Here is a 72,089-nt window from a genome sequence, read left to right as displayed (position 1 = left end):
ACATTTTTGATGTGTTTTCATCTGTATTGATTTATTTCTGGTGCAGATGCATAAACGAGATCTAGGGTTTTCCTTTCACAATCTTCCTAGGATTCTCATTGCCTGTTATTTGTACCCTCTTTGTTGTGGATCTCATGCCTTCTTTATCTTGTTTATAGCTTTCCGTACCTTGTTTTAGTTCCTTGTTTCGAGGCCATACCCCCAACAGCTTTCTACTAGAGAGTGTTAAGAAAGTACCATTGTAAGAACTTGCTCACCTGAAAATGTTTTCAGTTGATCTTCACATGTAATTGATGTTTGAGCTGAGTATAAAGCTTAAGTTTCAAAATATTGTCTTCCAGACCCCCAAAGGCATTTTTCACTGTCTTCTGGCAGCCAGTGTTTCTGATTTTCAAATCTAATATCTTTCTGATCCTTTTAATATAGCCTGTTCTTTTGGTTTTCTTTCTAGACACAGTTAGGAGTTTTTCTTTTCTACCTAAATGTAACTCTGGTGAAACTAGTCAGAAGTTACAGTAATTAAACTTTTTTGTGGAATCTATGTTTTGATAAAGGAACAAAATTTAATCTCTTTAGAAGTTTCAAACTTTGGTGAAAGATAGTGCTTATAAACACTCCTGACGTCATGTAGGTGTTCACGAAATGCTTCCTGTCGATGTTAAAATGATTTCCAACTAAGGATAAAAGGTGAATTCAACCTTTTTAGGTTAAAGGAAGAGGGAAAAAATGTGAACAAATAGTGGTATACAAACTAGCTATTCATATATAAAAATAAGTGATCTCAATATATATCTCATTTAACTGTGACATTTAACTCAGCAAAGATCAAAGCACAAACTGTAGAGATAAAATTATAAAATTTCTAGAAGAAAACACAAAAAATTTGTCACAGATATGAGGGATGTGCAAACTTTTTCTTAGAATACAAAAAATACTAACCATAAAATAAATCACAAATGGAACTTAAATGTATACTCATTAAAAAACACCCTTAAGAAAGCTGAGAGGAAAGTAACAAACTAGGAGTATACAATGTACACATTTGGAAAAAATACTTGTATCTAGAATGTACAAAGAACTCACGCAAGTCAATAGTAAAGACACCAGCAACCCAACTTTAGTCAATAAGTTAAAAAATACAAATGGCCAGTAAGCACATGAAAATGTGTTCAACATTATTTTTCAGATGGGGTTGCAAGTTAAAGTCAAAGTGAGGTATCATGTCACATTCACTAAAGTGGCTAAATGTGTTAAATGGACAGTACCAAATTCTGGTGAGATTGTGAAGTAACTTGAACTCTTTTGAGTTACTGGTGGGGGTTTTGCAATTTTTCATAATGGTACATACGCATGTTCCCTATGATGCAGCAAGTATAATTCCAGATGTTACCCAAGAGGAAAGGCTGCAAGTGTCATCACCCAGTTTGTCCACAATTATTCATAGCAACTTAGTTCTTAATAAACTGGAAAACCTCTACTGTTCATTACCAGGAGAATGAATCACAAGTACCAAAAAAAGAAGACAGTATATTTCCTTACTGGAGTACTATCCAGTCATAAAAAGGAATCAGGAATGATTAAAAAAGGAATGATCCATATAATAACATGGATGAATATAAAGAAATTATATTTCACAAAAGAACCCAGCTCCCCCTCTCAAATAATCACTGTATTTGTCTATTCATATGAAATGGTAGAAATCAGAACATATTTGTCAGGGTGATGGAAATAAATCTATTACACGGTGGGAGGTAATAACAATCGGGTATATACATTTGCCAAAAATTATTGAAATTCACAATTGCCATCTGTGTGCTTTACTGTATGTAAGTTGTAACTCAAGAAAATTTACTAAAAATGAAAGTTTGTGGGGAGGGTATGAGATGTTACCAGGGTCATTTCAACCCAAAAGCACAGCATGTGGCCAATGCCTGGGGCGGAGCCTCAGAGCTGGTATAAAAAAAACAACGTTTGCTTACAGCATCACTTTTCTTCTTTATAAAATGGAGCTATTGACCCTTTCTCACCAGGGTATTTTTAGGATTAAATGACACAACATAGGTAAATGTTTTCTCCTACCTTTTAAATCTATTTGAATTAATTTGTTTTAGCTCTCTTCCACTTTACATCTGTCCGAATCTCAACTTCACAGCCTTAAGTGAACTAGTTTGGACAATTTAGAAAACACATTCAACATTTTATCCCTTTATCTGACAGCCTTAACTCTCACCAGCCCTTTGCCTCCTACCCCTAGTCTTCATTATACAACTCTCTGGAGTGAGATGCCTCTCAGCTGAAAGAAACCATTGGCCTCTCCCTGCCTGAAGTCTCTCAGGAGCCCTAGAAGGAGAAGAGTAAATTTTGGAACAGAGAGCACAGACCAGCACAAAATTAGAGAGCATAGGACAGCACAAAATGCCAGGGGTTGGCTGGCTACTGTGCTGTCACCTCTACGCCAGGGGCTCTGTCCCTCCGCACTGCTGGCTGACCCGCAGCAGAGCCCGCTGTCTCCGGCCAGACTGCTCTTTCCTCTTGGAATGCCAATGAGAAAAGGAGACATGGGAGCTGAGTTGCATTCATGACACCCACCTGCCAGGACAAAAGATCACCCAGCTCTGTCTTGAGGTCCAGAGAGCCCTTCCAAAGTCTCAAGTTGAAAACTGATCCTCTGATTTCTTCTAGTACCTTCTGCTCGACATGGAAGTTCTATGTCTTGCAACCTAAAAACCTATAACTACTGCAACAACCATCAAGTCCTGTTTTTATTTTTTAATATAGTCATTTCTTCTGAGCCTTTCAGATTCAAAATCCCTTTACTTCCAAGCTGTCCCTACCCACCTTCTGATACCCAGAGAAAGGAGGCAGAGACCTTCCAGAGCCTCCTAGTGTGGTGCTAAGTCTCGAAACCTCCTAATTCTCTAGAGGTCCCCCACCCATGTTACACAATACACCCTCCCCCGTCTTCCCGAGGCTGTTGAATTGAGATGAAAACACGGGAGACTCTGGGGCCAAAGCCCTATAAATATTTGAAGAATAGCTCTCTTTTCATGTCTTCTTTGAAGAATATTTTTCTTTTTATGTTCTTTTCTTCCTCCTAATTAGTTTATTTTCTGTGGAGTGCTGGAAAGTGGAGTCCTTCTGTTAACATATATTAAAATGCATCCCTGATGCTTGAAGAATTATTTTCAATAATATTTGTAATTTTTTGTCATTCTGGGTTGTGTGGTAGAAAAATACAAATAAGGAGAATTCACATTAATGTCTTTTGGAGATATTTATAGACTTTGGCATATATAAATTTAGATTCAGTAAATATTTTGTAGGTATTCTGTGTGCAGACCATTGTATCATGCTAATACTGGCTTTAATAATATTAATAATAACAGAATACCTATCACTTAAATGGACTAAGCAGTATACTAATTTTATTATTTTATTTAATTTTTATAGCAATGCCAAAAGGTAGGTAATACTGTAAAACCGATTTTTAGGAGGAAATTGGGTTTAGAGAAAGGAACTAGGGTAATTTAAAATCACACAGAATATGGTAGAAATAGATTTAGAGTTTGTTTTTTCCCTCCAGTTTTACTGAGATATAATTGGCCCATAACACTGAGTTTGAGGTGTACAACATGTTGATTTGAGACACCTGTCATGCAATGCGATTACTACCATTGAGTTAGCAAACATCTCCAGCATGTCACATAATTATCATTTCTTGTGGTGAGAACATTCAAGATCTACTCTCTTAGCAACTTTTAAGTGTATAACACAGTCTCATCAACTGCATTCACAGCTGATATAAAACGAGCACAGTAACTGAATAGACATTTTCCCCTAGAGTCCAGTTTTAACTGATTGCAGTTTTATGTTTTTAACCCCTAGGGCAGAGGCTGTTGGTGCCTCTCCCACATCATGCCTTTGCTCTGACAGATTTCCACCTCCCAGCCCTTGCTTCTTCTCTCAAAATCCAAAGTTTACTCTGCCCACCATGTTACTGACTAGAAACATTAGGGAACTTATGCCCCCTGCCCCAGAAGTTCTCAAAGACCAAAGAAGTTTGTGTAGAAATACTCCAGGTCACTTGCCCTTCAGGTGGGCTAATTCTGAGAAGCATGGTTCCAGAATCCTCCAAGAGTCCACAGGGTTGACACACCCTGATTGCCTGCTCTCTTTTCCAGGTTTTCTCCTCCAGTCCCTCCTTGTGTTTTTGACTTGCACCTGGATCCTTCTTGCTAAATCTGCCTCTGGGCAAAGTTGCACTCAGATAACTTCTGTGCTGAATGCTGATGAAAGACCAGCCTCCACTTCTAGGCAGGCAATGCCAAGTCCACAGAGCAGAGTGAGTTTGTCTGCTTTGGAGAGTGCTGACGAGAATGCGGCCAGGGTGTATTCTGTTTTGTATGTAACACCGTGGATGGCTTATTTGCAGGGAAACACTGCTGGTTACAATGGAATTAAGAATTACAATCCAAGCACTGAAGACAAGACAATAGAAAATGAGAGAGGCAAGGGAGGGAGGGGTCAAGGGTGTATTCCAGGGGGAGCAGACTCTTGAAGTGCACTGCAAAGATGAAAAGAAGATGTTACAGAATAAAGAGACCTCCTGAGAGCAAGCATGGAACAGAACAGAGACAGCATCACTGACACAGACACTCACTCGTTGATGGGCCCATTCACTAGCCTACATTTATACATTAACATTGAAACTCAGGTTGGTAGAATAGATCTCCAATGTGTTTGACATGGAGCTCTGAAAATGTCACATAAACCACAGGTTACAAGCCACAGTGATTAAATCGTGACCTCTGATAAATTATCTGATTTTAGTAACCCCATTAGGTAAATATTTATTATTCCATCTTTCAGTGAGGGAAAGCAAAGCTATTAGAAACAGAGCCAGAATTTACACAACCAATCTGTGAAGCAAACTGGATACAACACTGAGCCACAATGAGGAAAATCATTATTTTGAGCTACATGCTAAGCATTGGGGTGGGCTCTCTATAGTGTAAATTGTAAGCCATTTAGCACTCACAGCAGTTGTTACTAAGTCCTTGTCATTTTTACTTTGCAGATGAAGAAACTGCAGCCACGGATAGCTAAGTTATTTGCAGGGCTGGTGAGTGATGCATATCTGAGAGTGAGAGGAGGAAAGAGAACTTGGAGTCAGTCTCACATCCTTGGCCACTTCTCCTTCACAGATCATGTGATTTTGCATGTAATTTTGAAGCAAACAATTTCCCCTCTTCCACCTAGGTAGAGGTCCCTGTCTTCTTGATCAAGTGCTTTCTCCATGCTTGTCCTCACCCAGGGAGCCTGTGGGGACGAACACTTGGCTGTGTAGCTTCAGCCAAGACAGGGCCCTTGGGTCAGGGCTTCTGATCATCTAGAAGTAGGAGTGTGTCAGATCATCGTCTCCTCTAGTCACTTACATTGATTTTCCTGTCATCTCCCAGAGCATTTTGTCTTGCAGCTATAGAACTGCAGATTCTGTCCAGTCCTGCTGGGCTGTGGGCCAGGATGAGACTCTGACCCCTCATTGTCTAAGGGAGGCTCTGAAGTCTGCCAGCACTTAATAAAGGCAAATTGTCTACAACATGCCTACTGTTATCGATCAATAAGGAGGGATGAGTAGGCTGAATAATGCTCCTCTCCAGAGATGTCCTCACCCTAATCTCCAGGACCTATGGGGGGATTACCTTCCCAAAAGGAAAGGGACTTTGAAGAGGTACATATAAGTTAAGGATCTTGAGGTGGGGAGATTATCTTGGATTATCCAGGTTGACTCAATGAAATCCTAAGGGTCCTTTTAGGGGAGTTTGGGAAGGTCAAAGTCAGGAAACAAAAGAGCAGAGGAGAGTGATGAGCTTTGAAAATGGAGGAAGGGCCATGAACCAAGGAGTGAAAGTGGCTTTCTAGAACCTGGGAGAGTCAAGCAAACAGATTTTCCCTTCTTACCTTTAGAAAGAGGACAGCCCTGATGATTCATTCTGGGCTTGAAGATAACAAGTATGTGTTGACTTAATCTATCCACCTTGTTCATGATGATTTGCTATAGAAACAATAGGGAATGAATGCACTAGCTAGTAAATACATAGTCTCAAGTCAACTAGATGTGCTAGTCCTGAAGTCAGAAGTAAAATGCTAAGTGCAGAAGTCAAATCTGCAACATGAGATGACCTGACTGAATCCTGTTTGGGACATGTACAAGCTACATGGTCTAGGGCATGCCAGTTACATTCCATGCATCCGAAATTACTCATCTGTAGTTTGGGAATTACTCCAGCTTTCTCCTACTAGAGTTATCAATTTTATAATATGATATATTAAAGGATCTTAGGGAATGATACTTGCATTATGCAAATGCTTTATTCTCATTTCATTTTGTTCCCTTTCTGTCATTTAGCAAGAAGCACAGTTTTTAAAAATATCATATCTAGGCACCACAAGTTTTGTCAAAGTTCTCAATAGTATAACCCCTTTCTTGGTTATGCTTGAGAAAAGTCTTAGTCTAGGATTTCATAGAGATAAGAGAATTAGTTGAAAAGTAGTGTACCTGCATGATGAATTAAATTATTTATGAATTTCTGCTGGAACTATGACCTGACAAGCAGTAGTGAAGTCCTCCTTCTCGGGCCCAAGGCTCTGCTTCTCTACCACCCCCAACCTCATTGGTCCATCTCGGAGTGCTGGCTACTTTATTTCTGGTACCTTAACTGATTGTAGAATTCTCTGGCTGCTGAGCTGTAGTTACTTAAAGTTCAGTGCCCATGACTTTGGTGCAGTGGAGTTTCTACAAGGCTGTGAAAATTCACACTTGGTGGACCTGGCAGAGGTTCCCTGTTTCCTCTGCACTGTCTTTGTTTTGTGCTCCTCCCAGGTCTGTGCCTCCCTCTTCTGTGGGAGGAAATTTACTTACGTCCTTGGTTACAAGAGAGAAAAATGACACCTTTTGGGATAAGCCCTATTTTCAAGGCCGGTCAATTCTCGAAGCTCTTTTCCTGTGACCATTCCCTGTCTCTGCTTGCTGTAGTGCTGGTAATACGAACCCTGAGCTGAGTTATATCGGTTTCTGTTTGAGGCTCCCTTGATAAGCTCATTCAAGGTGCCTACATGTGAGTCTCAAAATAGGTGGCTTTCTTATACCTGCAGGAAGATTTCACCTCCGATATTTAGCTTTGATTCATCTGACGAACACGTGTTGATTCTTCCGGAATGCAGAGCAGTCCTGAGCTATCTGAGGGTATATCAGCAGCAACAGACATGGTGACCTCCTTCCAGGAAGTCCCACCCTTGTCATTTCAGGGCCCAGGAGAATAATGCAGGCCTACATCATACCATATATGTCTTAATATGTGAAGGTTAGAAATAAAAAATTAAGCTGTTTAAATATGTTATGTTCCCTACTTATTTCTTCCTCTCTGGTACCAGGAATTGGAACAAATGAACTCTTGACATTACTGCAAAATTTCCCCTTATTATGCAATAATTTAATGCATTCATGTCATCTGAGAGGAAAGATGTGATATACTAATCTGTCTTTTCTTAGTACTTCCTCTGCTCCAATTCTCCCTGGATTCTGAAGCAGCATCCATGTTCAAAGTCAGCAGTTGGTGTAACCCACAAACTAAGGCATTTGGTTGCAGTCATTTCTTTTTCAACGACATAGGGCAAGAGATATGGGACACATTTGCCTGGGGCCTGAATGGCGTGAATCATGAGAGAGGATATTTATGGGTAAGGGTCATGCTATGTCAGCATGAAGCACCTGATTGCAAATAACAGAGGCATTCTTGATTCTTTTAATTTCTGGTGTGTGTGTGTGTGTGTGTGTGTGCACATGTGCTTTAAGGGACCCTCTGAAGCACAGAGATCTAGGCATCTCCCCCCACCCCAGTTATGCTTTGAGAAACACACCTTTCCAGGTTTGTTATAATCTAGTTGAACAAATAAGAATCAGGAATATGAAATCATTATGAAGTATGACAGCGAGCCACATGACTTAGCTGACAAGTAGCGACAAGGACAGTAGCTTTTTAAAATAGTGTGGAGTTGCAGGCATGGGTCACTCAGGAAAGACTAAATTTTGTGGGTGAAAAAATATTGATTGAATTGCAGAAACAGCATAAAAATTACAGTGCATAAAATTCCAATGAAAATATCACACCTTATTTTATGTTTGCTAGCACATGAGATGAGAATGTGCATCAGAATTGTGACATTGCTCACGTTATCTGTGAGACTGAAGCTGGCGAAGGGAAGAGGAAGCTGGTACTGAAGAAGAATGACTCAGGCTCAGGAGGGAAGAGATGATGCTGGACCCAGACTTAAGGCACCTAAGATGCAAATCTCACACATATTGGGTCAGCCTCAAAATTTGGAGAATAATTTCAAAAAGCAAGTCAAAGACAAGTGTCCAATACTCACTACTGAGATCAGAGGAGCCCGAGATGGGGCAGAAACCTCCAGCAAGCATTCAAAAGTAAGGCAAAAATATGTCCAGGGGTGCAAAGTGACAGTCTGTCTGAGAGCAGTTAAATGCATCCAGATGCTGGCATAAGGAATTCCATTCTTACCCTATGAACAGATATGAGAGATGTGTTTCAAGGCAAAAGTAAGAAGAGCTCTGGGTAGCCACTGGGCCTTTCTGCTGAGTTCAGACACTAGTTGTGAGACAAGAAGCAGGTACACATACAGAGATGCAAAGATCCCCATTAATACTGGTAGAGCTGAAATGGAAGAAAGTGGCTTGTGTCAGCAACAAGGGGGCTTCCTGATAGATACCATTGGTGTTAGGCTGATTGTTCCAGCCCAGCACAGGCAACTGCCTATGTGGGACCCTCCTGCAAGGATGATGCCATGCAGAAGCAGAGTCAATCCTGCGGTCCCTATGCGCTTTTTACCCCACAGTGCGCTAGTTCTATGTGGCTCCTTTAACAAACTGGGGTTGAGGGGTTAGAGCTTAAAACAACAGAAATCTGTTCTCTTACCATTCTGGAGGGGAGAAGTCCAAACTCAAGTTGTCAGAAGAGCCACACAGTCCTCTGCAGTCTCATGGGGAGAACCTTCCTGGCCTCTTTCAGCTTCTGGTGGCTCCTGACATTCCTCCATTCGTGGACACAGCACTCTTATCTCTGCCTCCATCTTCACAGGGGTCTTCACCTCGCCTTTTCCTCTGTGTCTCCCTCAAAGCTCCTTTGGCGTTTCTCTTAAAGGATACCTGCCATTGAATTTAGGGCCCACCCTCGCCCCAGGGTGATCTCCTCTTGAGATCCTTATGTTTGCAAAAGTCCTTTTGTTGAGTAAGTTCACACTGATAGCTTTCTGGAATTAGCGGTTGGAGATATCTTTTTTAGGGGCCACTCTTCACTCACTGCAATGCACATACCCATTCTTCTCCCAAAAGCCCGTCAAGAAAGGTCCACCCTCTTCTCCTGAAGAATAGTGTGGGAGGTGGAGAATAGGAAGGGGGCCATTCTTAGACTAAAGGAGTCCACCCACTAGAAAACCAGCACCAGGAGTGGGATATGTTTCTTCCTAACAGGGCCCTACTGGTAGCAACGGCTTAACTTGCCAGGCAGTATTGTGAGCATTTGCAGTGTTAACACATTTAAGTTTCCCAATAAGCCAGCAGAAAAAAAGGGCTTCTAGTATCTCCATTTCAGAGATGAGGAAACTGAAGTGCGGGTGTTAAATAATAGATTGAGGTCACGCACAAGCACATGGTTCAGCTGGGATCAGCTGCAGGTAGGCTGGTCGCAGAGGTCACTTTTAACCCCGATGTGCCCTGGGGCACTTGCCATCTCCACCCTAATAAGACTCAACGGTAACTGGAGTAACTGCTATTGTTGAAGCCTTGAACTCAATGTACAATAGAAAAACAGTGGAGTAAATAATAGTCTTTTCATATGATAAGCTATTTTGCAGTGACTTTAAAATAATGTATTTTGCCCTGGCTGGCATGGCTCAGTGGATTGAGTGCCTGCCCCTGAATCAAAAGGTCGTTGGTTCGATTCCCAGCCAGGACACACGCCTGGGTTGCAGGATGGGACCCCAGGAGGCACACAAGAGGCAACCCCCACACTGATGTTTCTCTCCCTCTCTTTCTCCCTCCCTTCTCCTCTCTCTGGAAATAATTAATTAATTAATTAATTAATTAATTAAAAAATGTATTTGAAGATATTTAATGATAACCTAAAATATTCATGAAACAATCTTAAGAGAAAATATTGGAATATATATTCTTCAAAATATCAGATTTTATATTTATAAATAAACATATTCATAGAAAAATAAGTCAGGAAAACAATTAAAATGTTAATATTGGTTATCTCTGGGTTGGAAATTGTGTCTCCTCTGTCATCACTTCTGTGTTTTTCAGATTAAGTACAGTGAACATATATTGCTTTTACAGTAAGGGAAAAGCCAAGACTGCTATTGCCCTGTCCTGGTGGCTCACTTGGTTGGAGCATCGTCCTGTGCACCAACAGGTTGTGGATTTGATCCCCAGTCAGGCCGCGTACCTAGGTTGTGGGCTCGATCCATGTGTATAGGAGGCAACCAATTGACGTTTCTCTCCCTCTTTCTCTCTCTTTCCCTCCCCTTTTTCTGCCTCTAAAATCAATGAACATATCCTTGGGTGAGGATTTATTTTTTTGAAAAATAAAAGAACCCAAGACTATTATTAATTTGGAATTGAAACAATTAAAATTTTGAATTGGTCCCCGGAACTAGGAGACAAAAAGCAAAAACAAACAATGAGACAGTTCCCTGTGTCTGCGGAGACGCATAAGGAGAAGAAGTGCTGGGCTCTGGGTGACCTTGGTCAGAAGGAGCCAGAATGGCACCCAGGGTGGTGTTTGCTGCATGTTGGGGCAGGTGCGAAGAGGACATGGGCCACTGACCACACAGAAGCCTCAGAGGCCACCCAGGAATGACAATGTCAGAGTTTTCTGGCTGAAACTTGTAGCAGATTTCAGAGAGGTCAGAAAGATCATGTCACATTTTTATGGGATAAAAGTCCAGGCTTCATTTTGTTAAATTTGTAAATCCAAATGAGAGTGTTTGATTGGGCCAAGTACCTTCCTCTCCAGCTGCATAGCTCCACTGGGGCACATTTATATTGGGCCCTGGGAGGGGCATCATCTCTCCTGCCCGGCCCTTAGGAGGCCAACCCCAGACCCTGCGACAGCCTCCCCTACCTGTGGGGCTGGGTCCAGGGGCCCTTCCACTTCAGAGCACGTTGTCAACATGCTCATAAAGGACAGATGCTCACTCCACCTTCAGTGAAAAGGAGCCTGTGAAAATGCACAAGGACCAGGACCTTCCAGGGCCTAGAAGGCCGAGGAGCCTTCATCAGCCAAGGCGGTGCCAGGGAGTAGCACCCTCGTCTTTTCCATCCTGCGTGGCTCCACTCACCTTCTCAGAGGCAGCACATTTCACATCTGCTCCAGCTTCCTCTTGCCCTCAGCTGGCTTTTCTCACCCTTCACCCATTTTTCATAGACTGCTCACCACTTTGGATCCCATAGGACCCAGCGTGTCCCTCTAATCTCTCACTCTGCTAGGACTTCAGGCAGCTGCTTCAGTGCTGAGGCTGCTTTTGCTCAGAGGTTCTGTTTGAATTACAGAGAAAGAAGGGGTTTCATTGGCTCAGCCTGACTTTTCCCTTAAATGCTGGACAGCAGGCTGGGCACTGGCTTTGTTGTCCTGGTGAACCTTCCATGTCTCTTGGCACAGCCCATCTCTTTGGGTGCTGGTAGTGGGCAGTTTCCCTCCAAAGGGGCCGATGGTGTGACAGACAGTGTGATCAACATGTGTTATGTGTAGTTTGTGTGGGCGTGAGGACCACTTTCCTTAAGAAATAGCATTTACATGGCAGGTGTGGAGAGCTAAATGGATTCCTTGGTCAGCAATCCAACATGGATCTTTTGACCAAAAAGAAAAGAAAGGACAGCCTGTCATCAGTGGGCAGTTTATTTTGAAATATGAGAAGTTGAACAACTCAAGGAAAGACTCTTAATGGTCTTTCCTGCAGGACATAACATAAAGAGAAATGGCCAGGTTTTTAACATTGATACATCCCTTTCAAGGACTGAACATTTATTTTCATAATGTATATGAAGTAGTTCTCACTTTGGTAAGTGATTTTGAAGTGCCATCTTGGGGGAACAGAGAAAGAAAATCTCCCTTGACCTTAACATTAACTTGGTGCATCTCTCCACCAGTTACAAGTTGTGGCTCCAGAAATTTCAGACAGAGTTTGCCTAATTGGGGATACTGCACGTGAAAATGAATTGCACAGCTGGGACCCTGGAAACTGCCTGGACTAATTAACAGGAAGTAGCTTTGAACTTTTTGCTCTGTTGGGCTTCTTGGTAGTCACTAAATGATTGGATTGAGTCCAAAGTAGCTAGAAGGGCCCAAGAGCTTGAGGACATATTTCCCAGGCGTGTGTGCTATGAAGAGCCAAAGGATGGAGGCTACTGCTATTCCAGGAACAGAGGACTTTGATATATTTGATTATAGTGCATTTATCAGTGGGGAGTGGGGAGGTGGGTGTGGTAGGAAACACCTCTTAGCTCAGTGAAGACCTCATGGATTGATTATACATTCTTGGTTTCAACTGAAACCAATGAGAAAGTGTTTGAAAAAAAGAGTATGTACAATTTGAAAACATAAAGCCTTTTGTTTTCATCCCTTCCTCTTTTCTGTCTCCTGACTTTCTTTTTCTTCTGGCCTGGATTCTAGTCTTGGTTAAGCCACTTCCTGGCTGTCCACTCTCTTCTATCGTCTTCATCTTTTGCCATCTGTAAAATGGGTCTATGCATACTTAGCTTTTCTATTTTTTGGTGACTGTTACATGTTTCAGATGACACTGTAAGCTAATAGTATTTACCTATCCTATTTACCATCCTTTCATATTCCTGATGGGTAAAAACATTTATTTTGTCATTTTGTGAATTGTTCTAAAGAAGCCATTAATGATTGGTGCTGGTGTGTGTGACATTTGATTCCCAAGGCAGACAGAGCAGACTGTCATGTGCTGCCAATGTCCCCTTGGTCCTTATCATTCCCAGCAGTTTCATACCTCTTTCAACTCTCAGCATCTTCATTCCTTTACCTGTGGGGAAGTGGCCATGATCCCAAGGTGGACCAGAGATAGGAATGCGAAGTCAGAAGGGGAGCGAGCAGGACCCATAAACTCTGTGCTTTGTGCCTCCAGTAACAGGTGCTATTCCTAAATGTTGACGGAGCTCCTTCTATCTTGTACCTCTTGCTGTTGCAAGGTTTAAAACTATCCAAAGTGGCTCAAGGGGATTCTAATGAAAACCTAAGGATAGAGTGGTAGAAAGAAGGGCCTCTTTGAGCTCCAAATGAGAACATGGCTCTCTAAACTAGAGACTCACTCCAGAGACCCCAGCAGAGAATCCTGACTCAGGGTTCACCCCTTGATCTGCCCCTTTCTGCTTCGATGCCGGCCTCAGTCCAAAGAACTAAGCATTAGAAATGACATAAGTTCTCTCTGAGACTCAGTGAGTCCCAAGCAAATCAGTACAAATAAAACAACACCAAGGCATGTTCTGTCAAATGGCTAAAAACCAAGATAAAAGAAGTTCCTAAAATCAGCCAGAGGAGGGGAAAAAGACATATCAAAAACAGGGGCACATCAGTAATAATGACTGCTAATTTCTCATCAGAAGCACTGTGAGGCATAAGATGGTGGAATGACAACTTTCAAGTACTGAAAGAAAAAGAATAGCTTTCAAACTATAATTCTATGTCAAGAAAAACATCTGCTTCAAGAAAGTGTAAGAAAGATGTTGTTTTTGGGTAAATAAAAGCTGAGGGAATTCACCATCAGCAAGTATTCATTACAAGAAATGTGAAATGATTTTTGTATTGGAGGCCTTAGTCAGTGCAATAGGGCAAGAAAAAATAAAGGATGTAAAGATTGGCATAAGAGAAACAAAACTGTTTGGATAACCTGATTACGTGCTTGCAAATTCTAAAGGAAACAACAATAATTCTGAGATCTGGTAGATGAATTAATAAAAGCCTCAGAATACAAAATCTGTGCACAAAAAATCAGACTTATTTCTTTATATCTGCAAGACACACAATAAAGCCACAGAATGAACACTGTGTTATGAACATAAATATGGGCAAATAAGTCAATAGAAAACAATAGAAAGGCCACAAATAGACCAGATATAAACTCCAGAAATATGCTGTCAAATGGTCTTTGATTAAGGTACCAGAGCAATTCAATGTACAGTATACAGTGTTTTCAGTAACAATGCTGGAAAACATGGATACCTGTATGAAAAAAGTCTTAAACTATACCTCACACCATGCACAGAACTTAAGCTATGTCACAGGTCTAAATGTAAAGGCTAATATTCTAAATTTCCTAGAAGAAGATCCAGGAAAATATCTTTGTGTCTTTCTTGAAATGCTAGAAGCAGTACCCGTAAGAAAATAAAATTAATGTACAAAGTGGGTTTGATAAAAGATGAAAACTTTAGGTCACCACAAACCAAATCTACAAATGAAAAGACAAAACCACAGATTGGAAGAAATAATTCATAATCATATACCTGGTAGTGAATTTGTATTCTTCAACATACAAAGAGCTTTTGTAGCTCAATAACAAAAAGACAGAAAACTTAAAAATGTGGGCAAAAGGCTTGGGCAGATACTATACAAAAGAGGACATACGAAACCTTCAACAAGCCAATGAAAAGATACTCATTGAGGTCAGATATCAGGGAATTGCAAATTGAAGCTGCAACAATTTATTATTCCGCGCCAGCCAGAATGGGTAAAATAAAAAGGTTAACATTTCCAAATTTTGGATAGAATGCAGAGCAGTTGCGACTCTGGCACACTGCTTATGGGGCTAAAACGGCACATTTGGGAAGACTGCTTGGTGATTTCCTGGAACGTTAAATACACATTGGCTTTGTAATCATCAATTTCTCCCCAAGATATTTGCCCCAAAGGAGTAAACATATGTCTGTAAGAGAGATTTGTAGAAGAGTATTGATTATAGCTCCACTCATAAACAGAAGAAAACAAACTGGAAGCAACCCAAACGTCCATCAACCGAGGAATGCATAAACATGAAGTACTAATGCATGCAAACTGGGTGAAAGAAAAAGGGAGACCTAAGAGGACTCTATTGTATGTTTCCTTTTATATGAAGTTCAAAAAACAGGTGAAACTGATTTGTGGAGGTTCATATCAAGAAAGTGATTTCCCCTGGACGTGGGCTGGGGGTGGGCTGCTGGGCGGCAGATGGAATTGAGTGCAAAGGGGTGTGATGGAGTTTCCAGGACAAGGAAACGCTCTCTGTCTTGTTTGTGGTTGTGCACCCCTTTGTCAAAAGGCATCAAGTTGTACACTTTTAGATCCATGCATTTTCTTATAATAGTAATACCATATATATAAATGATAAAATGAAAAACAAGCAAAAATAAAGGAAACAGAAGCAAGCAGTCATATTTAAGGACATGGGTATGAGTTTGTATTTAGACAATTTCACTCTTTTTGCCCTTCTAAGGAGAGCCAGAGTTGCTATGATTATGCCTAACTTTCTAGAATAATTTATACAAACTTACCACCTAGAAGGATGTAGGTGGGGTTTGAACTGCTGGCTGGTGGGCAGACCTGTGCACAATGCCTCTCCGGATAAACACTGAGAAAAGAAGCAAGAGAGAGCAATACCCTCAGGGGTGGGGTGTTGTGAGATAGTTGCTCACCAAGGTTTTGCCCTTCCTGTTGCTTTCCCACATTCAGCCACACAAAGAGTCTCCTGGGCTGGTGGGGGAGGCAGAAAAGGTCGAAGCTGAAATGCAGAATGCCTCATTACCCTTTGTCTTTTCAGTAGCATTGGCAGAAAGGCTAAACCCTTAGCTAAGTGGAGGCCTGGCAAGGGAGCACAGTGGCTCTCACCGTGGGGGTGGGTCACAAGAGAAGAGCCTACAGTCTGTGCTGTCATAAGCAAAAATTCTTTGCTATTTCTTGGATTTGTCATCTAAATGGAGGCAGAGAAATAAGTCTATTTCCCTAGTATCACTGAGCCTCCAACCCACCTGTTCTGGTTGGAGCCGTGACCATACCGAAAAGCTGTGTTTTACACAGTTGGTGGGTGAGGCTGCATTGTTACTGGGTTTTAGGTGTGCTGTGTGTTGGTAGCTCATCTGCCCCAGCCAGCTCCTCTCCAGTTCTCTCCGATGACATCAGAAGAAGCTGTAGGTCAGCCACTGGCGGTGGTGCAGGTCCCAGATGGCTCTGATGGAGCAGAGACTGGGATCAGAGTCCCAGCACTGGACCCCACGTTATTTTCTCAAACACTTCCTCCATTGTGAACTGATGGCTCATCTCAGGGAGGAATGGGCATGAGAAAGGGCAAGGCTTTGGGAAGACATGGATCCAAACCCTGGCTCCACCATTAAGCTGGGCAACTTATTTGACCCTGTGTCTAACTGTGCCCATAACTGTTCAATTGGCATAACAATGCCTCTACCATAGTTGTCCAGTAGGTATACCAATGCTTACTTCATAAGCTTGTGGTAGGGATTTACTTACATTTCATTTACATAGACATGAACATCAGATGATGGTACCTGACATTTTGGTGATGTTCTATCCACGTTAGCTCTTATCATGCCTCCTGCTTTTTCCCCCTGTGGGAAAATCCAGTTAAGATATGCTAAGTAATTGAGAAAATTTCCTTGACTTCCACAATGCCTTCCCAGCCCTCTGACACTCCAGCTCACGTACTCACTCATGCATTTCAGTCCTTTATTAACTCAAGCTATGCATTGCTGGCAGGCTCAGGCATAGAAGCCAGCCACACAAAAGCATTCTCCATGTAGAGACTGCTTAGGGGTATTCATTCTCATTATTGCAACTTGCATTAATGTGTAATATTAATTATACATTCTATGTTGCTTTCATAGGGTCACGTATAAATTGAGTGATCATATAATTTTGTGGAATAAATCAGGGCATCCGTGAGAGTAAAGGGACATCATGATTAATCTGAGGCAACAAACAATAACTCTCTGAGTTTGACCTGAGCACACTGGACCCAGAATCACTGCAAACAGGGGCTGACATTCAGGCCAAGTTTCACTTCTTCTCACCAGGCATGGAACTTGAGGTTGGAGACATGCATATCTTTCTCAAGATCATCTGATTAGTAAATGGCAGAGTAAGAATTTAAATGCAGATATCACGAAACTGAAAACTGTGATTTCTCAGAAGGATAAATTTTGCTCTAAAGGGGTCATGGGAATGTCTGCATTCCCTGTTTTGCTGGAACGCTGCTGTGTTAAATGTGGCATTGGCTGGAATTCAAACACTTTTTCATGCAGAGCTTCTTGGCTAAGGCTTCATTGTAATTAGACTTAAGAAGCGCCATAACTATCTTTGCCCACTGGGTACTATTAAGTGCTCTACAGCATTATGGAAATGCAAATTTTCCAGCTAGAAGTAATCTTTGCTACTGAGTTGAAGTATAATCTCTTAGCCTGATATGGAAGGCCCATCATTATTAGACCAGAGTGCCTTCACTTTCCTCCATTCTCTCAAAGAGAAGGGGGTGTCCACGGTTTCCCTCCAGGGGAACAGTGTGGCAGGGGCTATTTCTGGCCTCTCTTTTCACTCTCTCCCTCATACCACCTCAAAGGAGTTACTACATCTGGAGAGAGAGGTGGGCCTGCCTTCCAGAAGCAGGTGTGAGTTCCCAAGCAGACTGTCCGTCCTGCCAGCCCCGCGTGCCCACAGATCTGATGCAGATCCAGCCTCAGGAGTCCTGGAGGGTTGGCGGGAAGAAAACTCCGTTTCAGCCTCCGTTTCAACATTCACCAGAGACCTCTGGATGAGGAGATGTAGACAATCTGCAAAAATTTATAGAATTGATATGTATGTGCCTTTTGGCTAACTACCAAGTCTTTTATTTTAGCTTTATAGGGAGAAGGATGGAGGGATTGATACTTTGAAGCTCAGAGAGCCCCTTTAGCGTATTTTGTCATCAAGGCCATAACATAATGTGTCGTTCTTAAGCACAGCATGGATTTTGCGTTACCATAACTTTGCCCTTTTCTGACATGACTGTAGATGCACTAAGGGCAGGGTATTAGCCTCCTAGGGTTAAATCATGACCACAGACGGATGTCTTAAAGCAACAGAGATGTACTCTATCCAGCTCTGGAGACAGGAAGTCTGAGATCAGGGTGGCAGCAGGGACATGCTCCCTTTGAAGGCTCTAGAAGAGGATCCTTCCCTGCCTCTTGCTGGTTTCTGGTGTTTGCCAATGCTTCTCTAATACCTAAGACCAATTTTGCACTAGGAAACTATATAATAACTGGCTTAAAATACTTTGGCCAGTGACGGGACAGAAGCACATGTAATTTTTTAAAAACCATCCCATTCTGTCATTCTCTTGCAGTTACACAAGCTTTTGCACCACTAGTTCTTGGTGTGATTGGAATGGAAATCAAGTCTCAAGTTCATGGTTAAAAAATGACTTGTTCATCTGATCCAGGTGGAATAGTATGAGCAGGCCCAGCTATCCTAGAACAACCAGAAATTAAAAAAGAAATTTTAGTTGGTGAATGAATTGGTGATTGGAAAAGGTGCAAGGATGAATTACTAGATAAGGGATCATGAGATTGAATGAGCTAATAGAGCAAACTGGACATTATCTTTAATAATGTCCTACCCAAGCTCTCAGGGAGTATTGGGGATGAGAAGGTTAGGATTTGACTATGGGAGTGGTGGCTGGCAGAGAGTGCATGGAGGAAGATCCTAGGTGAAAGAAGGGAGAGAACTAGGTGTAGGAGAAACTCCCCTATGGACATCAAAGTGACAGGTGTATGGGTGGAAAGGTGTAAGGGAATAGTGATGTGTAGGGTTGAAAAGAACATAAAAGTACCTAGCAAATGTGAAACTGCAAGGAAAAATTGGTGAGAGGCAAGAGGCAAGAGAACAGAGTTTTATTCCATTTCATTGCTTCAGTCTTATCAGTGGAGCAGCGTCGTGTGGTAAGAGGACTGGATGCAGAGTCAGAAGCCAGATCTCTTGCATAAAGCTCTTCTGTTCTCTGACCCTCAGTCTTGTCATCTGTTAAATTAGTCTGCTGGACTAAGTGGATTATGCAATCATGTCTCATTTAATATTCTGTGAATCTGCAGTGGCCCAGGTGGCGTCACCACAGACTGATACTTTTCCTGTCAGGCCTGTAGCAGGGACAGGCCTGAAACCCAGCACACTCACCAAACTATCAGACGGGGTAGACCAGTACTCCTGATTGGCATGAGGCCATCTTCAAAGCCCGGCTGTCTCGAAGGGAGCTTTTGAAATATTGACAGGCAAGTTGGACCCAGGCCCAGAATTGAAAAGAGATCAAAAGCGTAGCCTTAAATAAAACCAGCTGGAAACACAGCTATTAAATAAGGAGGAAAAAACCCTCCAGATTCTCTAGGCCAGGGCCTTTATTTTAATATATATAAAACACAAACTCTGGAGAGGGAGCCTCAGACTCTTTGCTGAGCATTTCTAGCAGAGGGTGACTGAGTATTCTGATTTGAGTAATGAAAACTGGCTGTTCAAATGTGTTTAGTCTCATTAACTGTGAGTAAGAAGAGATGCCCTCTTGCTCATGCTTGACAGGACCGTGGCCAGTGTTGTTTGCTAAAAGAACTTGGGGGTGAAAGTGATAAAGCTGACCCCCCTTTATCTCATTTAATGGTCATAAGAGACTTTCAAAGACGAGAAACTAAAGCACAGAGGGGTTGAGCGTGTTTCTAGGTAACTGAAGCTCAGAAGGTTAAAGTCACTCAGATCTGTAAATGGCCACACTCTAACACTGGCAGTGAGACCAGGATGTGCATTTTGGAGGCGTGGCAGCAGAGGGGCTGGAGGAGGGAGGAGACACTCTGAGGACAAGGCAATGGGTGTCAGCACTAGTGACATTTGGGCCAGATTCGTCATTGTTATGGGGGGCGGGCCCCTGCATTGTGAGATGTGTAGCAGCATCCTTGGCTTGGTCAGTACACTCTCTCTTCCCAGGGTTGACAACCAAATATGTCTTCAGACATTGTCAAATGTCCCCTGGAGGTGAGGGGGTGGTGGGGTGTCAAAATCTCCTCCAGCTGTAAAACACTGAGCTGGGGAAGGAAGCGGCTCTGAAATGGGACGTGGGGACTCGGTGGCATTAAGAAGGCAGCACTTGACTGCAAGGGAATTCTTCGTGGTCAGAATCTGTTGCCTCGATTTGTAGGTTCACTCTGTTGTGTCTGTCCATTTGGCCAAGTCATACAGGACAGCAGCCCTGGCCAGGTCATTCTGCCTCTCTAATTTGCTACTATTTCATGTTGAAAATAGGATAGTTCTGTAACTTTTACAGTTGTTGAAAGTTTTAAAAATAGAGCAGTATTTCTATAAACACAGTGGCATCTAATAGCCTCCCAGTGATCTATGTATGACTATGTGAGACTAGGTATGTTTGCTTGTTTATTTAATCATAGAAATTATTTGAGTGTAGCAATGTCTTAAGTCATTTCTACAGTTCATTCTCCTCACCTAGAGTCTTATACATATAGGTATGTAATAGAAGTTAAAAAATTGTTTATAGAACTTTTTTCTACTAGCCTTAACATAGCTATTTTTCTAATTGAGCTTAATATTTTTAAAAAAATCTTTCATTGGTGTAAAAATGCTATTATTATATCACCAAAATGCAGATTTTCACATTTTTATTTTTTAGATTTTGCTTAATGTAACAGTCTGTCATTAAAGTGGGCCTAACTTTATGAGGACATAGAGTAACTGTGACAACAATAAAATGAAGACAATCGTCCCTGCCATCCCTGGTTTCATTTCCTATGGTTTCAGTTACACTGTGGCCCAAATATATTAGGTAGCAAATTCTATCAATAAACTGTCCATAAGTTTTAAATTGTGCACGTTTCTAAGGAGTGTGAAGGAACTTGGCCCTGGCCAACCCTGGGCTCCCATGAATGTGAGTGCTCTCTGTTCAGTGGGCCCTCCCTGTGGGCGCTGCCTGTCCCTTGGTCCCTTAGCCGTCTCAGTTACCAGTGAGAGAAGACATTCACATAAATTTCATCACACTATGTTGTTGTAACTGTTCTATTTAGTGTTAGTTATTGTTGTTAACCTCTTATTGTGCCTCTTAGACATTTTTAAATATATTTTATTGATTATGCTATTATAGTTGTCCCATTTTTCCCCCTTTATTCCCCTCCACCCCTCCCCCACTCTCCTCCCTCCCTCCTCCTTGGTTCATGTGTAGGGGTCATACATATAAGTTCTTTGGCTTCTACATTTCCTATACTATTCTTAACCTCCCCCTGTCTATTTAGTACCTACTATTGATGCTTCTTATTCCCTGCTCCCTCTCCTCACTGATAACCCTTCGTGTAATCTCCATTTCTGTGGTTCTGTTCCTATTCTAGTTGTTTGCCTAGTTTGTTTTTGTTTTTTTGGGGGGGGGTTCAGTTGTTGATAGTTGTGAGTCTGTTGTCATTTTGCTGTTCATACTTTTGATCATCTTCTTTTTCTTAGATAAGTCCCTTTAACATTTCATATAATAAGGGCTTGGTGATGATGAACTCCTTGAACTTGACCTTATCTGGGAAGCACTTCATCTGCCCTTCTATTGTAAATGATAGCTTTGCTGGATAGAGTAATCTTGGATGCAGGTCCTAGCCTTTCATGACTTGGAATACTTTCCAGCCCCTTCTTGCCTGCAAGGTTTCTTTTGAGAAATCAGCTGATAGTCTTATGAGAACTCCTTTGTAGGCAACTGTCTCCTTTTCTCTTGCTGCTTTTATGACTTTCTCCTTCATTTTAATCTTGGTTAATGTAATTATGATATGCCTTGGTGTGTGCTTCCTTGGGTACAACTTCTTTGAGACTCTCTGAGCTTCCTGACTTCCTGGAAGTCTATTTCTTTAGCCAGATTAGGGCAATTCTCCTTTATTATTTTTTCAAATAAGTTTTGATTTCTTGCCCTTCCTCCTCTCCTTTTGGTGCCCCTATGATTGGGATGTTGGAATGTTTAAAGTTGTCCTGAAAGTTCCTAAACCTGTCCTCATTTTTTTGAATTCTTGTTTCTTTATTCTGTTCTGGTTGGATGTTTCTTCCTTCTGGTCCAAACCATTGATTTGAGTCCTGGTTTCCTTCCTGTCACTGTTGGTTCCCTGTACATTTCCCCGTATTTCACTTAGCCTTCATTTCTTTAATCTAATTTGCTACCATACTCAACCAATCCTGTGAGCGTCCTGATCACCAGTGTTTTGAACTGTACATCTGATAGGTTGGCTATCTCTTCGTTGCTTAGTCATATTTTTTTCTGGAGCTTTGATCTGTTCTTTCATTTGGGCCATATATTTTTTTTGTCTTGGAGCACCTGTTATGTAGTAAGGGTCAGAGTTTTAGGTATATGCCAGGTTGTGGAAACCCGCATTGCTGTGTTGTGGTGCTGTGTGGGGAGGAGGGGTCCAAGAGGGAACCATGTGGCTTGCTGGGCTCTTGGCTGGCTTTCAGTCACTGCTTCCACTACCCACAAGCAAATTGGGCCCTTCTGGTGCTGATTCCTGGGTGGGTGGGCTTGTGTACATTCTAGGACCCTATGGGCTTCTCCACCTCTTGTGAGGCTAGGAGTTTCTTCCACCATCTCGACCTCCAAAGATTTTTTTCAGTCAGAGGTTTCGAGGCTTTATTTCCCATGCTGGAACCCTGGGTTGTGAGGTCTGTCTCACTCCCCAGTTGTTCCTCCAGGTTTATCAGCACGCAAATGTGGGTCTACCTGGTCCTCCAGCCACCACCTTCCTGCTAGTCCTCTCTGCCCTGGTTGCCCATCTCCACCCCTCCTACTGATCTGAATGAATGTTTCTTCTTTATCTCCATGGTTGTTGGACTTCCATACAGTCCTATTTTCTGGTAGTTCTCATTGTTTTTTGTTTTTAAATTTGCTTTCCTTTTGGTTGTGTGAGGAGGCACAGTGTATGTACTTATGCCTCCATCTTGGCTGGAAGTTTCATTTAGAAATTAAACTTTTTTATAGGTATGTATGAATAGGAAAAATCATAGTTTGTATAGGGTTTGGTACTCTCCATGGTTTCAGGTATCCACTGGGAGTCTTGGAATACTACTTCCTGGGATAATAGGGGAGTAATTTATGCAGTGGGATCTACAGTGGACGGAAAAAGAGACTTCCCAATCAATACCAGGGAGACACAAAGGCTAGAGGATTCTGAATGTGATGGAGAGGTGATGTTCAATGTCACTGTAGATGAGGTGAGGCAGGGTTTTCCAAGAGAAGCCCCATAAGTGTCAGTGTCCAAGGAAAAAAAGACAACATATTGAAATGAGAATTCAAGTGAACTTTACTCCCATGGAGACTAACTAAGGTGGCTTTGTAGTTCAGGGAACCACAGAAGGTAGCACCAAGACCTACACTGGTGGCAATGACCCTGTTTGTCACTTTTCAGGCCCATAGAGATGAGGAGAGGGAGAACTTAATGGAATCTGGGAGGCCAGAGAGAGTTTGCATTTAGAGGAACTGGCAGTGACCTGGCAGGGGACATGACGAGGCCAAAGTGACATTGCTGGGAAGGATTCAATAGAAGAAATACCCTAACCCTTCTCTCTTCCTTCTCTTTAGTCTCCTGCTGGGGCTCTGGGTAGACTGAACTCAATCAGAGGTCAAAGGGCAGAGGAGACAATTACCTAAGAGATCAGCCTCCCAGAGGACGAGCAGAAGTAGATCTGGAGGGGCCAATAGGAGATGTTACAGAGAGTCACCAAGTGAGAGAATGCACCTAGAAGAGTTGATGGTCTAGAATGAAATGAAGTGGGGTTGGGATGATTTGGGTTTGGACAAACATTTGGGCTTTGTTGTATGTGCAGGAGTTTAGGACTCTCTTTGCCAAATGTAAGACATTGGGGGTGGACAGCAATCTTTTCTGTTCCACTTCAACTGAAGTCTTTTTTTCTTTAATTAAAAAAATTAAATGCACCTATAATGGCAGAACACCAAGAATTGGTTGGTTGGGGTTGTATTTGTAGAAAGATTCTAAAAACTCTGAAATAACCCTGGGCCATGATTTGTTCACAAATATTGAACATTTGCAGAAAAACTTAGCCCATTCATTTAAAAGTAACATTAAGCAAGTTATTGACAGATGCAATTTGTATGCTCTTCTTTTTTTATTGTTGACATTGTTACAGATGTTTCCCATTTCGCTCCCTCTTGCCCCCTTCCACCTAGCCCCTGCCTGTCTCTGGTCTTTACCACCTTACTCTTCAACTGAGTGATTGCTAAGTTTTTGTGGTATACTCAGATATACAAGTGGGACATTCTCCCCTCTTCTCTGCATACTTGTCCCTGTGTCATGGACAGCAATATCTCTATATCTGCTCTGTGGTCCATCGTGGCCATTCCTCCATCCTGTTTCCATGGCAGACACCACTAATCAAGCATAGTGTGCTCATCCTGTTCTTAAACCCAGTGCTTGGCCTGCAAAATGAAAGTAATTTGTAATTTCTGCCTTAAACTGTGCTCAACACATGGTAGTGTTCATTTGGCCTGCTCTCTCCATCTGGGGGTATGTGTGCCGACTGTCCACATCTGAGAAGGTAAATAATTTTTAAAAACTGGTTTTTGCCTCCTCTGCCTTTTGACCTCTGAGCTCAATCCATCTGGAGCCCCAGCAGGAGACTAAAGAGAAGAAAGAGAGAAAGGTCAGGGTATTTCTTCTATAAAATCCCTCTCAGCAATGTCACTTCAGCCTCGTCATATCCCCTGCCAGGTCACTGCCACTTGCTCTAAACGCAAACTCTCTCTGGCCTCCCAGATTCCAGTAAGCTTTCTCTCTCTTCACCCCTTGGGTCCTGGAACAGCCAATGAATGGCTCCTATGTGTCAGGTTCTATGTCTGGAGTGGGGTATTCACACTCATGTAAGCTGTGGTAGCTGTGAAAACATTCATAGGCCAGTGAGAGAGATGCAAACCAATATTGTCCATGAGTTTAAAGCTGCTTTAATAGAGGTTTGTACTGGGAACAAGACTCAGTTTCATCTGGAAACCAGATGCCAAAAATGCTATTTATACCTCCAAGGATACTGATGACGCGAGCTCTGAATGGGCCCTGTGTCCATTTGAGGATGACCTTACTCTGCTGGAGAGCTTTATCTTTTGACTTTGGAAAATCGAGTATGACTTAATAATCTGGGAAGAATCCAAAGTTATTCCACTTGGCCCCAAGAGATGACTTTTCTCTTATTCTGAGATCATAGTGCAGACAATCTGGAAAGACTCAAAACAGGATTTTTTCTTTTTATTTATTTACACAATCATCATCATCATTATTATTGCCACACTTAATATTTACTGAATGTCAAGCGACCTTGGGCAAAGAATAGGGTAGAATAAAGGGGAAACCTAGAGGTTTGCCATACAAAGGGAGTCTCCAGTGGAAACTGGGGGATTCTTTTGTGATGAGTAGACTCATGGTAAGAATTGGATTCAGGACAAGAATAGACCCTATGAATGGGTTTGGCTTCTACTGTAGACGATATTGCTCTGCCTGGATTCCTTTTCAGAGATTTTTTTCATTTCTTCGTAAAGTACTAGTGTCTGTTAAGCCAATCTCTGTCTCACAAAATGGTTATCATACATGTTCACTTTGTCCAGGAAAACAGGCTAGTTTTATACAAGATAAAGCAAATATCTATTTCCCAGAGGAAAAGATAACAATACCATAATCAGACATGGAAGGCTGAGAATAAAACAGTGTGCTTTAATTACTTAAGTTTTAAGTTTCTAAAAAGTTAATAGAAAAAATATAATAGAGAAGGCAAAACAAAGGAAGTTCAGTCCTTCCTCACCAAACTGGTAAATGAGAGCTGGCGTGTCTCCCCTGTGGGAAGGAGTTTTATCTCAGGGATGGAAGCAAAATAGAATGAAATAGAGAAAACTGTGTGAGAATTTCTAGGATATTAAAAATAAAAGTCAGGTTCATTCACCTTCACAATTTTCAAAATGTCTGTGTGTCCTTTTCACCAAAGATGGAATGGGGTTGCAGGAATGTGTCGGAGACTTCTGTTGGCTGCCCAGCAGTATCTGTTTCCCTATTTTGTCTCTTCAAAACACCTTGATTCCACTTGAGGACCCATGTGACTTTGGAGAAGCTGACATCCTACCTGTCTCCAGGAGTCAGGCACGCACATTTGGTGACATTTGATTCAGGAATGGAAATGTGACCTAACCTAAATGCAGTAAGGGTTAGTGTTGGAACTTTTTTTTTGAAGATTTTATTTATTTATTTTTAGAGAGAGAGGAAGGAAGAGAGAAAGAGAGGGAGAGAAACATCAGTGTGTTGTTGCCTCTGTGCACCCCTTGGTGGGGACCTGGCCTGCAACCCAGGCACATGGCCCGACTGGGAATTGAACTGGCAACCCGTTGGTTTGCAGGCTGGTGCTCAATCCATTAAGCCACACCAGCCAGGGCTAGTGCTGGATCTCTTGTTTAGGCTGCTGGGACACAAGGGTCCTGTCTGCCCCTGAAGGCTGTAGATCGTAGTTATGAGTCCTGAAGTGACCATTGTCCATTTTGGTGGGAAGTCGGTCTGAGACGAAACCACTGTGGAAGGCAGAGTTCAGAGTTTCTAAGGGAAATAAAGCTGAAATCTTGATGATATCATAAACCTTAGAACCAGAGTGCCTGAAATCCACCCAGCTTTTAGTGTTGTAATTATTGTAAGTTAAAGTTATTTTTATTTTTTACTTAATGCAGATGCACTCTTTATTAGTAATAACTAAAGCGATCTTAGCTAATATGTGTTTAGCAACGGCAGCTGTGCTTATGCAAAATCCTCAATGTGCTCAGCTCCATGCTATTTACCAGAAGTTACCGGGAATTACAGGTTTTCTCAATCCACTCTCCCCTTTACCCTCCAAAGGCTCGAAACATTCCTATGCACCCTTTATAGCTCAGTGAAACTTCCCTCTCTTGAGTGAAGCTAGCCTAGTCTTGCTCTTGACCTTAATGAAACGAATCATTTCCTCTTTGCTGTCACATCAGAGTCATTGTAATTCATGTGAAGCTTTCGCCACATCTTCTGGTTGGTTGTTTATGTGATTACCTTCTCCACAAGATTAGAAGTCTCTGAATCCAACGTGCCTGGGATAGACCTTGCCAACAGTCTGTGCCCAGTAAGTATATACCAATATGTACATATATGTATATATATTTCACTTATTTCTCCATCCTTTCCTGACTGTCGGTCAGTGTACCAGCAGGTTGGGATTCAAAGATGAATGCCCTGATCTTGGCTTCTAAAGAGCATACAGGGTAAGCATATAAATATTTTTATTGTACATATTCAGCAGTTTATTTATTATTTGTTTCTGCATATAATAGTAATTAAATACAACTGTAATAAATAACTTTATTTATAAATTATATAGATATACTACTCTGCTAATGTACTATTCACATTACAAAAGTTAAGAAAACATTGGATGAGCTAAGACTAAGCATAAATCAAAGGCTTACTAATTTACTGCTGCACCCTAATGGATGGCCTCACACGGGCCCTACATGCCCCCTCTGCAGACCACTCTGCAGACCACTGGCCCACTGGCTCAGAGATCAATGGAATCAGACTGGAGGGAGGTCCACGTAGGCTTGTCTGGTGTGGAAAATGAGCCCCCAGTGCTCTGAGCTTGAGGTTCTCTGGGCGGTGGGAAGGAAGATCAGGCCCTGGGTGGTTCAGAGGGCTTCACTTCTCATTCTTCGTGCTCTGAGGCTTCCAAGAAGGGAAGGGCTTGAGTCCCCTCCAGAAAGCTATCAGGTTTCCTTTCCCCTCAGCACAACCCATAGAAAGCTGGCTTCCTGGGCAGACTAAGGAGAATGCCCTCTGGTGAGAATTACTCCTGCTGTTTCCGGAGCATTCCGCTTCCAGGGTCCCTGGCAGTACAGACTACAGAATGCATCTAAGCCTCCACTGTCTAAACAAGGGTCTTTTCTGACTCAGCCAGTAACTCAGTGTCCATCCCCCATATTAAACACAAAGGGCTTGACTTTACCCTTGGCGCCAAGAGATCTTTATTAGCTCCCTGACTCCCAATGTCTCCAGCCAGGCAGAACTAAGGGGCTCCATATTCTGTTTGCCACATGCCCACTGGATAGTTTCCAAGGGCAGAACAAGTGGACTGGAATGCACTATTTCACGTATTCTTTCCCGTGCTGACAGTCCCATGAACTATGTGCTATCCCACTTTACAAATAAGATGACTGAGACCATGCAAATTTAATGACTTCCCCCAAAGTCAATTAATATGCCATAGATACAGGATTCAAACCAGAGTTCCCTTGCTTTGGCCACTTTCCTTGTTACACTGCACTGCTCTGTCTCATTAATGATGGTGGAATTAATTGCTATTAAGGTGATAGATTCTGTTTAATTTATAAGCAGATAGCAGGTTGGTAGAAATCATATAGCTTCAGAGTTTGAGGGACGGTAGGAATAGTGTATTCTTCTTGCTTGTTATATGGACGTTTATTCCACCAGCAAGGTGAGCTGACTTGCCTGGTAGTGAAAATGGGATTTGAAGCAGAGTCGTTCCTTCATGCCCGAGTCCCCATTTTACCACCCTGCGTAGCTTGTCTGGTTCCTCGGGAAGAAGAGTGGGTGGGGCTTTGCAATCATAATACAGGTTAATATCATATAGCAGCTCAGAATTTAACCAGTGCTTTCATATGCATTATTTTTTGACTCTTATTACCACCATGCAGGCAACTATTATTTTATTCTTCTCCCTGGTTTGCAAATGAGAAAAGAGACATGTGCAGTATAGGGCCAGGGAGCCAGGACTCTTTTAAAACCACTGGATTCTGTGCCCCCCCTGCCCCCCAAGGACTGTCTGTCTATGTAGGAGTTTATAGTTCTGCACATTATTTCAGTTTCATAAGCTGTTATTATCAACTCATGCCAGAAGAAGACAGGAGCACAGACGCACACTGACATGCCCCAGCTCCTGTTGAGAATTCCTGTGGAGCCTGCCTTTTTATTTTGTTAGGAGAGCAAAATGAACCCGACTCAGCTGTTGATGAGACACTTTAGTTAATTTCCACATTCAAACAGACACTTATCCTTAATAGAAACAAATGAAAACACAATAAAAATGGTAAAACATATTATTAAAGTTTAACAAAGATGAAGACATGCAATGATCAGAAGAGTCTTAGCCTAACTTGGAAGATTAACATCAGGGGCCCTTCTTATAAGACTGTTGTTAATGCATCAGCAGACACATTTTGGGGGCTAAGTATGCTTTATACATTATATCCTGACATGCTCACAAAATGCAATGAAGTGTGATGTTATGATGATCACTGTTCTAATTTTACAGAAAGAACTGTTAAGCTGGCCTGGAATCCACAGGATCTGCCTGAACAAAGGATCTTGACCAGCTTGCTCATCGGCATGAGGAGTATGCTGCTTCTTGCATTGTTTCTCCTGTTGGTGGTGGGTTGGCTCATCTTAGGAGGAAAAGGTGTTATCAGGCTCTTCATGCTGACATCTCTAAAAGATTTCACTGGTAGTTCAAGACTCAACGGGCAATACATATAAATGTCCTTTGGGTTAATGTCCTTGTCAAAGAACTGTGAGATTAATAACAATGCTGTTTTCTGTTATTTCTTTATCCAATCAAGAAAGAAATGGAGAGTTTTAATTGAATGCTAGGGCCAGGTAGAGCCTTAGATGTTTAATATGAAGCACTTCCTTTGCTCTGTAATTGTGATGTACACTGACCCAGAGTGCCATAGTGCAACTCAGGAGAAGCAAGGAAGAGGCAGAGAGAAATTTAGGCTCTGAGCGACATGGATCTGAACCCCAAACCTGTGCATGTCTCTCTGTACAGCATGGCCAAGCCACCTTTGATACAGAACCATTGTCATTTCAGTTAATTTCAGCCAACATTGAACCCCCATTACATGGGAAAGCAGTGCATCTATGATTCTCCCCACTCCTGGACCAAATCTCAGCCAAATGTGTTGGGACTCTGTTCAGTCAAAGAACATTCAGTCAAATGTTCAGTTCAAGTGCAGACCCTTTTCAATAATTTAAATGTACAGACTGGTGCAATTATTGAAGCTCAAGCCTTACTCCAATTTTAACTTTTCCCTTGCCTTGAATCAGGCCAACTTCAGACTTGGAAGCTGCTGGTAGTTCTTGGGCCATGAGTATCTTCTCTGTTTCCCTACCCTAATCTTCTGTTTCATTCTGCTCTCTCTAGTCTAGATTTCTGATTTTTTCATGGTCAAGTGCAGGAGGAGGAAAAAGGCCATTGTGGCAGGCAGAGGAGTGACTTGGTGCTGGACCCTGCTGCATGTGGCACAGGTATTTCCTGTTTATTGTTCAAAGGGTCCATTCTGGGGGCAGATTTCAGAAGTCTTCGTACTAGAAGTATATCCATGGGTCCTGCACCTCTAGTTGGCCTCTTCCAATTTCTCTTGCCCACTGGGCTTTCCACAGTCCACCCCACAAAGACATTAGGCTGGCTTCTAACTTCGGGGCCACCACTGGTGCCCTGGTGCCCAGGGTGCCCTGGTGCCCACATGAAAAATGTGGTTTTCCCCATGGATGGGGCTCCATTTCTTTAGTGCCAGGATATCTGAGGTAGGTAGTTATGGCCACGACACTCCCAGTCGCAGTCTTCCCCAAGCCAAGGTCATTATTTCCCAAATCTAACACACAAGCCACCGAGGTGCTCCTTCAAAATTCCTTTCACTTGGTTTGAGGTCAGAAGCAAGTTTCTCCCTTTTTCTCTGAGTTTTGGGATGTGGCACACAGACCTCAGATAGCCCCATAAAAGGAAAGCTTTGTCACCTGCTCTTCTGCTCAAATCCTTCTATTCCTTTGAGGTGGGTGACAATCTCATTTGTACAATTTTGTAGCAAATAAGGCCTAGCCCTGTATTTTGGATCTGGCTGATTGGCACCTATTTTTGAGGTCTTGGGGAATTCTGCCAGTGAGGACACAGAAGGGCTCCCATTTATCAGCCTCTTATGCTAACATTTATTCAAGGCTACTACATGCCAAACAGAGTTAATCCCTGGTTATTTCATTTCATCTCCAGAATGGCCTATTGGATGGTATTGTTTTCCTGATGAGGAAATTTCAACACAATAATTCAAGTTAATGTAGTTATCAGCATTGGAGCTGGACATTAATCCAGGCAGTCTGATGATTTCCAAATGGTTAATCACTGCATTGAACTTCTCCACAATACCAGCAGGGTTGGGAATTATGCCAGGTCAACTTATTAGAAGAAAATCATGCCCAAATCTCACTAGTTCTGAACATAGTGGTTGAGTTAGATAGAATTAGGGGAGTTGGGGAAAGAAGGTAAAAAGGAAATAGATAGAAACCCTTAGAAACCACTGACTGGGGTGGGCGTAGAGGGTGGGCATAGATTTGAAATCCTAGAGGCCTGGGCTTGACTCTGACATTTTTATTGCTAGAATGACCTTGGGCAAGTTATTTTACTAACCTTAGTCTTGGTTTCAGTTCTATAAAATAAGAATAATATATATCTCAGGACTCATCTGAGAAATAAATGGGATGTTGCAAGTGCTCATCAAATAGTGTGAAGTGTTAGATAATTGAGGGCTGTGATGATGATGATGATGGTGATGATTATAGCTAATGACAATAACTAATATTTATCGTTATTATATGCCAGGTGGTGGTCTAGACTCTAAGTACTTTACATGCATTTACTTGTTCAGTCTTCAAGATGGGTGATGAGACAGTACTATTCCTGCTTCTTGTTACAAGACAGTAAACTCAGGCATGGCTGAGCAATTTGCCTGATGTTAACACAGCTGGTGAGCAGCAGGCTGGGAAATGAACACAGTCGACCTATGAATGGAGCTTAGGTGTAGCCAGCACCACTCTAGAAATATGCAGAAATCTCAGGGAGGTGTGTGATTCTTCTCCGTCACAATGTATAGTAATGGCATCATTATAGTTAGTTTTACACAATTCTTTAAGCATCAGGAAGTCCATTAAAGTGCAGTATTTTTAAAATACAGGAATATCATCAGAGCATATTTGAGGAATGAATATTTATTAAATAAATCAATAATTAAGAGAAGGCCAGACATTAATTGCCTGTTATCTGATTTGTTATAAAAGCTATTTGAAAATTATTCAGTGAACCCAAAGATTAATCCAACTTTTTTACTTTTACTATGGAAGAGAAAAATAACAGAAATATTCTGTGATTTTTTGCAGGGATTCAAAATTTCTTCTTGATCATGACACATGGAGTCTGCTTATCAAGGGAATGCCTTGCTTTACGGTACGTACAGCATAAATGCTTTAGGGAGCAGAAATAGATTTCACTTTATTTCCCCTTTTCCCAGCAGAACATAATCTGTGCGTAGTGATGTAATCAGCAACAGTGAGTTTGTGGAAAACTTCCTACACAAATCAAAAACTTTCAATATGCATTTGCTTGTGATTTCTGGTGCCCTCTGACCAGATGGGGTAACCATCTGTAATTCCATTTGTGTGTGTGTTATAACAATAAGCTGAATAACCACAACGTCAAACAGACTTTTTAAAAAAAGCCTGATAATCACTAGCATTTCAATTGATTCATGTGTACTCTGGCATTTGGAAAGTGCATTATATTTTTAGGGTGAAATGATCTGTTTTGTTATTTTATTTTATTTTTTAATACAATCATACCCTTCCTTCTATTTTTCCTTCCCTCCACTTTGTCTTTTTTCCATCCTTCTAGCTTGTTTCAGGTAGGTGTCTTTTGTCTCAAGCAGCACACAGCAACTCAGATTGAGTATAAAAACGAGGAAGGTGATGTTGGATGAATTTGGAGTGGCTCTCTGGGTGCAAAGAGAAGCTGACCCAATAGTTCATTGGAAGCTCTTTTCAACAGTTCATTTTTCCAATCACTGCCTGGCACCCAATCCCAAAGTCATTTCTGAATGCCAATATCGAATCATCATGTTTAAACTTAAAAGTTATACTATGCTGTAATCAATTGTATCTCAATAAAACTGGGGGCCAGGGCAAGTTAGCCATTGTTATGTAAGGAACCCCTCCAAACCTCAGTGGCTTAAAACAATAGGCATTTGTTAGATCCCATTTGCAGTTCGTCTGAGGAGGTCTTCTGGTCTGGACCAGGCTCAGCTTGTGATGGGGACAGAGTTATTTTATTGTCCAAGTATCTGAGGTCAGCAGCTCATTATCTGGGGGCTTTCTGCATCTTGGCTGGTTCCTTCTGTACTTCTAAGGTCTTGCCTGGAAGAAACAGGCAGGCTTTGCCTTACGTGGCCTTTCATTCATGGGAAGCGAGGGGGAGGAGGGTGTTACTGGCTCTTGTTCAGTGAAGGTGGAAGGGTCCAGGAAAATGAGCAGAAGAATGGGCAGCCTCTTATAGCCTAGGCTCAGACCTAGCATGACACTACCTCTGCCCCATCTGTGGGTCAAAGTGAGTACCTAGACCAGCCCAGATTCAAGGTGGGGAATGGAGAAACAGATGTTACCTATGGTTTGATCACCGTGCAGAGGGACATAATGGTGGTCATTTTTGGAAACAATATACAGGGACAGAAACCACAGCTCCCAAGTAGGATAAATAGACACATTATTTATAGCATTGCACTGGGGTGAATCACCTCCACTCATTTTTATTTTTCAGTTATTCCACCCAAGACTCAACACTCACCATCTCTGGAATGGTGCCTTGATTGGCCTCCTGATTAAATTTGTGTAAATTGGGAAAGAAGAGCTCTCAAGAAAAAATTGAAGTCCCACTGCAATAAGAATGAGAAAGTGATGATGAGCAGATAAAAAATAATGTTTTTCACATAGCTCTCAAGGCCCTGAGTCTTTCAGGATCTAAAGGTGTACACCATTGGTCTGTTCTCATTTAGTTCTTACACAAGTTCCATGGGGCCTCCATTTGGAGGACTCTTTGTTGATGATAATGGGCCAAAGACTTGGTGAATAACAAGTGTTTACTATGGAGAGAGAAAGTGTTTTCAATAGTGGTGTTAGTGAAGGATACTTCCTCCTGACTTCTAACATTTTTGTCCTGTAAAAGAAGTTTAATTAAGAAGTGTAACTCTGGGCCTTTCTCTGCCCTTTGAGCTATGAGTTTGTAAAATGATCCATCTGGCTGAGATATTTGGAAGGCGTAACTGGGGATGTGCAACTTAGCTAAGCCATGTTTGCCTCAGGAGTTATGGGCAGGGAGACCTGCCCAAGTGCAATGCCGCCCAAATTTGCGTGAGTAGGTCTCCTCAGATCCAGAGTTTGCTATTAGCAAGTTGCTTGACTAACCTAGTGAAGGATGTAACTTGCACCCTGACCTCCATCTGTAATACATATCACGTTTGCATGATATGTATTGCCATACATATCACATGTATTGTTTCCATATTTCTTCTTTGCTTTATTTCTGTACTTGTTCATAATCCAGATGAAAAAGGGGGAATTGCACTTTTGTGGGCCCCCTTGGAAACCCAAGAGAAGAATGCAATGTGAGCAAAAAGATCAGCAGCCTAAAGCAGTTTGGAGCATTTGGGAAGCTTTAGGTTCATATACCTGGACTAGAGCTGTAGGGTGGGACCTAAAGAAAGATGTGAGAATCATACAATCAGAAGACTCATATGCCATACCAAACAGTGTGAGCTTTACACAGAGGCCATTGTGGGAGAGCCTTAATAAAGAGCTGATGTATTGATTCATGGGATGGACATAAAAATGTCACTGTTTTGGAAAAGCTACTCAAGCTCTATTGTTGAGAATGTCCCATCAAAGCCTCAAACACAATGGATGGAGGCATCATATACACCACCTTCTAGGGTCCCGTGTTCCACAGGACATAAAAAAGCAAGTGAAGCAAAACAACAAAGAAAAGAGTGAAAGAGAGGCAGAGATAGAGTTTTCTAGTAGGACAGATGATTGTACTGTCCATTTCTACCAATTAATATTGGACTTAGTCTGGCTGCTGAGTACTGGAGACACAAAATAACAGTGTGCTCCCAGCACCAGATTTAATCTGGTTGTTTTCATCTCTGGATCCAAAAGAGCTCAGAGATGATACAAACCATTTCTCCCACAGGTTCAATGATTTGCCCAAAGTCTCAGAGATCACTTTTTAATTTGTCATTTTCAGCTTCCCCAACTAGCTCTTCTTCCTGTGTTCAATATTCTGCATCTATGTCCTGTAAGCCTGACTGATAGTGCCATCCTCCACTCCACCTACTTCCTGTTTCCTCCAGTTGCTTGTTTCCTTGTTAATTGCTTATTCTGTCTTAGGAGAATTGCCATTGCACTCTCGTTACAATAAAGCATGTTATCAATCATGTCAGTTCTTTGCTCAAAAGCTGTCATTCAACAAGGATGCAATGAAGGGCACTGAAATATGAGTCCCAGGATGTCTTTTGCTTCAATATTCCCTGCTTCCTTTTGTCAGATACGTTGCAGATGCCCAAGCTTGACCTGGGAGTTAAGGGGCTTCCTGATGGGGAGCTTAAGTTGGAGCAAACAGCAGACTTTTTCCAAACTACTCCTCATTCTTGCCTCTGCTTATGCTGTTTCTTCCACTACTGTTGCCTTCTGTCTGCCAAATCCTATAGCATCTTCAAGTCACCAATCCTTTGTTGTAGTTAAAGTTTCCATAATTTTCCATTCAGAACAGGCATAGGCAAAATATGGCCGCAGTCTGGCCTCCTGTATTTCTAGTGTGACAGCACAGCCACACCCCCATTGACACGTGGCCTTTGGTTGTTCTCAGGCTACAACTGCAGAGCAGAGAAGGAGAGGGCGTGACACAGGTCCTACAGCCCTCAGAGCTGAAGACATTTGCTCTCTAACCACTTACTGGAAAAGTTTGCTGACCCTCATTTAGAAGGTCAACAGACATCGCTTTGCTTTTACCTCTTTTAGTAATAAATAATGGCTTTGAACAACAGTCACCACTGATAGAGTAATTGACTGGGAAATTAGATAGCAGGCTGAGCCTTTTTTTTTTTAACATTATAGCAGTCAACTTTCATGACTTATTTAAGGACCAGGTCTGGCTCTTCACAGAGCACAGAACCATAAAAGACTAGAGAAGTTTGGGAGCCTGAGCAAGAGAGTGAGCAGTAAGTAGCCACAGTGGGATTTGAACTCATTTTTAATTTTTATTTATTTATTTTCACTCTTTGAAATCTGTGCTCTGACCTACTCTGCAGCTGACTGTATGTGTCTTCTCTCCTGGGGTGAATTTTAATCCCCTCTTTGTATACAGTTTAGCAAAGTGTCTTGCATGTGGTATGTTCAGTCTGTTCAATTATTAAATAAAAGCATGGCTACGTTCACACGTGCAGAAGAAGAAAGGGGCATGGGGCATTTAACCATTAGGTTTTTCTTGTTATTTTGACTATAGACAGGGGTTTTGATTGTTCTTGCTGTTGTCCTAATTGAATCTAAGTCCCTTGGGGGTATAGGTATTTATTTCCAAAGAAACAACAAAGAAATACGTTATATCTGGGCTTGGGCAATTCTTGTGAATTAGAGAACAGAACAACTGAGTCTACCAGTCATGTTTCAGCTGAGTATTGTTTCCAGCAAGCCACCTATCTCTCTAAGCCTATTTACCCATTTATATAACAAGAGAATTTGATTTGTACTATCTAAAGCTTTGTGAGTATGACTGTAACAGTACTTTTGGTGTGTTGATCTTAGGACCACAGAGTCTAAGACAGAGCAGGGAAGAGGAAGAGAGCTTACTTTTATAAAGTGCCTACTATGTGCAGGCACAGGTGTGGGTGTTTTTCAGGCATTGTCTCATTGAGAACTCCAGTGCAGTCCTGGAAGGAGCTGCAATACTTCTTATAATAACAGAAATAGAGGTTCAGAGGGATTTAAAAAGTTTCCTTAGATCAAGCACAAAGTGAGATTCCCAGCAGGGATTTGAGCCCTGGTCAGACTGATGACAAATGATATACTGTTCCCACCACGTCAGGGTTGTCACACTATGCCAATCCACAACGGACAGTCACTGAGGGCTGTGCTTTGTTTCTTTGGCTTTAGTCCAAAGTAATTGATCTGAAAGTGCAGGGAAGTCGAGACTACAGCATAGACATGAAGCTCATGAGAGTGAGACTTCAGCTTTCCGCTCTTCATAATCACAAGCTGCCTGCTGCTCAAGTCTGTTGTGATGTGATAAATCTTGTTGTTTTTCTTAAACATAATGCATTTCTCTTTTATTATCCTTACCTGAGGACATTAAAAAAATTTCTTTTTCAGAGAGTGGCAGGGGAAGAGTGAGAGAGAGAGAGAAACATCAGTGTGAGAGAGAAACATTAATTGGTTGCCTTCTGTACATGTCTGGACCAGGGAGTGAACCCATAACCTTTTGGTGGATGGGATGACACTCCAGCCAGCTGAGTCACCTGGCTAGAGCATAATACATGGAAAAAAAATCATCACCACCAGCATCTGAGTGAGGGCCTTTGTGGCTCTAGTCCGATCGTTTAGGACAAAACCTTAGACACTTCGCTCATTCCTTTAGATAAATCTCCCAATTTTTCCACAACAATATTCATATTCATCAAAGCTGATTGTGTCATTCTAAATTAGGGTAAAGACTAAATACTAAATTTAGCACTTTATGTTTCTGAAAATAATACAATATTTTATATTATCAGTTCTCTGCAGATATATTTAGTGTTATATGTCCCTTTCAACTTCATTATAAAAACACAGACTGCAACCAAAAGTAATAATAACAGTCAATGTGTAAATAGTTCATAATTTCCACTTTTATGTATAATTAACCCTCCTTAACTAGCTTATGAAGCAGGTGCAGTGATTCATATTTTACAGGTAAGAAATAGAGGCTCAGAAAAATGAAAAGGCTTGCCAACTCCAGCTAACCTTCACTGACAAGACTGGCCAGGTGCACTTCCAAAGAGTTAACATGCATCAAATCCTTGAGTTTTCATGAGGGGTGGAGGCTGGTTCGGAGCCAGGCTTTCGAAACCAAATTCCCTTATTTTCCTCCACACATTGCTGCCTATCCATGGAACATATTAAATATCATTTACCCCATTTTTCTTATTTTGTGGTTATTTTGTCTTCTACTCAAAAAGAAAATCTAAAGAATATAGCACAACCAATAATTGCACAATGATAATTCAACTTTGATAGAAATGCTTTGTGGTTTTTAAAAAATTTGACCTTACTCCAGGAGGTAATATCATTACACTCAAGAGTCACAGGTACAAACAAACAAACAAACAAACAAACAAACGCACACACACAGTGGCTCAGGAAAGTTCTAGCACAAAGGTTTATATAGTACAGGTTCTAGTCCGTAGGTTTTCCTCTCTTCTTGTCTGTGTCTGCTCACCCTTTTCCAAATAACCAATAATTCATCCCGACTCTATTCTCCCCCATTTCCTGAAACAGATGAGGTGGAAGAGAAGAGACCAGCCAGACCAGGCAGAGTGAACACTTAACCTGCTCCTTTCTCCTTGCTTCCTCCTTGGTGTTATACAATCAGGCAACACAGGTTTTCCAGGGCCAAGATGAGGGAGATTAGATTTTACAATGATGCAAATGTCTCTCTGGAGGGCTGCATTTCACCTCATGTTCACTGAAAGCCTGTGTTGACAGTTTCAACTGTAAGGAACATTCCACCTCTAACTGCTTGGCCATGAGTCACCTCCAAAGTCTCCATTGGCAACATCTGTCTAATTTGTTCTTTTCAAATTGTGATTTTAACTTTACACTGAGGATGCTTTAGAGTGAAAACTGTGTGTTGCTTTTTTTTTTATCAGGGAACTGCAGAAAATAAGTATGCCAGTTGAAATGCGAAATTGTTATCACATTCCAAAGTTGTTCTCAACACTCTCTGGTCTTGTGCATCATTCGTAGTGGAGGACTAGAGCTAAGAGTTGGATTTTATACTTTCAGTAACTGAACTCTTGGTAGACGACACATATGCATTCATAAACCATGGGCCTAGCAGAATAATTCATCTCTCTCTTTAATATTCAGATTTCTTCACTCAAGTTCCCAGAGAGGCCTTGGCAAACCACCCCCCATCAGTATGAGAGCTAGTTTTCAGTATAATACATTTTTTTTGCTTTCACACCCAGCATGATTTATGCATTGCCTCTGACATGGGGTATGTTCTCCGAGATTTTCTCAGTGAATTTCCTGAAGCCAGCATAAATGATCTTCCTAAAAATTGAAGAAACATTGCAATCTTAGGAAGTCCTTTAAGACCTCAGACCTTATTTAAAACTAATATTGAATATATTTTTGTTTCCAAATTCAGTGTTTTGCATAGTTCCTTTGACACTAAATCCCATGTTAGAGGCTGTGTGCCTACTGGTGAGCTACATAAGTGCAGAGGCAATGTCTTGTTCATCTCAGAATCCACAGCACCTAAACCCAGCTATACCCATCTAGTAATGTACAGGCTCTCATGAGAAAGGTTGCTTAGGACCAGCTTCTAGACCAGTCTCTAACCAGCTATTTGAACTTAGACAATATCTTTATCTTCCCAAGTTTTTATTTTCCTCATGTGTAAAAGGGGCTTATAATGGCACTTAACATACATATTTTGGTGGCAGATTAGATAAAACTAAATGAGTTAATTTATTGTCAAGAGCATAGACAGTACCATTGCCCAACACACAGTAATTACAAAAAAAGATAGTTATTGTTAGAAAGGGAATCATTAAAAATCTTCTGAATTTTCTTGAGTAAAGTTGTAAAACATACAATTCTTTGATATCCAGAAGTTTCTGTTACTATAAACCTTCAAAGAGTTCTCTAAGAGGTATTGGAAAGAATAAATATATTTATCATCAGACATCCTGGCTTTGAGTCTCTACTCTGTGAGTTATTAGTGGGCAGGTTTCCCCATCACTCTGAGGTTTGCCGATCTTTGTGGGTAACATCAGATAATATTAATAACTCCTGCATGAGTTTGTTGTGAGGATTGTATCTGTGGAAACATTCTTCATGGCAGGAGTTTTAAAATTTTAATCCAAAAAGCCTTTGTTCAGAGAACATGTCTTTATAAAGAAGCCCAAACAATAAGCAAAGAAAATGAATACTCCTGGAGCTGAATTTATAAACTTAAAATAGGGTTGGATGAGAGTTCAATGCACTAATCCCCTTGACTCCCACACATGTCATGTGGCATGACAGTTATCATGCCACAAGGAATGAGCGTGCTGGTAAGTTTTTTCCCCCTCTCTCTTCTTTTGTGGTTCCAAATATTTCTTTAATGAATCATAATTTTCCTGGATTTTAGAAGAAGACCCCAGTGACCCTAACCAGCTTTTGGGAAGACCAAGACTTCTGTAGGGCTGCGGGGTGATTAAATCTGGCACCAGTGATTACTCTTTGGGCTGTGGATGATAGAGAAAAGTGTGGAAAGTCAGTGTCTGGGCAACCACTGAACTGAGAACATCCCGTAGAATTAGAATTTTGGTGGTAGACACCTGGTTTTATGGAGTTAGTCTCTTTCTGTTTATCAAACTCTATTTGAATGATATTTCAGTGAATATCAATCTATTGATGACTGATACATTTGATGGAGAAGGAGGGGACAATAGAAAAAGAGAATTTAAAATTGGAAAGGGTTTTCAAAACAATTTATTTCAAAACCTTCACTTTATAGATAGAGATGTTGAGGCCCAGAGAGTTAGGGAGATTTCCCCAGACTACTGTATGTAATCACACTGAAGGTGGATTGGAGATACTGATTTGGAAAACCAAGTCACTGTTAAGATGATGGAGTGATCTCTCTGAATGACTCTCACATCTATGTGGGCAAGAGAGGAGGAAATATTCACATATCTAGTTTTGAAGGTTAAATAAAAAAAACAGACAGATAATTAACATCATCGAAACCTTAAATTTTCCATGTGCAAGGCGCTAAGTGCCATACATATGTTTTATTTAATCATCCAAACCACCCTAGGTGGTTATTGCATGTTATTATCCCCATTTTACAAATGAGGAAATTGAGGTACAGAGAAGTTAACTCTCTTGCATAAGGTCACCATCCAGCATGGCAGAGTGGAGTAGAACTCAGGCATCCTGACTCCAGAGCCCTGGCTAGCATTTAAAATCCTTCTGAAGCTCCCAATTCATGTTCCCTTCTGGTCTGCACCAAGTTTGCATTTGGTCCCCATCTCTTGTGACCTTTGCTGGACATCTTTTTGCTTTTGTGTCTGCACCTGCTTGCTCTCCTGTTATTACCTGCTTGTCAGCAATACTGCTCAGAAGTTAAGTCCCTCCAATAGGCTCAGTAGAGGGCAGGCTCCAACCTCCTGGTGAAGCCAAGTGAGACTTCTCCTCCCCCCTTTCCCTGAAGCTTCAGCTCTTCTTATTTCTCTTTACCTGGTGGTACAAACTCTTCCTGTTATTGGTGTCATTCTCTGCTTTGAAAAGGAGAGTATTTAAAACATTCTGGCAGGAGGAAGCTACTTTCAGTTAAGCTACAATCCCACCCAAGATGGATTGCCCATTTATGGAAAGACTTGGCTGCAGATTGGGTTCCTTGGAAGCAGATTCTGAGACAGAGTTTATAGTGCAGAATATTTATTAAGGACTAGTGATCTTGAGATCAATGTCCTTGAAATGTCCCTGGAGAGGAGAGGGGGACACAGCAGAGAGAGCAATAGAGGTGCCATGCAGCTCATACAGGCCAATGTGTGCCCCCCCAAGATAGCTGGGGGCTGGAGTCTTCATATTTGTCCCAAATTAGACCAATATTTTCATATTGATCAGTCATTGGATGTGGGTCACTGTGGGATGATGCACGACCCTGGACAAGGTGCCTCTCCACAGTTAAAGCAATCCCTGAGGAGGCAAAGTTTGTGTGATGACAATGCTCTTAGCACAGGGGCCCCACTGAGTTACATACTGTGTCTAGGATCTAGCAGGAGGAGAAGCCACCATCTAGGCCAGGGTCATTAACCCTGATTAGCTAGGCTTGGTATGGCTGCTGGTGCACTGTGGAGCAGAGAATGTGCGCAGGCTCAGTGAATCCACATGGGCTCTCTCAGTAATGCCTTGCTCAGGTGTGATTGTCCCACAAACCTGGTCAAAGAAAGGAATGATTTCCAGGGCTCTGGCCACTCAGGGTCTGGGTCACATTCCCAGGTAAGCTTCTTTGGTGGTTATAATTATGTGATAACTTGGCTGGGCTTCCTTACTCAGCTACTTAATCAAACACTAGTCTAGGTGTTGCAGGGAAATTGTTCTGCAAATATGGTTAACATCTACCGTCAGTCACCTATAAGTAATCAAAGCTACTGTTGATAAGGTGGGTGGCCCATATCCATTCAGTTGAAGGGCTTAAGAGCCAAAGCTGAGGTTCCTTTGAGGAATAACACATTTTGCCTCAAAACTGCAACATCAGCTCCTGCCTGAGTTTCCAATTTTCCAGCCTGCCCTTCAGACTCCAGACTCGGCCAGCCAGCCCCACCATCGTGTAAGTCAACTATAGTCATGTCCTCCAATTCCTTCAACTAAATCTCCCTCTCTCTGAATAGATGGTAGATAAAAATAGATATAGAGATAGAGACAGACAAATAAAAATTAGGGAGAGAGAGGTAGAGAAACAGCTAGGTATAAGTACAGTTAAATCTCTCTAGATCTTGATTCTATTGTACCGGTATTGCAATGAAGACTAGCCGATATGATATCTGAAGGGGAGATTTCAAATGGACAGTGGGTGTGGTAGTGACAATCAGTTGCAGCCAAAGACCAATTGTAGGAAGGGGGCCATAGTCCCCTTAGACCATGCCCTCCTTGGGCATCCTTTAGCCAGTGATGGAGCGTTACATGTGTACTAGAGCCTGACATGTCTGCTCAACACAGGACTCCTCCAAGGGGCAACTTTCCTCTGGAGTCCTCACTGAGTTGGCTGAGATTTGAGATCTGTATCACAGTTGAGGTTCTCCTGCCCAGTCTTGGTTCTTCCCCCTTCGCTTTCACAGGGTCAGATCAGCTCTAGTCTGAAAAAGTTCCTGCCCCATCCTTCTCCTGCCCTGTTTTCCTTTTACAGGTCTTACCCCCAACAAATTGCTTGCACTCTTAAATCCATCTCACCATCTGCCTGCTGGAGGGCCCAGCACCCAGCAGACACGTGTCCTTCTTTCCTCCTAACACACTGCCCATTTTTTTTGTAAGTTAGCTCAAGTCACTATCTATTATTTGCAAGGCAAAGAGGTTTAGCTTGGATGAATAGTATATTCCTAGGTCTTCATTAAGTTTCTGGGACCTGCTAACTTTCATTTGCTCTTCTTAAATATGACAAGACCTACACCCAATCTTACAATTGGCGCCTGATTATCTTATATGTGTGGTTAGTCATTAATGTTTGCTTCTCTTATTTTTGCTAACAATGACCTAACCTCTAAAAGTAAAAGCTGAGCACAGCTGCTACTTTTTCTATATTTCTTTTAAGACCCAGAGTAGTGTGTGTGTGTATGTGGGGGGGGGGCAGGGGTGTGTGTGTGTACGCACATGTCTGAACTGGAGAAACAAGGTTAATAGTGAAGGTAAGGTCATATTAAGAAAAGCATCAACAACTTTTGCATTGTTGCTGAACCAGAAAACAGACTGTGCTCAGATTTGCCAACGGGCCATTCTGGATTTATTTGGAAAAAACTGGGGACTTTCCTCCTTTGGGGGAAGAATTCCAAAGATTTTTTGTGTACAAAAATACCTTTCAGACTAAATGCTGACACCAGGCACCTAACAGCTATGTGCTTCTATGTGTCAAAAGTTCATGCACTTTCCCAAAACACAATAAAACAAAACAAAACAAAACAAAACAAAACAAGAGTTTATGCAACATAACACCGTATTATCAGAGCAATATGTTCTAGCTTTTAGATGGCCCACATTTTAGGTTCTGCAGACCCAAGCTTAGTTTGGAGTCTAGTCATGTGCATTCCATTCCAGGTTTCACCTCTGTAAATAAAATTTAGAGTGTGAGGAACATTTCCAGAACAAAGCAAATGGGTCACATGATGCCTCCACTTAGAAACCATTCTCATTTAGATCAACAAATACATTGATCACTTCCTGGGCATTGGATACAAAGGTGTTGTCCAGTAGACACATTCCACTCCTTTGAGAGATGGGCGATTTCTTAAGCCAGTTTTAAAATTAGGTGTATGGTCTCTTCTGGTTAATAAAGATGTTCAAAATTAGAATTAATAAGAGATTCTTTTACTTACCTGAGCTACATACTCAGAAAGTAAATTAACTTGTCTGAGCTTCTTTCTTTATCTTTCAAATATGAATGTAAATACATATTTTCTAAGATTGTTATAAATACAAAATGAGGCAATGTTATGTAAGATGCATGATGAAATATTAAATATCTGGAATATTTGGAACATATACTTCCATAAGTTCTTAAATTCTTTTTAAAAATTTTATTTAGTTATTTATTTTTAGAGAGAGGGGAAGGGAAGCAGGAAGAGAAGGAGAGAAATATCAGTGTGTGGTTGCCTCTCGTGTGACCCCCACTGGGGACCTGGCCTGTAACCCAGGCACGTGCCCTGACTGGGAATATAATTGGCAACCCTTTGGTCTTCAGTCCTCGCTCAATCCACTGCGCTACACCAACCAGGACAGTTCTTAAATTCTTATTTAAGCTTCCATCCCTCACCATCCAATTTATATATATATATAGTTTAAATGTTTCTCTTTTGATGTTAGGAAGTATTTTTTCAACTAGGAAATTCTGCGTTTTGTGTGTTTATCCACCAAATTGGATTTGGGGGAATGCTCTGGGGCCACTACTAGGGATTACTTAGCACATAGCAGTGTTGCTGGGCTGATAGCACCAACACACACATTTCCAACATGTAAGAATTGGAGTCAGATCTCATCCTGCTGGTCACCAGGTCCACTTTCTGACGGCCAGTTCTGCAGACTATTGCAACCCTTCTGTACCACTACACATTTTGCTGCAAATGTGCAGAGGTGGATCTATGAAGAGCTAAGGACCTTCCTCAGACTTTCTGCACTACACTACACTAGCCTCCTTTGTAATCCCAATCAAGCAGCTAAGTGTGCTGGCTCCAAGATCCCCTGGCAAGCTCTGACTTATTCATGCCAGGGCTAACTAGTACAGACCAGCTGTCCGAAGTCTGATTCTTATAAATTCTGATTCCATAATCCTCATAGAGGTTTTGCTTCCTTGATTGAACTTTGACTTGGATGTGTATTATGATTCATTTATAATATGCTTTATATATTTATATGAAGTTTTATTATTCATGAAAGATGATCATTCCTACAAATCCATGTACCAAATATGCTTAGCTGTCTTTCAAAGACAGGAAGCTTGAAGCTCAGAGAGGTGAAGTGAACATGTGTCCTATAGTGGTGATCTTGATCTTAGGACTCCTGACTGCTGAGTTCATTCCATGCTGCAGCTTTCCACACAAGCCCATGAGGAAAAGGAATCATCGCTGGAGCTCTAAGCTACAGCAATAGCTACTTGGCCACTTTCGCTAGGACTCTCTCATTCTCATAGGCTCCGGGGTTTTTATTGAGGCCATTGTACAAGGAAAAAGTAGATCCTGAAAGATGACCCTCTGATTCAGACCAGGAAAACCACAGCTGAGCACTTCTTGTAAGCTCCCAGGCATGTGTTCACTGTGGTCAACCACAGCATCATGTTCTCATAGTCTGTTCGCTAAGGAGCCATCAGGGAGGAGGGGGTGTGGGGGTTGGCTGTGCCAGACGTTGAAGACCTGTTCTCTGAGGCAGAGTTAGGCTCCATAAGTGGCAAGCGCAGACAGACAGACAAACATACACACCCCTATTAGAATTCAATTAGGGAGGCAGAACGTCTGTGAGGGTTATGGAATTAAGGTTTTATGAGACTTAGACTATAGACAGCATGTCTACTAGCCAGTCCTGGCATGAGTGAGGTGGGGTGGGGCTTACAGAGGTGCCTCAGATGCAGCACCTCTAACTAGTCACTGGGCTGAGACTACAGAAGAAGCTAGTGTAGAAGTTTATGGAAGATTATTGCTGAATTGCGGGCCTGTCACTGAATTTACAGCAAAGCAACACACGCAACCACTTATGCCAACTCAAAGTGACTGGGAACAACTCATGCTTTTATTATTGGTTTGCCTCTTCTGTGTTGAGTATTTAGCATTAGATTTTTCTGGCCTTAAGAGCTTATTTTCCCAGAAACGAGAGTAATGAACTTATTGCAACCATTTTCTACATTTTAATAGCACTCTAATCTTTCTGAAGCACTTTCACATTTGGTCCTAACCTCAGTGGGTGGGAAGTGGGGCTGCAGAGCTTGCTTGAAAGTTATTCCTCATTAGCACAGGGTGAACCAAATTGGTAAAGTGACTTAGCAGATTCAGGACTTGACGGCAGATTCCGGGAAAGGTCCCTCAAGTGAGTGGTTGCCATCCTCTATCATGCTGCTTCTCTTTAAAAATGCAACAAAATGAGTCTGTCTCTATTTTGCTTGTTCGTTCATTTTGTTCATTAGATTCCACATGTAAATGAAATCAGATGACAGCTAAGGAGGGGGAAGGGTGGAGGAATTGAGCAAAAAGGAAAAAGGATCCATGGGACATGGATAGTAGTGTGGTAATTGTCGGGGACAGGGGATATGAGAGGACTAAATAGTAATAAAAATAAAAAAAATGTTAAAATAAAAACAACAATAACAACAACAATAAAACCCTCTGTGTTTAACTATTATATATGGACGTAGAAAATAAATATATCATAGACACCTTATTTAAATTTTAAATAGGTACAACCAGTATTTATCCTGGAGAAGACAGCATTTAGAAACTGATTTCAATAAATCAACAATCATATCTGAAAAAGAGTTTTAACTTGGTGCCTGTCAATGCATTGGTTCCTGGAAGTTCCTGAATCCCTTAAACTACATGCAAAATATTGACACTATACACACCTGAGAGAGGCTTCTGGGTCATATCTGGTTCTGGGGAGCTCGGGACATTCTAATCCAGGTGGCCTTCTGGTGGGAGACAGTAAACCTGAGCACCCACACTCTACTTCCTGCAGGCAGCACATGCCCTGGAGTCAGGACAGTCCTCAGGCCCTGAAGGCTCTAAACATCCTGTTTTATTGTGTTCAGCTCCATCTCTGGAACTGGAGGAATGCAGTGGGAGACAAGCCCCTCCTCCCCGCAGGAGCTCCCTGCATATCAGAGGAAATAGACAATTTCTGGTTCTCAGTTGAGAATGCTGGTGACCTAAAGCTCATGCCATGGGATCTGAACACAGCCTACACCTCTCCAAGAACTTTTGACTAAAAAGGGAGATATCTTGGGAGAAACCTGTGAGGGTATGCTATACAACTTTTTCAAAAAATTTGTATTTATTTATATTTAGAGAGAGGATAAGGGAGGAAAAAAGAGACAGAGAAACATCAATGTGTGGTTGCCTCTTGAGTGCCCCCCTACTGGGGACCTGGCCCACAACCCAGGCATGTGCTGTGACTGGGAATTGAACCCTATGGTTCACAGGCCAGCACTCAATGCACGGAGCCACACCAGGCAGGGCAGTGCTGTACAACTTTTATGTAGGCTATTTCAGTGAAATTCAATGGGATTTGCTTGCTCTGGGTACATTTCTTGAGTTTTTTTTCCTCCCTATACTACATCATTCAATCTCTGCACCCACTTGGTTCAGCAGGAAGTTTTTATCCTTTTACAGGTGGGGACAATGAGACTCAGACAGAAGTTGCTTTCCCTGGACCCAGTGGTATGATGAGGATGTGTTCCCCACTACAATCCTCCCCAGTGAAACTTCCAGCATGGAAAGACCAGGGACAGGATTCAATTTTGACTTTCTGTTGTCATAATCTTCTCTAAGGAAACAACCCCAATTCGAGAGCAGGAATAGTTATTGAAGACGTGTGTAGCCAGCCATATGATCTTAAGGAAAAGAAGAAAATGATCTGAGTGTTATCTGTGAAGTAAATTTACTCACCTACCCTGCACATACAAATACGGATTTTGTGTAATACAGAAAAATTCTTTTTTATAAAGAAGCAGAAAACAATAAGTACAGAATTTGCTAACTTAAGCTCATCTATGTCAAGAAAAATATATCAGAAGTGGAATTACTGGGTCATAAGGCAGTTTCATTTTTAGTTTTTTGAGGTGACTCTATACAGCTTACTGTTGTTGGGAATGCAGACTGGTCAGAAGTCTACATTTCTAACAACGGTGCACCAGGGTTCCCTTTTCTCCACAATCTTGCTAGCACTTGTTTGTTGATTTATTGATGATAGCCCTTGTGGCAGGTGTGAGGTGATAACTCTGTGGTTTTAACTTGCATTTCTTTGTTGATTAATGATATCAAGCATCTTTTCATACCATTGTATGTCCTATTTGGGAAAGTGTCTATTCAGATCTGTTGCTCATTTTTTACATTGGATAAGCCATTCAGAGGAAGACAAGTACCATATGATTTCGCTCATATGTGGAATCTAACAAAATGATCTAACAAGCAAAATAGTGATAGACTCATAGATAGAGAACAGGATGGCAGCTGTTGGGGAAGGGGGTGGGAGTGCTGGATAGGGGTAGAAGGGTTGAACAGAATAAAAAGAGAAAAAAACTCACAGACATGGACAACAGTATGTTAATTGCCAGAGGATAGAGCGTGAAGAGAGGTGGAGTAGAGTATAAAGGGGATAAATGGTGATGGATGGCGGTTTGACTTGGGGTGGCGAACACACAGCGTGCAGTGTACAGATGATGTGTTGTAGAATTGTAAACCTAAAACCTGTATAATTTTGTTAACCAGCATCACCTCAATAAATTCAATAAAAAGGAAAAAAGATATAAACCTCTTCGAAGCTGGAAAAAGTAACAACATATCTATTTTTGTTAATTTTATCTTAATTTTAGTTATCCTCCCAATCTTTGAAAATGATCATGAATGGATTTTACAAAGGAATGAATCAGAATGCAATAGCACCTAGTATGTGTCACTGTTATGGGTTTCATGTTTGTGTTCCTCGACATTTGTATGTTGAAGCTCTACCCCCAATTTGATGGTATTTGGAGGTGGGGCATCTGGGAGATAATTAGAAATAGATGAGGATGAGGTCATGAGGGTAGGCCCCCGTGATGGAATTAGTGCCTTCCTTAGAAGAGGAAGACAGAGAGATCTCATTCTTCCTGTGCGTGTACAAGGGAATGACCTTGTGAGCACACAGCTAGAGGATGCCATCGGTGAGCCAGGCAGTGGGGTCTCACCAGGAATTGAATCTTTTGGCCCTTTGATCTTGGACTTCCCAGCTTCCAGAACTATGAGAAATAAATGTCTGTTGTTTAAGCTATTCTGCCTATGCATGGCGTTTTGTTATAGCAGCCTGAGCTCTCTGAAACATTCAGGTATTGCTGTAAGAACCCTATGTGTCCACTGACCATGACTCTCTGTTTGGCTGCACTGTAGTCGAGGTTCGAGTGTGGTCCTTGTTTTGACTGGGCCCGCATTGCCCAGTTTTAGCAAAAACCCTGCTAAGCCAGCTTAGTTAGAATTCCTCCTCACCCTTAATATATAAACACTCTTGGTATCTGATCAAATTCCTCATTCCCCACACTTTCTATCTAGTCACATTGTCCTGCCTTCAGCAAGAATTGTTAAGTTTGTTTAGAAAGCATACTCCTCCCCTTGATGTATTCCCTTAGTAATCTCCATCCACTGACTTCCTGGCTCTGCTCATTGGCTGTAAATCCCCATCTGTCTTGCTGTGTTCGGAGCTGAGCCTGATCCTTCTCCCTTGTTGTGATAGTCTTGACAGCTATTGCAATAGTCCTGAATAAATTCTTCCTTATCATTTTAATGTGTCAGAATACCTTTTTCTTTAACACTATTTGTTTAAGCGTCTAACAGTATGAGTTACATATAATGGTCACATTTTCCCCATTTTATAGAAAAAGAAACTGAGGAATAGAAACATCACATAGTTTTTTAGCTTTTATTTAGCAAGTAAGTGATAGGGCCAAGAGTTGACTCTGAGGATAGGGTCCTGAGGGCAGGTCTGTTATCTCTTTGAAAAATAACTGCAAATATTGGGATCACGTAAAAGAGCTCATGATTCCATCTGGCTGCTGAAATATTAATTGTAAGGAAGATCATTTACTGAGCAGTAGACAATTCAGGGGCACCCCAGACAATTTCTTCTGCAAACTAGAAGTGCATGGATGTGTGGGACCTGCTGCCCGGACCAGGAGAGGTCATTGGCCCCCCTTGGAGGGTGGCCAGAGGGACCGAGATTCACAGCCTGACTCATCTTCAGGGCTGATCCCCAAAGATTCGTTTATTATGAGATGTAATGGAAGTGTCCTTTAACATCACAGGTACACAGCCTCCAAGTCCAGTGTTCCTAGAAGTGATTTTCTAGGTAACTAACAGGGCTTCAGAGAAGCCAGACCAGCTGAGCTGGATGTTTCTGGGGGGCCTGACACCTATGAAACATGGGTGATGTGATCACAATGAAACAGGTATAAATGAGAAGACTCTTACCAGGGTATTCCTTGAGATGGTGTTTTTCTTCCTACCGGGGAAGTAAAGTTAGATGAGCATGAATGAACTAAATAAGAAAGAAAATAGCACTTCCCGGTTAACCGTCATCATGTTATGAGTTTTGAACACTGACATTTTTTCAAAAATCAGTTCAATGACAATAGTGGTTCTTAATATCCTGATGTGAAACGTACAGTTCTTCAAGATGCTACCCCTGGGAGTAACTGGCCAAAGGGCACACAGGTCTCTCTATAATAATCTCATAGCTCTGTGTGAACCCATGGTGATCTCAAGAAACTTAATTTTTGAAAAGTGACTTAGGAAAATGTGGTACCTAGATGTGATGTGAAGACCGTGTTTGAATCTTGACTCAAATACAAACCATAAAAGGGCATTTCTGAGTCAATTAGAAAAATACGGAACAGATATTAGATGATTTGGGGGAATTATGGTTTATTTTGTTACAGATAATGACATGGTAGTCACGTTTTTTTAAAAAATATCCTTATCTGTTAGATATGCACGCTGAATTATTTATAGATAAAAAAGGCTTTATGTCTGGAACGTGCTTTGAAGAACTCGGAGCGTGGGGACAGAGAGATGAAACAAAGACTGGTAAAGTGTTGATAATTGAGAAAACTGGGTGACGGGTAGATTATTCATTATACTTTCCTCTCTATGTTTTTGTATATTTAAAAAAATTCTATGATTTAAAGAGTTAAAAAAAAGTTAGTGCAGGGCCCAACACAGGGCGTGGCTAACTTCTGCTGGAAGGACGAGGCTGGGCTTGGCTGCCTGGGTGCTCAGGGGTGAAGTAATTAGCGGCCATCAGAAGGAGCCCTGCTGGGCGGGTGGACAGGGCAGTGGTTCCAATGTTGACGACGAAAAATCTTGGGTGAAACATGGTGCCACTCGATTGTAATGTTTACCAGGGCAGGAACCTCATCAGCATTTTTATTTTAACTTGAAATATAATGGACATTTAGCATCATAGTGGCTTCAGGTGTACAGCATAATGATTGGGTCATTGTTTACACTGCGAACTGATGGCTACAATAATTCTTGTTGAGGTCCACTGCCTCACACTGCTGCCTGGTGTTTTTTTTTCTTGTGGTGACGGTGACAACTTTTAAGACCTACTCTCTTAACAACTTTCAAATATAGAACACAGTGTTGTTCACTATAGTCCCTGAGCTGCACATCACATCCCCAGGACATTTGTTTTATAACTGGAAGTTTGTACCTTTGACCTCCTTTAGTTTTGGTTATTTCTTGTCACAGGGTCCAGCCCCAGGCTGGGTCCAAAAGTCATCGAATGAGTGAATGCATGAAAAGGGATAGGATCTTAAGTGCAAAGGAGGCATAAAGGCCAGAAGAGGAGAGCTGTGGGTGAGTTGAGGTGGAGGGAGGCCATTTCTAACAGTGAATTCTAATTAAGTGGGAGGAAAAGTGTACACTGGGGACAAGGAGAGCCTGACTGACCAGGGCAGACAGGATGCTGCTGCTCAGAGCTCCCTCTCTTGCCCCTCCAGCCACCCTCCCTGTCCGTAAAGTGGCCACTCAATCCCCTGCCTCACAGGTGAGCATGAAATAGGTAGTAATAGTTTCTCTAGGAATCACATTGCCTCTCTTTAATCCCATCTCTGTTATTTTGGACCCTGGCCAAGTTCTAACCCTGTCCACACTTCACTTTCCTTGTGTGTAAAATCTGAGCAGCTACCGAGGGTTAAATATCCCATGGCAAGTGCTTAACGTTGCATCTGACATGCAGCATGTGTTCGATGAGTGAAATCATCATCATGATGAGCAAGACGTCTAACATGAGAGGGGCCGACAGACGTCAAACCCCTTTTGCTCCCATTTTTCCCCCCTCAGGGAAATAATGATGTTTCAGTTTCACAGAATGTGACACTGAATTTCAGAAGAATTGAGAAAATCCACTTAACATGCTTAGCCCATAACTGGGCACACACTACACACTAAAGCAAATGAACAAACCAACCTCAGCCTTGTTTGCAGTAGTTGCTAGGGCTTCTAATGCCTAATGCAATGTGCTTCCCTTTAGAGTGTGTCCTGCACTTTCAGAAATGATTCCAACCTGAAATATGTCACACGGTTGAGAGAACATCTGTCACAAGTGTTCAGGTGTTCCCTCTTAATCTGGTTACTGTACCTGCAATTTCCAATATCCAAGTAGGCCAAGTCCCTTCAGCTTTGCATGCCAGGGCTCCTCAGAGGGCAGGAAGTACATGACTTTGCTTTTGTCTGAAGACAAGTGTTGTTTCTATATAATCTGTCAAAGGGAGAAAACACACGTGCACACACACAGCACACACACAATGCACACACACAGCACACACAATGCACACACGCACAGGTACATACACGGTAGAACAGGGGAGGGTGGGAAAACAGACACAAAAGATGAGATGGAAGAGATGGAAAGGTGTCAGAGGGCACGCAAGTTTGCAGGAGGTTTGCTCCTGCACCATCTCGCTTCTCATCGAGCAATAGTTTGCTGTCTTCCAGGCAGTGTCTGCCTCCAGGGACAGCAAGGCCCTCTCTGTGTAGCTATTCTCTGAGTTGCTGGTTCTGTTCACTGAGGGAGGCTTGCTCATTTGCAGGCACTGGACTGGGTATCTGAACACTTGTTGCAGCTCAGAAAGGGGTTCAGACTTGGAGGTCAGGTACTAAGGGTCCATAAAGATCAGACTGCATGTGGTGACCACACTTGGAGGAGTGGCAGGGCATGATGGGACTGGTGTCAGGAGGCACAGACTTGCTTCTAATGAGCTCTTGTGGGTTTGAAAAAACCACTCCCAACCCCCATCTGAAAAGCAATTTTTGAACAGCTTGTAATGTAGTAGTTTTTGAAAAGCACTTAGCACATTTCCTGGCACATAGCTACAATTTAATAAGTGTTGGCATTATTGATCGTGTATGTGGCACTATGCTAATTTATTGAGGACCACAAGTCTTCAGGGAAGGAGTCACTGAACATAGAAATAAGACAAATGTAACCAGAGAGGTACATGCCAGACACAAAAGGAAGCACACATAGGAAGAATTACATTCTTCTTCGGAGAAGTGGGAGACAAGGGAACACCTGCCAAGGTTGGTAATATCTAAGCTGAACTACAAAAAATCAGTAAGAGCTCAGTGCTGTAGGCTTGGGCATTCCAGGCAAGAGAAAGAGTCTGTTCAAAGCCCAGAGATTTGAAAGTACCTGGTGCTTTCAGGAACTGCAATGATGTAGCATCGCTCTGGGGGGAAACAGGGTGGGAAATAAAGGGACTCAGGGCCAAGCCACAAGCCTCCACCTCCCACCTCTCAAAATCCGTGTGCCTCTAAAAATACCCACCTGCCTATTCTATTGACTGCGTCAGTAACTGTTCAGGTTTCACTTGACTTTGCAAAGCAGATGCTTACAACCTGGTTATTGTTCTCAGGAGCTCGTCCCCTGGAGCTGGAGCCAACTTCTTCAACATCTTTGAAGTTGGAGGTCTTTGAGTTTCTGTTCCTCTCTCTGGGTGAGATTGTTTTCATACAAGTGTAGAAGCAGGCGGTGGGAGTAGGAAATAAACCAGCCAGCCTCCTGTGACCCTGCCTGATGACCTGCCCCCTGCCCACTTGAGCAACTTAGTCTGGAAGGACCCTCCCCTCCTTCTCTGCCAGATTTCTCAAACAGGCCCCAGGCCTGTGCTCTCCGACTTTGCTCTCTTTCTTCTGAACACCCAAGCATGTTCTCTTCCACCCACTTAGTTAATTTCTATTGAAGTTCTGTTTAAAATTTTATCTTAAATTAAAAAATTGTCAATGTACAAAAAGTATATATGATAAATATGACCAATTAAAAAACAACAAAATGAACTTCTGTATAGCCACAGTGCAAGTTAAGACGTAGAGCAGTGTCTGTGCCCTAGAAGCCACTGGGTGTGAGCCTTGAATGTGCGCTCACCAATTACATTTCCACATGGGGCTGGGGACCCAGCCAGCCTGGAGGCAAGACAGGGACACTAAATGTATAACATTGGAAAGGAAGAAACAAATCCTTACTGACAGATGATATGATTCTGTATGTAGAAAACTTAAAAAGACCCCCAAAGATAAATGACTAGAATTAAAAAGAGAGCAAGTTTTCTAAATACAAGAGCCAGTATTCCAAAATAAGTTGAATTCCATATGCAGAGTTTGAGGATGGTAATTTAAAAACTTAAAACTTGTAATAGTCAAAAATATATACATTTCCTAGGAAAAAATATGTTTCCTAGGGAAAAAATATATATCACCTAGGAAAAAGTCTAATGATTATGAAAGCCCATACGGTGAGAATTACAAAAATATTTTGAAAGATATTACGGACCTAACAGAATGGCTAGAGACACTCAGTACAGAGGTGGGCAAAAGAAAGTTTCCTGTTGTGAGTATACAAAACACAGTTTATTCTTGTATCATTTATTAATTATTGTATCATTTTCCCTGTGAACAGCTGTAAACTTACTTTTTCCACACTCTGTATTAGAAAGATGTCAAATATCTTCCCAGATTGAGCTACTGATGTAATGCAATGCCAGTGAAAATGTTGATAGGGTATTTCATAGAACTTGACAAGCTAAAACCTAAGATATAATTGAAATGCTAAGGTCAATAATAGTCAGGAAGAAGAAGTATGGGTCACGTGGCCTTTCTTTTGCAGTTATTGTGAATTAGTGCAGAGTTAGAGTAATTAAGTGACAGTGATATCAGACATGGGAAAATTGACAATAGTAAGAACAAAGCCTCCACCAAGAGCCCGGACAAATACAGAAATCTGAATTATGGCCAAGCTAGTGTTGCAAATCAGTGGGGAAAGGGTGGGCATTTCAAAAAAAGTGGTGCCAGGACTCCAGCTTATCAATAAGGGGGGAAAGAAATTAAATCCCTAAATCACCCTGTACACAAATATCAATCCAGGCCCGTTAAAGACTTCCATGGAAAAGGCAAAACTACAAAACTTTTAGGAAACATCATAGGAACAAATCTCCAAGATCCTAGGGCAGGGAAGGACTTCTTCAATGAGACACAGAATGGGAAACAGAAAGGACTGGCACACGTGACCGACGGCCCAGAGCTGGGCCACCTGGGGTCTGCGTAGGCTCCTCCTCTCCCCAGGCGGCCAGAGGCACCCAGGGGCCCGGCTGGGGAAGGGGGCCTCTGGGAATCACACCCACTGTGTTCTGTTGCATGGTGGTTGTGAAAATCATTAACTTTGTGTTATAAAGCAATCAACTAACGCTTACACATTGTTAAATAGAGAAGTAGTTTGACAGTTTCCATAGACATTAAAAGGGTGTATTTTAGATATGCAAGTTTAGGAAGAACACAATACTCTTTTTGAGTCTATACACACAAAAGTTTAATTGATAACCTAGAAGACTAGTTAAAATTAGATTATAGCACAATTCTGATCCTACAAGCTTGATCCCTGCTGATCCACCTAGTATCTATGTATACTCGTCAATGCCCTAGTTGAAATTGATCTTATTTGCATATTTATGGGGTGTACCCAGTACAGACAAATTTATCTGTCTTTATTTGTATTATATAGTACAGTTGCTACACATTTTAGTTTTGAAAACTTTCTTTCACCAACAATAGCAGATATGTACAAATAGGAAAGATTTTAAAGGTGAGGATGATCGGGCAGAAATGCATAAACAATAAATTCTAGACATTACAACACTGTCTGTGTCCATTGGCTTTGATTCTAACCACTTCCCCATGTTTCTGCTGTCAAAACGTTTCCACACATATAACTTCACCTGGCGACTTATCACACTCATACATTTCACTGTCTTTGGTAAAGCCTTTCAAAGATGCTCCCCTGTGAAGACCTGAGAACTGGCTGAGTGATAGAAGACACAGGGACCATGTCCTGTCATCCTTCACTTGAGGTGCAGTGTCAGGTCTTGGTGAAAATGAGGGCGGCATTCACACATTGTTTTTTACAATTTTTCCTGGTAACATAAGACAGGCATCTTTCATCATCTCTCCTGGCATTTTTTTTGAGATACAGGGTCCAGTAGAAGTAATGCCTGCTTGAGTGAGGTCAGTAGGGTGATAATATGGGTGTCATAATTTATAGTTTTAATGTGAACCTGTCATCTAAAACATCAGATGGTATGCTTGTGCATAGTGCTTGCACTATGGAGTGTAAAGTGTTATGTTACAGAATTACATGCTTATGATTTTGTAGTTAGGGTTTGTGACAAAAAGGGGCGTTATTTGTGCCAGACCATGTATAACTTTTTTTTCTATATAAATGTCCATCATTTGTGGTTATTTTCTACTATGATTAACTTCATCTACAACTTTACACCAAAATGAAAAGATAACTCTGAGAAAAATCTCGTCCAACTGTCACTGACAATTTCAAATCCACTGCTTATGCACAGGAACATGGATTCAACCAGAGGCATCACAGGCACACACAGCATTAAGAACACACTCTCTAAACTAATGCAAGCAGTTCTGTGTGTGTGTGTGTGTGTGTGTGTGTGTGTGTGTGTATGTGTTGGGGGGGTCCACAGTGCAAATGGGAGTTTTTCAAATTAACTTCAAGTAACTTCCATGTAAATTTATTTTAAATTTATTAAAGGGGAGCTAATAAAAATATCCTACTATAAAACTTACAGACCCGTTATTAAAAACCAGCAGGAAACAGCAATTGTTTAGAACTTTGAGCAACAAAAGATTTTGAAAGGAGGGGAATTTTTTTACTAACCGTGTGGACTTGCTGGCATTTGGTGATCCACAGAAGCATGTAGACTTTCAGCTGGTTTAATTATTATTGGAAATTGTATAACATACATTGCTTTATTTCCTGCCCCTGGATGTACTGCCACTCTGACTGCCCACCCGTGGTTCCCCAGTCTACATAACATGAAACAAAACAATCTTAAGATATACAGATATTTATACACCAAAATTTTAGCTATTTAATTCAGTGTCGGTCATAAATCTTCTCCCCGAAGTCCTGTTTTGGAATTCTTCATTTGGAGTGAGGTGGAACGAAAAGCCGAATGTGAACTTTGCCACCTTGAAACTTCACAAAAGGAAAAGTCTAAAATCGTCTACAACATTCATGATGAATCATTTTAACTCAGACATGAAAAGAACATAAATAGTATGGATAAAGGAATGAAGTGGGCCTTTCATTTGTTGTTGCTGTTATTTTGAAGAACATGCCCCCACCAGCTTCAGTTGGAGGCCCTGGGCACAGCCCTGGTCTCCGCCAGTCCCCTCTGGGGACACTCTGTGCTCACTCACCCCTCAGACTTTTCACTTCCACTGATGCCTTTGACCTCTGTACAGTCCTTACTTTCTCCCCAACCGAGACAGGGACTAAAACTATTTTCCAAATATTTTCTGTCTGGTTAGCTTTTAAGCTGTTTTTACTCAAAGAGTCACGCAGAGCTTCTAACCAGTTGGCCCTCTGGACATGGACCGCTTCTAAAGACCGTTTCCATTCAGTTCCTCCAGCATGACTCCCGGTGGCCCCAACTGGGTCCTGTCACCTTGGTTTACAGGCAGCTCTTGCACATCCCTTTGCATGATGGGTCCTCATAATGTTTCCCTCAACACACTGTAGGCTTCCCGGACCTTCTCTGCATGGTCTCCTGTGATGTCCACAAAGCTTTGCCCAGGTTCTGCAGCTGCCCCTTCCCTTTCCTTCCTATTCCACACTCTTCAATTCTCCCCTCCCTCCCTCTTTTGCTCTCTCTCTTCAACAAGTATTTTAATGCCCTGCAAAATGTGTACTTGATCTATTTAAATAGGCAGTAAATTGAGTTTCCTAAGTTTCATAAGAATTAGAGAGTGGTATAGTTGGAGGGGTGTAAGGCATACTTAAACCAGACTTGATAAATTTAGAAAAGTCCCCTTGTCCTGCCGAGAACTTGGAAGTTGCCCACCACAATTATCCACTCGTTACCACTCCCTCTGCCTTTCTGCCTTCCCTGTCTCACTGTCTGCACTGCACTCACTCTCTTACACTCTTTGGGATTAGGTCTCAAAGAAACTACCTGGACCAGTCTCTTGCCTCAGGCTCTGCTTTGAAAGGAAGCACAACAGGGTTAGCGAGATCATCATACAGCCTTCCTGTCTCACTCTGTACCGTGATTTTTAATTTCAGGTTCTGTTGCTGATTACCGCATTTTCACCAAGTTTTTCAAATTAAATTTCTTTCTTTCTTTTTTTAAATGTTGTTCAAGTACAGTTGTCTCCATTTTCCTCCCACCACTCCCCACTCCTCATCCACCCCCACCTCCCACCCTTGATCCCACCCTCCTTGTCTTTGTTCATGTGTCCTTCATACGTGTTCCTTGACAACCCCTACCCTTTTTTTCCATGTTATCTTCCTCCCCTCTGGTTACTGTCAGCCTGTTCTTTATTTCGATGTCTCTGGTTTTGCTTGCCTGTTTGTTTTGTTGATTAGGTTCCATTTATTGGTGAGATCATATGGTATTTATCTTTCACTAACTGGCTTATTTCACTTAGTAGAATGCTCTCCAGATCCATTCATGCTGTTTCAATGGGTAAAAGTTCCTTCTTTCTCCTGCATAGTATTCCATTGTGTAAATGTACTATAGTTTTTTGATCCACTTATTTACTGCTGGGCATTTAGGTTGCTTCTAACACTTGGCTATTATAAATGGTGCTGCTATGAACATTAGGGTGCATAGGTTCTTTTGAATTGGTGTTTAAGGATTCTTAGGGTATAATCCCAGCAGTGGAATTGCTGGGTCAAAAGACAGTTGCATTTTTAGTTTTCTCAGGAAATTCCATACCCTTTTCTACAGTGGTTGCACCAGTCTGCATTCCCACCAACAGTGTACTAGGGTTCCCTTTTCTCCACAATCTCGCCAGCACTTGTTCTTTGTTGATTTGTTTGTGATGGCCATTCTGGCCTGTGTGAAGTGGTATCTCACTGTGGTTTTAATTTGTATCTCTGGTGGCTAGTGATGCTGAACATCCTTTCATATGTCTCTGAGCCCTCTGTATGTCCCTGGAGAAGTGTCTGCTTAGGTCCTTTGCCCATTTTTAATTGGGTTGTTTGTCTTCTTCCTGGAGTGGAGGCATGTGAGTTCTTTATATATTTTGGAGATCAAACCCTTGTCTGAGGTACCATTTGCAAACACATTTTTTCCATATGGATGGCTCCCGTTTCATTTTGCTGATATTTTCTTTAGCTGTGGAGAAGCTTTTTATGTTGATGAGATCCCATTGTTTATTCTTTTCTTTATGTCCCTTGCTGTGTTCATGGATTGGAAGAATTAACATCATCAAAATGTCCATACTACCCAAAGCAATTTATAGTTTCAATGTAATCCCTGTTAAAATACCAATGACATATTTCATAGATATAGAACAAACATTTCAAAAATTTATATGGAACCATAAATTACCCCAAATTGCTGCAGCAATTTTGAGAAAGAAGAATAAAGTAGGAGGGGTCAAATTACATTTCTGAGAGAGAATCTTGTTTTCCCTGATCCCTTTGTCTAGACTGGATTCTTCTTTCAATCATGGGAAGCCTGTGGAGCAGCTGTTTGGGGGTTAGGTGGGTGTGCCCAACCCCGTTCAATTCCCAGTGGTTGGCCATGCAACGGGCTGCCCTTCACAGACTCTGCTGGCAGAGCCAAGACTTTAGAGGTTGGCAGACACTCTGAAAATGTAGCATGAATCAAATTCCTTCAACCTCATTGTATAGAATGTACCATTTCTCCCACTACCAGAAGAAAGGAAAAACAACAACTGGAGCTCAGAAAACTTAAGTGACCACCTCAGTGTTTCATATACATTAATGGTGATGTCCAGGCTGCCATCTAGAATGTTCTAGCCCCGGTGTTCTTCTCATCACACCATAATGCACCTTCAGCATGCACAGTCAGGAGTCCATAGATTAGCTGTAGAACCAATATGCTCCTTTTTTAGTTAATTCAAATATGTGAAAAAGTAAATAACTTCCTGAAATGAGCCCATGCCTGTTCTTTGCCTTTCTCATTTTGAGGGCGTATTCATGAGAGAAAAGCCAAAAGATATCATCAATAAATTATGTCTTTGCAGAGAAGCCAGAAAGGTCGGCAGCTAAGTGGTAGGGTAGGGAATGGCTTGAATAAAGGTCAAGTAGTTGCAGTAATTGGTGAAATCTCTGGGGTTGTAACAGGAGACATTACAGTTGCCTCTCTTGTACAGAGAGGACATATTACCTCCCCAGTACAAAAGCTTGTCAGCAAAAACCATGTCTGTGAGGTTCCCTGTTGACCAAATATCTATTTTGTGATGTGAAGCAATGAACATCCAAAAAATATACACAGTGTCCAGCAGGACATTTATTGCTTTGAGTGAGAAAGAATGTAATGTCTTGCTGTCATAGAAGACTCCAGTGGGGTAGATGGACATTCAGATCTCTCTAGAGTCAGGATCAGATGACATCATGGAGATTCAGTTCTTCTGTCCCTTAGCTCTGTGTTTGGTTGGTCAGATTTTTAGTGTTTTCCAGATGGAAGCAGAAGTTTCAGACCTGACCCCCCTCAGGTCTCGAGTCCTCAGGATCAGAACAGATGTCTATTTCCCAAGGGCCTCAGCACAAATCTCAATGAGTACTCTTGACTTTGCTGGAATGACTTGTCTGTCCCTGAACCAATCACTGTGGCTAAAAAAAATGGGGTTGCCTGATTGGCTGGGTCCAATTCCCTGGTTTGGGTACAGTGTCAACTTTACCTAAAACATCCTGATGCAGAGTGATAGGGGCTCAGAATCCCTAACACAATAAAGGTCCTTTAATCTCAACAACAGGGAGCAGACTCTGGTTAATCTAAACAGATGCACACACACAGCGAACATCCCCTCCCACACCCAACATTATCCCCACAAAGGAAGCCATGGTCCTAGTGCTCTGGGATACAAAACAGGTTCAGAAGTATGTTGGACTTTAGCTAGCCTCAGATATTAAAAATAATTCATGGGTTGCCAGTTCCCTAAATGGAATAATAAAAGCAAATGGTTCAACCAAATAAGGCAAATCCAGATTGCTCTTTCAATGCCAGCCTTGCAACCCCCACTCATTCTCCCATCCCAGCTTATCTGCCATCTTCTCTGTGAGGCATCCCCTCATTCCCCTGTCAAGGTCCTTTCGTTTCATAATAACAGTGGTCATTTATCGCAATGCCAAGAGCCTTCTTACTGATCAGCCTCTTAGCAGAGAGCTTGCTGCTCACGTTCAGGGCAGATATTGAATTCTCTTCTCTGCAAGAGAGACCAGGTTCTGGGGACTGAGTCACACTGAAGCAGCAGAAGAGGAAACCAACATGTTGAAGTATTCATTTGTTCAGAGAAAGCGGGCGCCAATGTTTTTAGCAGCCAGGATAGAGAGTCTCCTCGGGGCATTGAACTCAGAGTTGTGGCAGCTTGCTTGGAAGCCGGTAAAGGAAAATGTCATTAATTAATGACACCCTCTTTCCACCACAGAAGTGTGGCATTTGGAATCAGACAGATGGGAGTTTAATTTTTATCTCAATCTCCACCTATGTGACCTTGAAAAAGTTACTTAACTTTTCCAAGCTTCAGTTTTATCTTCATTTATAAAACAGGAGTACCTGGGCTTTCCTAAGAGGGCTGTTTTGAAGATGAGCAGGTAGATACGGTATACAGAATATAGCATCTGCGGTGTTTAGTATTTAGAATACAGTATCTAAAGGAGCAGGACACACAGGGCCCGTGACTCCACTCAGCAGATGTGATGGACGTGACCTTGCTCCTAACATTGAGTCACAGACTCTGTGCAACCCAACTCCTTCTTTTCAGTATTCCATCGCTTTCCAAAACAAAACTTAAATGCTGCACTGATACTTCTCAGGATGACCATGTCACTTACATCAGGTGCCTTGTGCTTGGCAAGACCTTCACTCAGATGGAGTTCCAATTTCAGGCGGGTTATTTTCGGGAAGTTCTCAGCAAATGGGCAATAACCTCACCCAGCAGTCTAAGTTCTAGAAGTTTTCACTTGATGATGACACCTCGATTTTCAGTCCTCAACATTAGTGTTCACTGGTAGCATAATGCCTCCCAGACGCTTTAAGTGGTTTGTAAAACCCTCCTCGATCCCACTCCTGGGCCTTTGTATGATCCTCCCCTCTGCCTGAGGGATCTCTGCAATTTGCTCAGTTTAACTCCACACCTTTAAGCCATTTAATAACCCCTGCCTCCAAGCTTTCATCTATGTTATAGTAGGTCCTGGGCCCAGTGTGCTTGTTCTATCCACCACTAACCTCATTTTGTTTTACTTTTAGGTCGTAAATGCCAAAATGTACAGTCACTTTTTGTGATTTTTGGGGTTGAAAGAAGATAATCCAAATTTGTACAGAGAACTGGGCTAGGCATTATGCTAAGAGGCAAGAGGGCAACAGGCAAAGGAAGAATGCGAATTAGACTGGGGTGGCCCCAGAGGTACCTGGATCTTTACATTTCTCTGCCAAGGTGCCTGGAGGCCCTGGGGACTCTAGCTGCAGTGTTGGTGAGGCCAAAAATAACCATTGGTCATGTCTGTGAGATTTAGTCTTTTCCTTGAACTTGTATTCACCTTTAAACTATCCAACCCCTTCTTCCCTAAACTTGAGTGAGTCTGTTCCTCGTCACCAAGAGATCCCTTACTTAAAACACACATCAAAATCACAACCCGATCTCATAAACCCACCCAAGGCTCAGTCCCAGGTCCTGGCCAGTGTTCTGTCAGCTGGGAAACAGGTAAGGACATTAAACATGCATACTCTGGAGTCAGATCACCCAGATATAATTCCCAGCTCCCCATGTACTTGCTGTGTTACCTTGTCAAGTTGCTTACCTTCCTTATGCCTCAGTTTGCTTATCTCAAAAATGGGAATAACAATACCTACTTTATTGTGTTATTGTGAAAACTGAGTAAGTTAATGCACATGGTGTGCCCAGAGACTAAACAGCACAGACATGTTCTGTAAGTGTTAGCTGGTTTTATCATTTGACTTCACAGCAACCTTGGCACTGCTCTCGCTACCCATGTGTTCAGATGCAGGCACAATGGGCCCAACAGAGCCAAGTAGGGGAGAGCAGCCATGCTGTCCCTGGGCATGCTCTCATGTGGAATCCTGCAGAGTGGGTGCAGCACCAGAGCCCTGCAACAGAGAGGCTTCCTTGTGGGAATGACCAGCATCAGTCCCTGCCACTTAGCCCAAATCAAACTCATTGTGGTTTTGTTCCTAATCCTTAGTGCGACAAGGGGCTGAGATTGGTACTCTACTTATTATCAACCTCTGAAAAGGTAGCAGGAAAACTTGAAGATGGGCAGGCTGGTCTTGAAAGTTGATGTTCTTCCAAGATTTAATGCCTCTGGTATAATGTAGGGACCAGTGGAGGAGTCACAGATCTACCTTGATGGGACCCACTTCTAGCAGGGACTCTTGTTACTTCTAGGTCTTTCAGGCTTCTTAGCACATAAATTAAGACCAGGAAAGCTGGATGCATTGACCTTCCACTTCAGGACACCATGCTTGCTTACACCCATCTGGGAGCTTGGCTAAGCCCTCTGCACAGCACTAGGGCTCTGCTCAGTGAGAACCCCAGCAGGGCACTGTTGGAACTGACACCTCTTAGCAAGTAGGCACTGGCTGGCATTGCATCACTATGTCCAGGGATTGTGACACTATGTACATCCTATTAAGCTACTAGAATTTTCTAGTCTTTGTCTGTTTCCTAAACTGCCCCTTAAGTTCTATAAGGACAGAAACAATGTCCCTGGGACTGGAACTCTGCCTGATCCCTTGGTCTCCTCTATTAGACTGATGCTCCTCTGAGCTGAGATAGGTCCTTGCCCATTTGTCAGGCCCATCAGTTTATGACTCCTGAAGGCTGGGACAGAACTGAGTTTGGAAAGTATTCGGTGCTCAAAGATATGTATTTGGTGCCTGTGCACTCCAATGAAAGAATATGATAAAACTCCTTCTTACCCAGGGGCATCCATGTATGCAACCACCCCGCAGCCTGGAACACTCTTTCAACACTGTGTTGCCTAGTACAGCGATCAGTCCTTTAGATTCTAGCAAACATATATCATATTAGAGGAGTGGTCTCCGGGTGGCTGATTAGCCGCACTGTTATACTTTGATGTTGACCTTCGTAGCATATCAGGATGATTAGCAATGAATCAATTATGTGATTATATTTCATATCACTGTCCCTTCCCCCAGTAAGCTTCATTATGGTCAGTGTATGTGTGTGTGTGAGTGAGTCAGAAGCACATTATTTTTGCTCATTATAGCATCTTAAATGTCCAGCAGAGTAGCTGGAATACAAAGCTCAAAAATATTTTTCAAATGAATAAATAAGCAAATAAAAAACTGTACATCAGATATGATTACTGCAACCCTGTGTCATAAAGAAAGATTGAAAAGCCAATATAGTTGGCTTTTATAGATTGCAAGGTTGGCCAAAAAACAGCTGGAAGAGAAATGGTTTTGGAAATGCAGAAGAGTTCTCCAATTACCCTTGTTAAGGGCATCTATTTATCAGACAATTATGTTCCCTTGTTTTCCTTTCAGCAAACAGGTTTCAGAAGGGAGGTGCATTTACAAAGATGTTTGCCAATTTTATGGATGAATTTTTTTCCTAGAGTTGATGAATGAATGATTTTTTAAAAAATAATTCAAATGGAGGGAGTTTTATCCTACCAAAGCACTTGTTTATTGTGGGCCTTTTCCCCTTAATTGCTTTGAGAAAAATAGAGGCCTTTATATAATAATTGGAGTCCTGTGGATGCTGATTTGTATAAATGTACTGGCAGCTTTCACAGATGTGACTCAGGCTGCTCATCGTGTCCTTTATTATTATTTTTTCGATGTAACATAAAGCCATGCTACCCACTTCCCATATGCACATGTTGTTTTGAACTGTTGCTGGAGCTGAACACCAATTCCAGGTATTAACAGCAATGTTCATACAACACACTGATGGGCAGGTAATGGACTGATCTGTAAAGAGAGCTTCCAATACCAAAAAGATATTCTCTAGGGGACAGAAGGGGCATTTTTATGCACACTTTTTGCATTTCATAGAAACCACTAAACCTAAGCATGCATGCATACATACACACATATACACACACATACGCACACATATATGCCTTATTTGTGTCACTTATGGAGTTTTTACTAACCTATGCAAGTGTTTTTCAACTGGTGTCTTATCTAAAGTATTGTCTTATCTCCTCTTTTGAAGGACTTAATGGTAAAGCTGGAAAGTCAGAGAGAACTATTTATTCATTTGTCCATCTGTTCATTTATTTGTCCGTTTGTTCAAATATTTGTTCATTTAGTCAACAAAACAGTATTTGAAAAAGTACAACTTGCCAGGATTGGTGTTAGACTCACTGAGAACCCTGAGGGACATAGTGGTACTATGGCTAAAGGGAGTGGCTAAAGGTGCCACTCCCTGTACTTGACTGACCTTGCTGGAGCCTGTCCTCACACACTGACACACACCGTGGTCCCTGGAAGACTGGCAGCCTGGGGGCCTCCTTTCACCATATTCTTGCATCAGGGATGCAGAGATAAATAAACTAGGGAGTCTGATTTCAGATGCAAAAACAGTCGAGGCAACAGTCACAACTCTGTGTGGCATATGTGAAGACAGTGCTAAGTGTGTGTGTGTGTGTGTGTGTGTGAGTGAGTATGGTTGAAGGAAGTCCCCCAAGCTGACCACTGATACGCAGTATAAATGAGCATGGTGAAGGGAAGAAGAAAGAAAACTTAAAGAGAGGGGACCAACCATCTCTGGATCTCTGGATTTCTGGATCTCTGGATTTCTGCAAGAGCATTTTTTTGAGTAATAATAATATTAATAAAAAGATGGAGAATGTTTTTAGAGTTGAACTGGGCATCTTTTCTCATAAATCGAACAAAGCATGCATATCCCTGCTTCTCTACTCTTTGGTCCATGTTCTTCTCTCATCTTCCATGTGACCTTTGCAGAGCTGCTTTGTCCGATCAGACTTCATTCATTGACTCTATCTCTCTAGGAGTGGAATCCTGGGCTGAATCCCCTGCCAGCCATCTGCTGATTTGGCCAGCTGTGCAGATTCAGCACCTTTGGTGGAAGGTGATGGTGAGCTGTCTGCAGATGAGCCCCACTCTCCTGCCCCCAGTCCAGCTCGTTCTGCTGATGCTGCAAGATGGGAAAGTCAGATAGGCAGTCTCTGTTTTTCACACTGACAGCTGGAAATGAAAAGGTGATGAGACCAAATGTTCACCGTGGCAGACCATCCTGATGGGGAAGTTGAAACTGAATCAATTTAATGAGGAGAGGAGGTGGCTTTAGGCATATTGTGTGTTTGAGCTCCATGCACAGGCAGATAAAACCTCAAAAGGTTGACGTAAAAGATATTAAGGAAGGAAATAAGGCCTCCAGGAAGCCTCCTATGCTTACTATCTACATATAACATCACTTTATCAGCACCAACCTACTTGTAAGCCACAATCTGAAACTCAGGAGCAGAAACTGCCTTCTCAGACAGTTTAAGACCATAGGACCCAATTAACTGGGGACAGATAGAAAGAAGGAGATAAAATAGTGTATAATGAGATCCTCAAGGGTATGCAAATGCAACTCCACAGTCTTGTAATATTGTGATAGAAAAGCTACTTATACAAATCATTATATTTATACGTGGAGCATCAAAGAGCTGGCCCAGAGTGGTGCTGGTGTGAAATCACTCTCTGGGCCACAGAGAATTCCAGGTGCAGTGAGATCCCTGTCAGAGCTGTTTGATTCAGGAAATCCTGGGGTGAATGCCACACGTTTAATGGACCGGAAGCTGCATGCAGCTCCTGTGAAAATATAGACCAGGATTCTTAGCAATGTATTTCTTATTACCCAAAACTTTTACTTAGAATGGAGTCACAGAAAGGGGTAACAAAAAGAAAGAGAAAACCAGTAATTTTCATCAACTGAGAACTTACTGGATCATGCTTTTCACATGCCTTTGTAAATTGTCTTCATAATTTTGCAAGAAAGATGACATTGTTATCTTAAAATTTTGAACCAAGGCTGGGCAGGCTACATGGCTTGCTTGAGGTTGCACAGTGGGAGTAGGGTCTGGCCAACATCTCAGAAATGCTAGAAGAAAACTGCAACTCTGTGCTGTATGGGAGGGATCACAGTTGTGTTCCAGGTGCTACCCAAATGGAAGGTGGTTTTCCTCTTCTTGGGTCTCTGGATTTCTGCAAGATTTTCTGCTGAGCTTCTGGTTCCTTGGTTCCTGGTTCCTTTTCTTTTCTTGCTCCTACTTCTGTGGGGCTTCTACATAGTGGTTTTCTTTTCTAGACCCCACCCTCCAGGCCCTTGCTCTCAGGTGCATTTAAGAGTCATGCAGAGGCTCTGCATCTTCTAAAGCAGCCGTTCCCAACCTGTCTGGCACCAGGGACCAGTTTTGTTGAAGACAATTTTTCCATAGACTGGGGAGTGGGATGGTGCCAGATGATTCAAGCACTGTGTTCAAGCTCTCCTCCTGCTGTATGGCCCAGTTCCTAACAGGCCCAGAACAGGACTTGTCTGTGGCCTGGAGGTTGGAGACCCCTGTTCTAAAGGGATTCAGGCACATCTCCACGCTTCCCCATGACATCACCCCATCTAGCCTGTGTGTGTCCCAAGCTTTGATTCATTCTCTATCCTTTTAATATTATTCACTTGAAAAGAACTGGTTTATAGTTCTAAATGTGTTTTTTTAAAAAAATTTTTGCCATTTGTTCTAAAAACAGAGAATAAGCTTTTGTATTTCTCTTTATTCTCTTGTTCTGCTAAGTCCGGCTTGGTGTCCCAGACCCAGGCTGACTCCACATCTCTACCTGCCTCATCAGCGGACTAGGTACCTGGGTCCATCTGTGCTTTCAAGATCAGTGTACCAGTAACCCTCAGGCCTCTCCCTTTAATGACCCCTCTCTTACCAGCAAGCAAAAGTAAGTTTCCCATTCAAGGTGCTCACTTCTCCTATCTCTCATCTTTGAGGTTTGTGCTTTGAATGAGATCTTTCCATTCACTATCAAGCTTCTGGGACATGAGGAGAAGTGGTATGGGGTATGTATCCCCTCATTCTGTGGCTCCTCTTTGATGGTATTAGTAGCCATATTATCTCAGAAGCAGACAGTGAGTAATGAATACCCAAGGTTACAATTCTCTAACTTTGTTTAATCACTTATTTTCTGTTGTGTGTTGGATGTTGGCTTGGGATTTCACATTCTCTTCTCCATACTGAGAAAGCTCCTACATGTGACCCTGTGATACCAGTGCAGACCTGAGCTGTTACAGGAGTTGTCCAGACCCAGCACAAATGCTGCTTTCCATTCAGTTCCAATTTTGTATGTCTCTGGAGCCAAATATTTAGATTAGTGCAATTCATTCCTAACTCACTTGTTCTTGGCCAGCAGGGCAACGATCAGTGTGCTTCCTGCAGTTTGTATCTCTCGTCTTTGTGTTCCATATTTATGGCTTATTTATTTCATTTACCCATAATGTCTAATATTGGTTTTCCTCTTTTTACTTTAGACAAGGTTCAAGGAGCAGACTTGGATCTATATTACTTCCTTTGGTTACGTACCTATCTCATGCACTAGGTGAGATTGGACCCCAGCTGGGAATGGGACCTCGTTTATCTTCATTCTTGAATCTTTGTTCTTTCATCTGTGTACTTCACATTCAGTTCCCAGGCCCTCAACAGATGTTTATCATATAAATGAACAAATGTATGAATAAGGAATGAATAGATTCACTTTTACAGTTATGACAGGCAAGAATGGCCACAGAATATTCTCCATTCAGCAACTTCAGCACATTTGAATCCATGCATCCACAGTGAAGGGGGTGAAGGACAAGAGTCTTCACCTCCAGTTACCAGAGGGCACCCAGTGCTCATGGCAGGAAACCCTTCACAGATCTCTTCAAAAAGTTTCCATGTTGGAAAAGAGCAAAAGAGAAAACAGCTCTGGCACCAGCTCATGATCTCAAGAATGGTGACAAACAATATCTCTTCAAACACCTTTCCATCTACAATGAGTCCTGAAAACCAAACTCCCAAAGGGGCTCAGGGGCCAGAAATAGATACAGCAGATGTTTAAATGACTAACAAGGCCAGTGTCTCAATCGAGAGATACCCTGAGTCATCAGTTTTCCATATGCTTCTCTATAGACTGTTTTAAATTAATCTCATAATAATATCAAGATGTTGGTAGAACGGGGGTTAGTATTTGCATTTTAAAGGTGAAAAAAATAGGCTCAAAAAGGGCAAAATGAATGGCTTATCCAAGGACCTAGTGCTACTGAATCGTTCAGTCAGAACCCAAATTCCTATGCTCTTTCTACTCAAGATGTCATTGCTAAATTTTAAAAAGGGAAACAATACTATTTGCTTACATCCATTTATGCATGTGAATTAAGCTAAGCTTTTTTTTCAGATACCAAAAGCTATAAATGGTGTGTTATGATGGACAGAACAAGAAAATGGAAGTCAAAACAGACCCAGGTTATACTTCCAGATGCATCTATACTCTGTGATCTTAAGGAAACTGACTTAAATCTCAAGGTCAATTTCTCAACACAGAATTTAAAAAAGCAACACACACACACACACACACACAGCATTTATGACAACAGTTCATTTGAAGATTAACAAAGTGATATTGGTGTGCACAGTGCCTGTTAGCAAACAATAGGTTTGCCAACGCATGCTGATTTTTTCACCCTAATCTTCCAGATTAACCAGACCCCAGCTAACAATAAATGCTTATTTGATTGGTTTTCAATGTATTGACTTTTTGGAAGCTTGTAAAGATGAAAAACAGCATTTCACTTGGTTCTAAAGTTTGATAGCTCACCTTTATTTGAAGAAAACCAAGTGACATGAACTACTAAATGAAGTAGTGAATGGGACATCTGGGAGAACTGAAGCTGATAAATTTGCTCCAGTCACAGTCAGCACGGTCTGATTTTACACAGATGTGCTCTCTTTCTTGTTGTGTAGCTGGATCTCCCATGGTCCATCTCAGGGCAAAGCCAGCCAGTGAGTGTGCACACGTGCACACCTGGGACAGTGGGCTGTGTGTGCTCCATAACCCTCACCATCGTTAACAATAGACTCAATACTCCTAAGGTTTCAGTGGAACTTACAGCCCCAAAGCTCAGTCCTGTTCCCTGAAAGGGTAGGAGGCTCTCCGGCCAGCCAGACTGTGGGCTCTTTGTGGCCATCCTGAGTCAGGTTGAAAGCCTCACACCAATGAGAGGTCAGCAAGCATTTGGCTGGTGACTCTCACTTCCATAAGGCAGCCCTCCAGAAATATAAATGCATTACTGTAGACACATATTTTTTTTAAAAAACAACTGTAATGTAAGTCCTTGAGTTCTTGCTTAGCAAAATTCAGTATTCCTGATCATCTCTCAAACCTCCAAGGCCCCTAGCCATCTGAATCTCCAAATTTGGCCGAATCTTTAGCCTGAGGTGGGGTTTTCTGTTTCTTGCAGAAAACATCCCAGACTTGCCCTCCACTTGGCCACCTGAGCCCTGTCTCTAATATGAGGGATGGGGACATGGGCCTGTGGACATGCCTGACTTGGAGAGCTCCATAATTCCTGACTCTTGTAAGACACCTGATGTGTGTGTCTAGAACAAGCTTCAGCACATTGGAGCAGCATATTCCAGGTCCAGAGAGAGACTCCCCAATAACCGAACTCTATTTCTGTGCTTCCAAGGTGGAAATACAACTACTGAAAAGAGATGAAATGAACAATTTCTACACCAGTTGTGAATTATCAACATCAAACCCATACCTTTTTCACTTCTGGGAGCTTGTTTATTATTTTACTTTTCTTTGTTTCTTTTGTTTGTGAACTAGTTGAAAAGTGTTTGCAAGGAGGATATGTTTAGTTTACGCCAACAACATAGTCCTTGCATTGAATGTTAGTAATCTCAGCTTGTGCAATACCCAAGCCCTTTGATCCTTTTCCTGGGTTGTACATAAAGGGCTTTGGAGAGTTACTGGTGCAAGTTTTAAAAGTCTCTGTGGTGACTTCAAAAATGTCTTCACAAATTTTTTGACAGTCTTCCCATGGAGAGGAGGAATCCATGGCCCTTGTCCCAGGATCTGGGCTGGCTTTAGTGGCTCCTTCTTGACCAACAGAGTGCAGCAAAGGTACCTGCCTAACTTCTGAGTCTTGATCACAGAAGCATCGCTGCGTTAGCTGGGACCTGGGACATTTATTTCCGGAGTCTTCAGCTGCCATGTAAACAGCTTCTGTTCTGAAGCTGTCATGCCATAAGGAAACCCAATCTATCCACCAATTATTGGCAAATATACCAAATAGTG

At 41.9% G+C, this 72,089-nt stretch overlaps 1 long non-coding RNA gene across 1 annotated transcript; it reads left to right on the top strand.

Moving 5' to 3' along the window:
- Positions 1-27,076: 27,076 nt before the first annotated feature.
- On the top strand, positions 27,077-35,448 carry LOC119035487 (uncharacterized). Its single transcript, XR_005079816.2, has 4 exons — positions 27,077-27,254; positions 30,345-30,448; positions 32,348-32,414; positions 33,777-35,448. It is a non-coding gene; the product is annotated as an uncharacterized LOC119035487 (long non-coding RNA).
- Positions 35,449-72,089: the final 36,641 nt, after the last annotated feature.

Source organism: Artibeus jamaicensis, unplaced genomic scaffold (assembly GCF_021234435.1).
Source record: "Artibeus jamaicensis isolate MK-2021 breed Jamaican fruit bat unplaced genomic scaffold, CSHL_Jam_final contig_76, whole genome shotgun sequence".
Taxonomy (NCBI): domain Eukaryota; kingdom Metazoa; phylum Chordata; class Mammalia; order Chiroptera; family Phyllostomidae; genus Artibeus; species Artibeus jamaicensis.
This window is presented reverse-complemented; position numbering and strand designations above follow the sequence as displayed.